The sequence below is a fragment of the Haemorhous mexicanus genome, chromosome 2 (genome assembly GCF_027477595.1).
Source record: "Haemorhous mexicanus isolate bHaeMex1 chromosome 2, bHaeMex1.pri, whole genome shotgun sequence".
Classification (NCBI taxonomy): Eukaryota; Metazoa; Chordata; class Aves; order Passeriformes; family Fringillidae; genus Haemorhous; species Haemorhous mexicanus.
In genome coordinates this window covers 99,025,519-99,097,607 of record NC_082342.1, presented here as the reverse complement: position 1 = coordinate 99,097,607, position 72,089 = coordinate 99,025,519, and the positions used below count along the sequence as shown (strand labels likewise).

General features: G+C 38.5%; 1 protein-coding gene across 1 annotated transcript; it reads left to right on the top strand.

The window, feature by feature from the left end:
* The first annotated feature begins 34,219 nt into the window (after window positions 1-34,219).
* On the top strand, window positions 34,220-55,343 carry MXRA5 (matrix remodeling associated 5). Its single transcript, XM_059839710.1, has 7 exons — window positions 34,220-34,760; window positions 36,863-37,078; window positions 39,355-39,484; window positions 39,817-40,207; window positions 42,811-47,778; window positions 48,417-49,317; window positions 50,846-55,343. Exons 1-7 carry the CDS (start codon window positions 34,579-34,581, stop codon window positions 52,755-52,757), a joined length of 8,700 nt encoding a protein of 2,899 aa, XP_059695693.1. The 5' UTR covers window positions 34,220-34,578; the 3' UTR covers window positions 52,758-55,343.
* The last annotated feature ends 16,746 nt before the right edge of the window (window positions 55,344-72,089 follow it).

Here is a 72,089-nt window from a genome sequence, read left to right as displayed (position 1 = left end):
TCAGGCACCTGTGGTTTAAATGAGCTTGTTTTCTGCTGCAGTGGAACACAACAAAGACAAGCTCTCAGTGCCACTTTAGCTGAGGGGCATTAACAGATGAGCCCCAGCTGCAGGCAATTTCTGCATAACTTTGCCCAAACTGCATGGAGAATAGATATTTAGCTCCTTACCCACTCAGAGCAAGAAGTGGCATGACAACAAGGTCCAGTGTCAGCACTTGTTTTATGTATGTAGGTGATATATACATATTAATACACCCCTTTGTAAGTAATAAGAAAATTACACTTTCATCGTTTATTGTCCAAAACGTAGTAATTCTACTTGCACGAGAGCTAGAAATACATCTCTTTAAAACATCTTCCTCTCCTTTTGCTGTCAGCTTACACTTATCCAGACCTATGAATCTAAAGAAAAGCAATGGTCCTATTCACACAAGAACAGCTGGCAGCTGTAGCCTCTTCCCGTGGCCGCGGGGGCTGTACGGTGGCCGCACGAAGTGCCACTCCCGGATTCCCTCCGGAACCCTGGGCAGTGGTTACCGTCTGCGGCGTGGGTGGCACAGGCGGGATTGTGGCTACGAGGTACCGAAGCAAAGGAAGGAGGAAGGACACCCGTATAGGAACCAAGGACCTTTCAATCTGCCCCGGCGGTGCTAGGGACGGGTGACAAGAACAAAGTTTTGGAAGGGAGCTGATAAAGGGAGTGGGTGTGATGGGAGGAGACACAAAGCTAACCAATAACGAGGACCCAGGGAGGAGCGTGGGTTACAGCTAAGCCACTGAGGATCACACAGGGGAGGGGAAAAACCCCAGGGTCAAATCATACATCGAATAAGGGATGACCGACACAGAGAATTCTGGAGATAAGGGGGGTGGTTACCATGACAGGCAGGGGAGCGGGGGGCAGCTCCAAAAGGGAGAAACCATTGTGAGGGAAGTACATCGGGGGGGAACCGAGGACCAAACCATTATTGAATTACAAAAGGAATAACCGATTGTAAAAACACACAATGCCACAGGCAGCTACCTGACCCTGTTTTGTAATTAGAGATGTTTGCTTATTTCTTTCTGTTGCAGCACATCATGATAAGAGGCATGGTCTTTAAGTGACCCTTCATCCCATCCTCCTCTGTTCCTTCTGGCCCAGTTCACAGTTGGAAATTTTAGGTTCTTTTCTAGGCTTAGACTGGGTCTGGATCAAGCTTAACAATCTTATATTGCCACAATCCTATCAGTCCTGGAACATTGCATGTACTGCTTGAGTAATTCCACATTTTAACACCTTTCCTTAGGGATTCAGCTTCTTTCCAGCTGTAAATTCTCTGTGACATCTGGCTGTGATAGTTTGTGGCCTAAAATGTACACATTCAAACTATTTCTGTGCCTACAAATCTATCTTAAACCATAACACTCAAAGCAGCTTCCAGGGACAAAGTTACAAGTGAGTGATATAGTTTCAGGTGAGAAATAATTCTAGAACAAAACATTTATCTGCTTCTTTTCTCACGTATTTCATATTTTTATTACTTCATGTCACTGCTGTTGTAAAGAAAAAGAAGTCCTTGAAAAGCATACACTGGTGTATGCCATTAGGAAATTTTTTTGACATATTTAAAAATATGTTTCCAATGCCACTATCCTCTATCCAATGAAAGTTCTTACATCCTGTTGCTGATTTTGTTTCGGTTTTATTGCAGCCAGCTTGCTTTCTCTGGAAATATTTGCATGCTGTACATTTCCAGACACCTGTTCTGAAAACTGATAACGAGTTACTATTGGCAACTACTACACTGAAACTTCAGATTTTAAAATTGTCATCGTGTTAATCCAATTGTTCTTATTTTTTAACATGGGAAGATTAAGCGATTGCAATTTAGTTGCTGGACTGTGTCTTTTCACATTATTCTGATATTTACAGCAAAGAGATACATAATTGGTGAGACTAACAAAGTTGTGCTTAATACATTTTAACAGGGAAGTGCTCTTTCATAAATTCAAACGCATTTTTAACAAAATAGCTCTTAGTTGTCAATGGAAGGTAAATCACCTTCATGTGAATCTTTTTATCAATCCACTGCTTGTAAAAGAACTAAATCTGAGCAAGGGACTTTCTACAAAGTAGAAATGCAAATATCTCAACTGCCTCAAGAGATATTTCTACTTAAAAGTATTCAAATGACAGACAGCTTGAAAGCAATACTTCAGCTTAGTATCAAAAGATCTATTGTGATAAATCACAAATCATAACAGTAATGGAGAAACATCATTTAGATGTTCATTTAGAAGCTGTGGACAGACAGAGGAATTAGGATACCAGATTTTCCTGATTCTTTGTCCTTTTTCTAAAACTCAATCAAAATTTATACAAGTGAATAGTTTTCTATGATTTGTGATGTTTCATGCAGAACCAGCTAATGATGTGTATTTGTGATTTAAAGGACTCCACTTCTGTAAGAGTGACACAGACACTGCACATTCCGTGAGACAGCATGATGGAGGAATCTTGGAAGAGAGAGAATCTTATATGCTGTACGTGTAAAGAAGAAATTCCCATTCTTCAGGATTAGTTATTTTACTCCTAGAGATGTATTTCACAAAATTCCTCCTCCTGCTATTGAATAACGTAGTTTGCCTATTAAGTACTCTGCCACCTCTGTATGAACAGCAGTAAATTATAAAAGATCACTATTGTTCTTTAAGAGAAAAAAATGCTCTATGCTTGTAGTTTCTGTTGGCAATGAATACTTCCTAGAGCATGTCATATGCAGGTTATGCCTGAAAACCATTTTCTGAATCAGTGAAAAGTATCAGACTGGAAAAATTTCATTTTACTTAACTGGCTAGCACTGACTTAATTCTTACTCACTAGGAGTCCAATTTGCCTTGACGTAACATCTCTTTCCAGTAAAGAGACCATCAGAATTGCTGCTGCCCAGAAATGAGGACTGAATTGCACAGTATTGTGTGAATAATTCTCCATTTTACTTTATAAGGTTTAGTGCAGTGTATGCTGCATTTGACTATATTAGCTGTATATAGCTGTATGTTCTGGGTTTATATAGGACTCACTGAACTAAATTCATTGTTTTACACAGTTTGAACTTACTTAATAAAGCAAACCTGCCCTAAAGCTACTCATTTAACCAAGCAGTGAAGACCTGGTTTTGACCATTTTCAGCATGTGAAATTGTCAAAAGCAGTCAAAGCATCCAGGTAGATGTAGACCAGAATCTCCCTTCATACAGAGGTAATTTCAAAGGCAAGGCAATACCATTAGGGATGACAAGCCAATATAAATAGCATATGAAGAGGCCAAAGAAGGAAACTGGTTTTAACACAGCAGCACACAGTGATACCCCCAGCAAAGATCATTCAAACAGGACCTGTACTTCCCTCTACAAGTATTTGCCTTCTACATTTTAACTCTAGCTAAATTAATGCAGACCTGATTTAGAATAACACAAGCAGAGGAATTAAACTACTTAAAATTAAGCTTTTTTTTTTTTTCAGACAGAAGAAACAATGAAGTGCATGAAGGAAGTATGAGTCTTTCTAGTTTTCCCCATGCCCCTCTTGCAAGTTGAATTTCTACTGGGCAGTAGCACTATGTAGAGACTGGACTAGATATTTTTAAAATGATTCTATGATATTTTCTCATAGAAAATGACAAAGAACTTGAATAGTGTAAAAAAATAAAATGATTACTGGTATCAAAGTTGCTTACTGAAAAAAGATTTGCCCTGTAGCTAAGTTTCTATTACTTTCTACAGTATAATTATTACAGATAATAGCAGAGGACGTAATTTGAGGTGAAAATTCTGACTGAACCACCATGTTTAGTGGAGTTAAAAATGAAGTCTGGATTTTATAAATAAAGTTTTAAGACCACACTGCTATTAGAAATTTCAGGGGAATGCAGAACAATCATGCTCTTGTGCCATTTTTTTCTTGTACTCATATGGGAACGGAATTCAGGGCATTGTCATCCTAGTAAAATTCACAGTGAAGAAAAAAGCATTTGTCTTGGTGATTTTTTTGAAAGATTTGCTTGGAATGTTTTTATTATTTGTCGGCAGAATGAAGGTTCCCTTACATGGAAGATTTTTTAAGTTATTTTTGAGATGGGCGACTTTTTCTTTCTATTGTCCAATTTGGGTTTTAATTTCCCTCAAACCAATGGTCTCCTAGTTGGTCTACAAAAGTAGTTGGGTTTTTTCTAAGAAAGCCTGAAACTACATCACAAAAATTATTTTGGGTAGATGTTTTGTTCAAAACTTCTCTGATCAGGCAAGAACTCTAAGAAATGTTGTTGAGATTTTTATTGAACTATTCATAATGTTTTCCACTCTGTATCTCAGCATGTGAGGCATTGTTCACATTGCCTGAAATGCTGTCCACAGATGCAGATTCAATAGTGCACCCAGCTCTTCCTTGGCCCAAGAGTTTTGTCATCCACAGGAAATGCATCCTAACATTTCAACCCTGAAAGCAATGGGGAACCAAAAACATATCCAAAATACAGCTCTTTGAAGTAGAACAAAAACAGTAATATCAAGTTACATCTGAGAGCAGGGAAAAAGGTGTTAATTTAAAACAAAAGTGATCTTTTTGTACTTCCTGTTGTCTTTACAGTGCAGGTAAAATATGAGATATGGCTGTCTTTGAATTCTACTGATATAGCATCTCTGATTGCCTTAAAGAGCTACCAACAGCTTGAGCAGCCCCTTTGGGGATTTTCCATCATGATTCATATAAATGAATGTGGGGCAACCGCATGAAAGAGTGTGAACTCTAGAGATGCTGCAACATTATTGATGCACTTGGGTCATTTGGAAGCTCACCACAGTGACTGATGCATTTTAAAACTACAAGTTTTAATTTAATTAATTAGGATTTCCTCCTGCAACTACTTATCAAAATATCTTTATATGTAGCAAATTGATGAAATAAATGAGAAAAGAGTATTTAATCAATTTTACCAACAAACCTGAGAAGACAATCTGGCCTAGTGTTATAACTGAACCACAGAGATTGTGTCTGAAAACAAAGCAAGGCACTTTTATTCATCGAGAATGCACTAAATGGCAAATTTTATTGGCAATAAATTGAGATTTTACAACTAAATAAATTCCCTGTACATAAATTTTGTTCAGAAAAGTTATTTTTAAACCCAAAGATTATAGCAAATAGTTTTTGGAATTTCTGGCTCATTTCTGGTTAAAAATCCATAGAGTTGAATTCATAATGGCTGCCGATGTCTTTCTTACCCAGATAATTTCAAATGTATTTCTATGTACATTTTTTTAGTTTATATTTTTACAATTACATGACACTATTGTACACTAGATGAAAGGGGATAGAACAGCATGGAAAGAGCACCAAATAAATATGAAGTTATTAGCAGTGGTTGCATGTGTTTAATAATCATCCTTAAATACAGCTGTAACTGTATTTTCTTAATGGAATATTTTCCTATTATTTTCTTAATAGAATTGTGTGCACATAAATACTAAGTACCACTTTTCCATTTGCAGAGGATCTTCTTATTCCAGTCTAACTGTATCAACAAATCTTATCCAAAACTAGACTCTTTAAATTCTAGCAGCAAAGAACAACTTATCCAATGAAAATACTTGCTTTATTCTTTTCTCTTCCTAACAACTGTGATACACATCACCAGTGAATTCCAAGGTTGTCATGGTGAATGATATATAGATTCTTTTATGGAATTCTTTAAAATCACATCTAAGTAGCCAGACAGATGAAAATGATCAAGAAATTCAAGTAATAATTTTGAGGATTTTTTCTGATTATTTTAGCCATTATTTGGGTATGTAAAGTGATCTAGGATATAAAAAATTCAATTCTGCTTTGTTTGCTTTTACTTGCTTTGAATGTCAGTAATGCTTTGAATCAATAGGGAATATTTATTTATGGTTTATAATTATATGAAGGTGCTATTTTTTTGACATTCAGTATAAAGTGGCATATTCCAGGTTTCTCCATACTATAGAAAGAAAGTATTCATAATAACATCTGAATAAAAATGAATATTAGAATATTTAGTAAGCATAAAGAATTTTTACAAGAGTGTTCAGTATGCCTAATATGTTTTTTTGAAAGCAGAATTTACCTCCTAAATGATTTCTGAGTTCTTACTTTCTTGGTCACATTAGAAGCAAACTGAAGAACAGAATTCTCTGGCAAACTTTCAAGAAGTCATATTCATAAATAACTTGGTTTCTCCCTGGCGAAGTTGACTGAATTGTAGGATCTCCTGCTTCCTCACCCAACAAATACAGACTTAATCTTATGTTTCTTTCCTAATTTATATTTCCATTATTTATATTTTCATATGCTGATTATGAGTGTTATGTTACAATTTTTATTGGTAAAAGACTCAGTTCATTGCTGTCATAATGATATAAACTTCAGTTCAACTGTGTGCTAAGTGTAAAAAATCTGTAGAAGTGCTGTAAGGGTACAAAAAGCATGACAACAGGAGATAGTGAACTACTAATGTAACCATGTTATTAAAAGTCTTCATGTCTATAAAATATATTTAAAAGACTAAATCTATTAACGGCAATATATTGCCAATGTATGAGTTCTCTGATGCATCTCTGTGGTGATTTGGGAATTCACTCACTTTTTAGATTTCCTTTTTCTGCTAGCCTTAGTTTTTTTCTTACACTTAACCAGTTCAAATGTGACAGAAATCTGCTACACAGTACGAGGCTATGCCTCTCTTTTCTTGCACTATTATTGATATTCTGACTTTATGACACTGAGTAAAATTTAGCTCCTCTCTAGATTCATAGACTTATGCAGCTTAGAAGGACCCCAGAAAGATCTTCCAATGCTGCAAATAATTTTTGCAAGTTTACACTGGGAGTTTTTCTTTTGATGCACCTAAATGACTGTGTTTCATCAAATTCAGATGAGATTGAATGAGCCAGGAAGTATTTTGCTTTTTCAAAACCTCAGGCATTATGTTTTGGTTTTGCAAGTACAAAACCACCCCATGTTTTGATATTGAATTGTCAATCCAAAGGAAGCAATGAAAGAGAAGAGTGGCAATTATTGCAGCAGAATTATAAGATTTATTTGCCTTGCTATCGGCTGGGGATTTGTTTGAATACAAAAGTTAAACTATAATTTTATTTTTCTATGTTCCCAAAAGAAGTTGGAGAGTCTTTTTGACTTCTCCAGTCTTTTAATTAAAAGATATTTTGTGGTTATTATTATGGACAACACCTGGCATAGAAGTTTCAGAAGTAATGGGTTTGACATTTAAACAAAGTTCTGCCCAGGCTCAAACTCCAAATACTTTACAGTTTACAGAAAAATGATAGAACCATGAATCACAGAATACCAGGTTGGAAGGGACCTCAAGGATTATCTGGTGCAAACTTTGTTGGCAAAAAGTACGATCCTGACAAGAATGTTCACCACCCTGTTCATCGAAATCTTAAAAGTTTGCAGTGCTGAGGAGTCCACTACTTTCTTGGGGAGATTATTCCAATGGCTGATTGTTCTCTTTGTGAAAAATTTTTCGTCTAATCAGAATCTCCCCAGGAGTAGCTTTTCATCATTGGCTTTGATCTTTTCAGAAAAGAAAGCCTCTACCTTCTTCACAGCTACGTGTTAAATACCAATGGTGGTAAAGGTCTCCCCTAAGCCTTCTTTTCTCAGGGCTGAACAAACCCAGTTATCTCAGCCTTTACTCACATGGGAGGCTTTTCAATCCTTTGATCATTTTTGTGGCCCTTCTCTGGACTCTCTCCAACATGTCCACATCTCTTTTGTATAGCAGGAGCCAAAACTCAGTGTTCCAAGCGTGGCCTAACAAGTGCTGAGCTGAGTGCTGAGGGATAATTGCTCCTTTATCTGTGCTGGTGAAGCCCTCATTGAGCCAACCCAGTGTCCTGTTGTCTTGCTTTGCCACAGCAGCATGTTGGTCACTCACATGGATCCTGTTTTCCACTAAGAGCTTTCCCACAGATATTCTTCCCAGCTGGGTAGATCCCGTCCTGTGCTGTTCACACAGGATGTTTTCCCAGGTGCAAGACACTGACCTTGTCCTTGTTGAACTTCATAGGGTTCTTAGCCCATTCCTCCAGCCTGTCCAGGTCTTTCTGCGGGGAGGCTCTCCCTTCCAAAGTGTCAACTTCCCCACTCAGTTTGGTATCATTGGCAAACTTTGTAAGGGTGCATCTTGATCCCATCTTTTAGATCATTTATGAAGACATTGGACCCAATACTGACCACTGCAAGACCCCCTTGTGAGCTGTTGACAATTTGAAATGAAACAATTTACTGCTACCCTCCATATGCTGTCCATCAGCCAGCTCCCCACCCACTGCACAGACTACTTGTCTAGATTGTAAGGCAAAGTAAAATGTCTTTTTTGTGCTGCCTAACCCAAATTATCTTTTGGTAATTTATTCTGATAGAGTTTCAATAAATTCCTGCCTGGTTGGAATTAATGACAAACACAGCTGTCTGTGCATTCTGGACCTCAAATATGAACTTGAGAAAGAGTAATAACTTTTTTTTAAGGAACAATCTAATTGCAAATATCAAAGGGGCAAAAAGACTTCCACATTGCAACTTGCAATATTTCTGGAAAAATAGTTTTTCAAGTGTCAAGTGTATGAAAAGGCAGGAAAATGTTCTAGGCATTTTTGAAAATGTGACCTTCTGTATTTAGGAACAGACTCTTGAAAGAGTCTGCTTTCTGTTTTGCTGGTCTTGGTAATAATTTTCAAAAAATAAAAAAAATAATTCCACCTACAAACATGAAGTTAATCAGCTGTCACCCTGCTGGGCATCATAAATGAAAACATTTTCATAATGAGAAAACAGATCAAAACATGTTTCACTTCTGGTGACTGCAAATACAAAGAAATAAGTCATTAGAGCTAACAGTCTTCTGGGTAAGAAATATCTTGATGAGAGTAAATAAGCTTGAAAGTTCCCTATTTCAAAGCTGAAGTGGGCAAAAGAAGAGAGAAAAAAGTGGGAAGTTGAAATCTCTTCCTCTGGGTGTGCCGGGATGTACTGGTGACCAGGGCTGATCTGGTAGCTGGGACAGCACAGAGGACAACCTCCTTTCTTCTCCTAACCTTTATAGCAGCCAAACCAACCTTCTCACAAGGTAGAGGCAGCCTGGGGAACGTGTTCTGGCTTGGAGGCAAGAAAACACATCTCACACAGCCCATTCCTGTTCTTCTGTCTCCCATTCACGTGTGTCTTCCCCGTGTTCCTTTATTGGCCTCAACATAACTCCCCATGGAGGAAGAAAGTAAGGACAGCTCTGCCAGTTGAGTACCTCTCCTGTTGGAAGAGCTTTATGTACCCACACAAAGTCACTGGCACACCTCTTTCCAATGCAACAGTAACACACATAGATCTCTGGTGAATTTTGAAGAAGCCACATGCATAAATAATTTGGTTTCTCCCTGGCAAAGTTGACTGACCTATAGGATTTCCTGCTTCCTCACCCACCAAACACAGACCTAATGTTATGTTTCTTTCCTAATTTATATTTCTATAAGTACTTACAGTAATTTACCTCTGCCTGTGGGTTGAGCCTGGGTGTTTCAGCTGCTAGCTGAAGACTGGCTAAAGATCCAAAGCGAACACCTCCTTTTTTCGCAGCCCTGCTCCCAGCTCTGAAGTTAATTCAGAGCCGACTGAAAGCAAACCACTGTCCTGCCAGTGCTATTTCAGTTTTAAGGGTGTCCAGGATTTAAGCCCAGACCTGGATCCAAACTTCCTAAATAGCTTCCATCCTTTTAATTGGCTAAATCATAACCTTGGATTCAGAAACCCTCAACAATTTCACATTATTCCGGAGGGATTCTATTGAAACATTAAAAAACTAGCTTTTGGTGTATTTTGGCAAAGAGAATAAAGTGAAAATTCAGCCAGTGAATAATTTGTTGTGTAATAGAGAAAGCAGGATGCTGGCAGACAACTTCCTCACAAATCTTGACATGTAAAATAGGATTTCTATTGCAACAGGTGTGTAGGGTGGAAAATTAGGTCAGACAAGATTTTCTCCTCTGTGTGCAATCACTGCTGACAGGCATATGTCTCCCAGAAGACCTAGGGAGCCAGATATTGCTCCACTATTGTTCTGAGTCTCAGAATTAGCTATTGCCTCAACCACTTTTAGGTCATGGTTCACTTTTAGGCATTGTTCCAGTTTTTTATAGACATAACTGCACTTAAAACACCCATAAAAGATGGGAATTACAAAATAGTGGTTTCTGTGGAAAGCACTGCATGGAGCATATCTTATCTTGTTTTTCCCTTCTGTCTCAAGGTTTTATGTCCTTTCTTCATGTTGATTGCTACGTTTGTAAAGATCATCCACACAGCTTTCCAATCCTTTTATTTTTGGTTTAAGTTCATATGTTCAAGGACAAAGGCAAGAGCTATCAGCTGAATATTTTCTTCCAGTTAATGAATTCTTATTTGGTTTCCCATTTTTTTATTTTGCATATTATTTCAAAGTCTTATGATGCAGTAACAACTATATTTAGCTCAGTTTTACTAGCCCTGTGACTTCCCAATCTGACTGCCGACTTGCCAGCAGACCAATTAGGAAAATCTAAAGATGAAAAACTAAAAGGGGGGAAAAAAGATCTGCATGTAGTTATCTGCATGGTACAGTTCTTACTGAACATATTTATTGTTTCTGTAATTCTACCTCAACCTCCATTATTAGTATGTAAGCTAAATGCATTAAGTACAAGAAAAAAAGCACAGAAACAAGACACAAAACAGAATATAAACAATACCACATGGGATTATTTTGCTTTATGGCTATCATTCTGCACTATAACGATCAGTTACAGACACTAGATTAGGCATATAACTTGAAATGTCTAAATTTAGGTGAAATTTAAATTCTACTTCAAAATGTGACTGAGGTTCTAATATACCTCTTCTTCACAGCACAAACTAAGTGATCCATAGGGACGTGCCCAGAGCTACTCAACAGGAAAAAATAGTCCAAGTAAGGATCAGATGCACCCCCAGCTGTGACTTCAGATAGTGAATTTGAATTTTGAGGTGAGGTGTCTGACAGCATGAGGGCCAAGGGAGGGGGCTGGGGAAGGAAGCTTGTTGGTACACTGGCTCAGCGTACCTTCAGGAAACCTGGGGGTGGTGCTCAACAACAAGGAGTAGCTGACCTGCCAAACACAGAGCTTCGGGCCAAGGATATTGACAAACTTGAGGCCTAGGCCAATTGAAAACCCATGAAGTTCAACGTGGAAAAGCAGCAAGTTCTGTACCTGGGGCAGAAAGAGGACACGTCAGTCAAGGCCCTGGTGGAAACTACATAGGGGCTTTAATGAATCCAAGGTTGAAAACAGGACAACAGTGAACTCTCACCACAAAGAAGAAAAACTGAAGCATCAGGAAGTCAAGGCCAGAATGTAATGGGAACTTATGATTGTCCTTTATACAGTGCCAGTGGCTCTATGCTTGGCACAATCTGCCAAATTTTGGGCTCTCCCCAGTTCAGGATGGATGTAAAGAAACAGAACAGGGTCCAGCAAAGATCTATCAAGATCATTCATACATTTATGAAGAAAATTTCATCCTCAGAGATCTTGGAGACTCCACCAGACCATAGCATGGCTGACTTGATCTGCTGCTGGCATTTGTCCTGTTCCACATGAGAGATAGCACTTGATGTCCTACAGGGCTCCCTTCCAACCAATGTGTCTCTAATGCCATGATACTGTGATTTTATTTGCCTGTGATACAGGGGATCTGAACCTTAGGTCCTTGCTGGTCTCAGGGTATTTGAGAATGTAACTTCTGAATTGTTTTTAAGCAAGTGCTGTTAGGTGCTCTCCAAACATCCCATTGGATCTTGGTCAACATTCAAGTAAAACAGAAAGGAAGAGAGGGAAAAAGAGAGAGAGTGACAGAGCAAAAAGACACCAAAGTCAAACTCCTGTCCTGTGTTTTCACTTCCTAGAATCATGGGATGAAAAGCAAACAGAATCTGGAAGAGGAATTTAAAGCAGCTGATACCCTGTCCCATTACAGCTTGGACTATTCTTCAAAGTGAGCAGTATTAGTCACTGCCTGACATTTTTGTGACTAAACTCCAATATAAGCACAATTTAAGGAGTATGAAAATACCCCAAAGTTTCTAGTTAGTGGGCAGTTTAGGGTGAAAAACCTTAAAGATTGCTGATAGAAAATCAGCAGTGGAAAGAATGGAATACCCTATTGAAAGAAGAAGATGTAATTTTTAACTTTTTATTTGAAAGGACAGTGAAAATTAAAAAGAGGGAGGTGTTGTGACAGATGACAAAGAGAAAGACTAATGGGCAGAGAAAGCTGGAGGGAGAGAGGCAAAAAATTGTTGCTAAAACTGAAGAAAAAGTTCAAGATTAAAAAAAAGACTAAATCTTCTGTGTTATTATCAGGAAATGTAGAACAGAGTGACAGCAAGAAAATAGAAAAGTGGGGAGATCACCCTAGATCTGGACAGATTCTTCAAATGATAAATCAGTGTTCTTTGTAGAAACAGAGGAGAGCTCAAAATACTTTAAATAATGGAGTCTAAAGGCAGTGAGGCATGAAGAAATGCTTGACTGAAGAATGGCAGTGTAAATTAGAGTCCTGTAATTCTACATGGTAATGAGATTTTTTACAAAAGTGTACAGAAACACAAAAACAGAAGCAAAGAGAAAATTTTTCAAAATGAGCCAGCAATGGAGATTAGTGAAACAGACAGTGGAAAAGAAGAGATGGGCAGGCAGACCTGAAGGCATGCCAAGAGTGCCGTTAAAGAAAAAGGCCCAAAACCATCTGACAACAAGATCAATAGGAGAAGAACAAGGAGCAGAAGACAAACAGAGGCATTTAAATCCTGGGGAGTGCACAGACACTTCCTGAATATTATTCCAGACCAATGACCTGAAGGTGAGTTCATTTCCCTGCTCTGTCAGTCTTTAACTGTTTTGCTAAATCTGCCTGGGCAGAGATCCACCTTATTCTAATTGAGGTACTGGGATGAAAATGAAGTGGTACAGAGACAGAAGACAGCCCTCTAAAACTACCTGTTTCTCTGATCTAAATTGATGAAAGAGGTCTAGGATTTGAAATAGTGACTTACAACATGTCTAAAAATAAGACATTGCTGCAACTACAGCATTCAGTAAATGTTTCCAAGATATATATTAATTATCTAACTCTGGAACTGCAAGTCTTGTTCTGACCCCAGAGCTCTGTGTTACCATCAAACCTAAGTATAAAACTAAATCACAGAAATTTGCCTGTGCTGCCTCCATTCATGCCAACTCTTTAGAGCAACTCAACGGTGCCTCTGCTTTGCAAGTATCATAGTATATGTGCTAACCAATAGCTTTAGAGGAAATATAGTCAGTATCCTGTCACTAATCTCTAATAACTAATCCCTAATAAGACATACTGTAAAAGCATGAAATTAAAATTAATGAAAAAGAAAGAAGTTACAGAGGTGTTAATTTTTTTTTTTTTAATTATATTAGTTATAACTTAATCACTGGCTATAAAATGAAAACTCTGAAGCTGGACAAAACTCCCAACTTTTTCTCCAAGTGCAGAGCCAGCATTCCAGCCCCAAGCATTACACATATTTATCTCACCACATTCCACCAAAAAGTGGAATCCAGTCAATTTACCGAAAATCCTAATTTCAAGTGAAATACATGTGTGTTTTTAAATATTAAGTTTTAACTGTTCACAACCACAAATTCCCAGATGGTAAGCAGTTGCAAATAGAAAAGGGAAAGCTTGCAAATCATGGAAAAAATGCTCTCTGGCAGAGCTAAAAAATTATAGGAACTGGCTTGCCTTTGCTATACCTTTTCCAAGATGTAAAAAGGAGCCGACAGATGGCTGCTTGCCATTTGTCATAACCCATTTCAAATATGCCTCCTTGTTACCTTTTCTCATACACTTTTCCTATCTTATCTTCAAAAAAAATCTCTACTTCTTCTCAGGAACTGTTATGGCAGAAAGATTTTCCAGGTCTTGGAATGTCATTGGAAGACTGGACCTAGTGTAGGGGTCTCTCACAACTTTGTAGCACATGCTGACAAAAAAAGGACAGAGTTTGCTCCTTTGATTCATTTGGTCTTACTGCTCTGAACTGCAAGTGTTTAAGATACCATGAATTAGATTATTGGAAACCATTGGAAACCAGCTCTCTGGCATTAGTCTTCAAATTATATTCATTTTTGTCATTCAAAGTTTTCACATAGCAATCTTTGAATGTCTTGATGAATATTTACTTATTTATAAATCACTTAACCTATCCAGGTGCCTAAAGAGGGAAGTCTAGAAGCATCCAAGATACTGTGAAGTATTCTTCACCCAGGCTCCAGACGCATTTCCAAAAAGATACAGGTCCCTTATGTCTCCTGTGTCATAAATGTTGGGCTCTTCAGGGTGTCTGAGGATCCCTAAGGAACCTCAGGGGATACAAGACATTTATGGTTTCGTACATGAACTGTGCCCTGATCACAGCTCCACTGAGCTTTTCTAAGCTGATCAAGAATCAGTGATTTTATCTTCCAGTTGCAAAGCTATCATGACTCTAAACAGTGAGAATAAAATAATGTTTTCCACTAACGTGGTTTTAATTCATATTAATATTAAAATTGTTAGCTGGCTGTTTGAGATTTTTTCATAATTATTGTATGCCTCCTTTCCCCCCTCTTTATTCTTCTATGAAATAATAGTTTTCTGAACTCTTAAAGAATACAATTAAAGAGAACCCAATCAGTTAAACCTATGCCTAAATTATGTCTGAGCCAATCACCTAATCCAACAACGCAGAGATCCAAAAATGAAAAGCAAAGTTACTATATGCAAAAGAACAGGAACTTTTTAAAAAGTACATTTTTCTGTGGAAACACTTTAAGTTTATCCCAGCCCTTACAGCAAATGGATTGAATTCTGCATATTCCCTTGTACAAACAGGATAAAGCTCCCTTTTCTCACCCTGTAGGGCAAAGGATATTGGATCTTAAGGCCATAATATATCTGTGCATAGGAGACTTATTACAAGTCCTGGGTCTGGTCCAGACATACAGATATTTTAAGGAAACCATTCATTTGGAGAGAAAAGAAGGAATGATATCCGTCTCAAATTGAAGTTTGAGGTTCTGATTTTTTTAGGTTTTGTTGTTTTTCTAATGAATAGCAGCTGTTCAAATGTTCTCAGAAGGTAGAACACTGAATAAGCTCCAGTGCATGGGATTATTGGGCAAGGATCCGGGGACAAGGTCAAAGGGAAGATATAAATAAATATTTATATAACAGCTCCCATTGTTGTCAGCAAGGGATGATGGCTCAGCAAATCTAAAACTCAGCAAAGCTTTATTTAGGTGTCTGGATATGAATATGAGAGACTGTACACAGTCCAGATATAAACTATGCTATGTAGCTGGAAAAAGTAATATGACTGTGTTAATCTGATTTCTTACCTAGGCTATTGATTCCTGAAGACAATACTTCTGATTGTATGACACTGCTTTTTAGATGCATCCTTCATTTTAGAAGGGGAAAAACAGTACATGGAATGTACTGCACAGATGTACTGTACACATGTAAAGGTGTATGTGTTTCCATGGTTTACTTGTTTTTTCAGAAAATCTATTTTACAATATTGATTCAGTGCAATTAAGACCTTTTTTCTGACATTAAGGTTGGTCTTCTAAAGCACAGGTTATAGCAACCTAACTTTCAAGCAGAATATATTTTGTTGATGCTGAGAGGAGTTGTCAATGGCTGAGAAAATAATGCAGACGAGCTAAAGATATTTTACTAAGTCTTACTGCTTTAACATTAGTGCACTCTCTACAGGCTTAATCCAAATTTCTCATGCAGCCATCTTTGCTGCTACTTACTCACTTCTGTGTACATACACTAGTACCCTCTACTGGTCTTTAATTTACTGTGGTGTTCAGCTAGTCTGAGGAGGTAGAGGCAAACCCTTAATAGACATCTGAATGATGAACACTTCCCTTTCTTCTGTTTTGATCAGGAGGTCATGATCTCTGTTCCAGTTAAAGGCACAACATTACTCAGTAATGTGGGGTGGTTTCTATCTGTCCTACAGTTCATTAAAATTGTGCATTAAAGCACGGATAGTGGAATCAACAATAAACCAGCACTGCTGGAAAAGACATAAAATACTGCACAGCTAATCATAGAGAAAATATGGCCCCTATAACAGCTTTTTGTTCTCTACATTCTTGCTGTCATCTGTTGTGCTGTTTTCGAGAATGTCGGATGTGAATTGATTGAAACATCTTTACTTGAGGCGAGCAAATCTATTTAATGTATATGGTTTTTAAAATTCTATATCAGCGTGTGAAATGCTCTGGGAATATGTAAATTCAAATGTAATTCTAGTTGAAGAAAAAGAACAGTAACAAAAATGTTCTAAGAAGAAAATATGGCTAAAGGAGCACCATGGACAAGAAAGCTCTGAATTTCTCAAGAGGCAGATAAGTAATTGTCCACATAAGGACTCTCATGTGCCACTTTGTACAGTTTGGCAAAGTTATAGCAAATAATGCAATCATCAGATTCTACCAAAAAGCCCCACATTTTTCAATACATAAATGACAATTTTTATCTTAAATGCTCCTAACACAAATATTCCCAAACGGTTTCTAAGTCAGTGGGCATGAACTTAGTCATAATGGTTTCCTAACATTAACCAATAAATAAAGCTATTTTAAACTACAGTTTCCAGAAAATGGAAAAAGGAGATACAATTCTTGTCCTGAGACTTTGAAGCATCCATGCATATATTTCCAGTTTAGCCACTGACTAGGATGCTGGACTTCAGTAATATTTCATATATGTAATATTGTGCACAGATCCTACAGCTCCCCGTGGCAGAGATCGTCTAAAAATAATAAGTTTTGCTTTAGCAATGGCACACACTGATGAACTTTTGAAGCAAGAGGTTGAAATTGCTTTTCAGTGGCAGTGCTAGAGGATTCTTGGAGCCTTCTCCTATGGGTTCCATAACTAGAGCTGCATCACCAGATACTGTCACCATGAGGTTCAGCTGAACCTAGTAAAGCATGAGCACTAAAAAACCTGCTGTGGGTGGAGGGAGAGATGCACTGGATGTTTTATTTGGACTTTTTTTCTCTCTCTTATTTGTTTGGTGTTTATAGACTGTTACTTTGCATGAAAGAAATACATCCAGAAACTTTTCTGGTTTGGGTTATTTTTACTGAGCAAATGTTCTATATAACACTAAAGCCCTTAAAGAGATTTTTTTTCTATTACGCTTAAGCTTGGTTACCCATGGACTTTCTCTCCCTTTGTTTTTATGCTTGGCCTTGTTACAAAGGATCACAAATTTTATGCACACCAAGGAAACCTTTGAACAGTAACAATGAATTAAGAGACTGGATGACTTATTCTGAATGCTTGATTTTTCATTTGTAAAATGAGAAGAATGATCTTTCCAAGTGAAGAAATTAAAAAAGAAAATACTTTCTTTTTCTCTTGAAAAATGCTAAAAGATTTCTAGCAATTTTTCTTATCCAACTAAATGGAAATGACCCTAACTAATTTCCTCAACCTGGTTCTCTGAGAAGATCTAAATAATCTCTAAGATCTAAATAATTCCCATCTGCATGTCCATCTGAATGTGCCCCATCATTCCCTTTATTTCCCCTGTCCCCTTATCCAGCAACCTATTAAATTCTTAAGCTATTAAAGAATGTGTTAGAGGGAGGTGGATGATCCAAGCTATAATATGTTCTTATATTGCCATGAAAATAAGACAGTAAGAAGATTAAAGTTCTTTGTGTCTCCCTTGAAGGAAAAGGGAAGGAACACTAAAGAGGTAGTGGCTGGTAGGCCAAGCAGGAACATACATCTCTAAACTACCAACTTGGCACACTACCTCTTGCTTAACTAGAGAGCAGTAAAATGTGCTTAGGGGTTATGGTATTAAGATGAAAATATTGTGATTGCTTGGATCACATGAGGAAGTGAAGCATTGTGTTTTAAGAAGCAGGAGATGTAGGGAGGTAAGATGAAGGGCTGGTAAGAGGAGGCTGGTTTGCTTAGTTCTGCTTCTCAGTGAGCCATTAGAGAATACTTTTAGTTGTTTGTAGTTTTATTTTTTTTAATTAGCACGATTGTATCACATTTCTTTTCAAGCATGAATTAAAGATTATGAATATTTAGTTTTCTGTTTTATTTTTATTGCCTGTTTGGATTGTGCCTTAGACTAGTGGGTAAGGTACGTTATAAGGACGAACCAATTCATGTAAGAGGAAGAAACACCCTTTTCCCACTTCTTTCTGAATAGAGATAATCAGATACAGAAATCATTGAATCATTGAATGGTTTTGCCTGGAAGGGGCTTTAAAGATCACCAACTCCCCTGCTATAGGCAAGGACACCTTCCACTACACCATTTTGCTCAAAGCCCCATCCAACCCGGCCTCGAGCATTTCCAGGGAATACCCAGCTGTTCTAGGCAGCCTGCTCCAGTGTCTCACTGCCTCACAGAAATTAATTTCTCCCTAATATCTAATCTAATCCTACTCTTTTTTTTTAAGCCATTACCCCTTGTCCTATCACTATATGACCTTGTGAAAAGTTTTCTTATGCGCCTCCTTTAGGCACTGGAAGATTGCTGTAAGGTCACCCTGGAGCCTTCTCTATTCCAGGCTGAACCACCTAACTCTCTCAACCTGTCTTGATAGGAGAGGTGCTCCAGGTGCTCTGGGCTTCTGATCATCTTCAACCTTTCTTACACAGGATAGAAGGGATGCTCTTCAAGAAGTAAAGAATAGGGAAAATAAAGCTAGAGAAGTACTTGGGAGAGAATTTCATTCAACCCACAGTACAAATCTAAGCCAAATACACTTAAAGTATTATTTCAAAAGATAGGTTTGCTGAGTTAGTCTCAAATCTTTTGATGACAAGTATCCAATTCCACAGTCTTTCCTACTGTATATATTACTTAATTTAGGAGAGAAGAACTGACTCTTCTTCAGTGCCTTCATATGGTCTAGAAATAAAAACTTCTGCATTTTGGTTTCATCCCAAGTCTCATGTGGGATATTTAATACCTTCTATGCTTCTAGTAGAACAGAATAAAAACAGAACCAAGACAAACAGCGAGATAAATGGACAGATAAATGGCAAATGTTTTAATTCAGATAAAAGTACAAAATAATAGATAAAAGAAAAGAGGACAATGACATAAATTAAAATACCATCTGCTAGAAATAACCTCTGGGAATATAGCTGTCAAGTCCTTTAAATTCTAAGCCTTACTGCCATTGTGGGCATTTTTTGTGCCTAAACTGTGTGTCTACAACTGCCTGTGTGTTTCACAAACACCTAAGAAAATTATAATCTTAATTAGATCAAGAATGCAGAATGAAAATCAAGTTCCAACTATGAATTCTGGGAAACAACTTGAGATAGAGATCATTCAGGGATGATTCATTTGACAAGTTATCTAATTTAAGTAAATATTGCTGGGTTGCGAAAGTAATTTTAAAGAAAATGCAGAGCTGGTAGTAACAGTTGCCCTAGAAAAAATAAATGAGTGATACTGTCTTCACTCTCCTACTCAGTCTACCTCTTGTGAAAATATTTTTATTGCCTGTTTTCAGTCTTGGTTCACATAATATATTTTTACTGTGTTTTGTTGAAAATCATGTATTTTACAAAATATGTGGAATATGTACACTTTAATTCACAAACAAATACATATATGTATAGATATTTTTTAACATAGAGATAAAGAAGGAAAAGAGTGGATGTGTGTTATGAAAGCAAAGACAATCAGCTTCCCTGGCTTATGAAATGGAAACAGCAGAAACATATTTTATCCTCAGGTCTGAAAAAAGTCTTCCTCCAGTCATTAATGTCTCAGATGACTGTTTTCTGTGAATGAATGTCTAAACCAGGCAGAACCATAGGGAATTTAAACAGCTATTATAAACTGTTATGTGTAAAAATAGTTGAGATTATACCTGGGCAGAAGATTCACCTTGACTACTATATTATAATTAATGTCCATCTTAAAGCATCCATTTGGCAATTATTTTGTTTCTTATCAAATTTTTATATTTTATTTACTGCCCATCCCTTTTTCCTGTCTCCCACAAGATACATTTCATGTTTCAGGTGCTGAAACAGTTTCAGAAACTGTAGAAACTGTCCATGTATAAAAAAATGTGACAGAGACAGAGAATTTATTTATGCTGATATTTAGCCTTTTTCAATCCCTTATTTCCCTTTTCAGGCACTCTCTGGAAATGATACTTTACTAATTTTAGATTGAATCATCCATTTCAGCAGCTGTATCAGAAACAAAGATTCTTTCAAATTGGCACTTGTAATAGAATCACAGAATTAATGAATTTGTAAGTGAAGAGCATACAATGCAAATAAACCTAAAAAGCATTTTTATTAGGCTTATTTTTTCTATGCTGGTTCTGGCTAGTCCAAAAAAGCTTAGATGGAAAACGTTGTGTCATTGTTTCAATTATAGAAACTCTATTATTTTCAGAAGCTTATGATAAATTTATCATTCTCTTTACAAATTACATTGCAGTTATTTGTTTTTTTTAAATATAATAATCTTCAGGGGAAGAGATAGGATTACTCTAAGATACCATAAGTAAAGATTGGAAAAATTCCAAGTTGGTATGTATTTGAATAATTTTAAATGGCACAAAATCTTCTACAGGACATGAACATTAACTTCATTTAATTAAATGATAATATTTGTACAATCATCATGCCAAGGTATCTCAAACTGCTCTATTGTGTGGGGCCCATGGACCCTTTCATTCTGACTGGGTCAAAAAGCTATAGACTATATTTTCTTTGAAATGTGTCCTTTTGTTTGGTGAAAGCTGTCCCAAAGCAATTAGTGTCACAGCTTCGAACGAAGCATAAGTTAAAAATGAAAAACCAAAGGGGAATGCAGCACTTATAAATCTGCCTCTCATGCCCATAAACCAGTGCAAAGTTAAGATGAGTGTCCTGGTCTAGTGAAGTAATCCTGTTGGAGGAGATCCTCACAGTAGAGAGGTGATTTCTGTCATGAAGCCACAAGCTTGCCTCCCTGGGGACGTGTGCCCAGACCGCCCAGTCTTTAATGTGGTTGTATAAATGTGTAAAACAACAGTGGGAGCATAGTGCTGGGCATCAGCTAACGTGCACTGGCTTTTAATTCCAGGTTGCTCTATCCGGCTGTCCCAGGGCATGGGCCAAACAGATGCATAACTGCCTCCAGCTGCTCATGAACATATCCTGCATGTGAATTTCAGTGAAGGAAGGGGAAAAGGAGGAGAACACACCCTTCACAGCAAAATTTATCTGTAATCAATTTGTTTTGATTACCAGATCCCCTATTCAAAATAACTGTCTAGCCAGGTTGGCATTTGGGCAATAAAAATTTGCACATCAGGCTAAGACGAGATGCCTCAAGGGAGGCCCTGCTGCCACAGACCCAAGTCCCAGAGATGTGATGCCACCAGAATGTGCTTCTCATTAAAAACCACACAGCATTGTATGCTGCCTGTTTCTAACATTCTTAGGCAAATAGATTAATATATTTAAAACATTCCTGTCTCTCCAGTCTTCTAAAGAACTATATCCTGGAATAAGCAAGGTTTAATGTTTGATACAGGTACACTCATTCAGGACTTTCATCTCAGTCTAATTCTCCTAGAAGGAGGACATTTGGCAGAAAAGTCATGACTGTGTGCTCAAAAAGACTGAGAAAAAAAATTCATTTTATTTTCACATTTTGCTTTTGACAGCAACTATTTTTGTAGATAATCACTGTTCTGTGGTGCTCCCCATCAAAGAGAAAAGACATGTAACTGGCAGCATTGGTCAAACTGAAAAGCAGATTAAGCTTCAAAGTCTGCACACAAAGAAGGTAGGTTGCTGTAGGATAGGACAGGACAGAACAGGATAAGGCAGTGAAGGCAAGGCAAATCATATTCTGTTCTTTAATGTTACTTGTATTAGATGTCTATTTCCCACATTATTGTAATATACATTCCACCCTCCATTTGCAGTAAAAACTAAATTGCTTAGTTAATTTATTTCATATGAAATACACTTCTATTGAAAAAAAGAATTGGCAGGTTCATAGCTATGAATCTGACTTACCTAAGTGGCTGATAATTATGCCACTAACTTGAGTGGATGCAGAACCAGATCCTTATTAACATGTGCTTTCTTATTGACTCACTGCATTTAAATTGTGTCTGTAAGTGCCACCTATAAAAATGTTCTGTGGGCATTTTGTGACGCTATGTCACACTATTGCTTACAAATTGGTGTAAATTTATACTGAAGAGCAATATCAGGAAACTAGCAATTTGTACCTAATAAAATCCAGACTGTATGCAAGGGAACTGCTTTCTCTTTGTGAGACTAGTTTTTCCTCACAAGGAAACTGAAAAAGTCCAGAAAGTGGCCTAACCACAGTGCAGTTCTCAAGAAAGTCATAGCACAGGGAATTCACATACCTTGGAAGAAAGCAATGTGTAATTCCACAACCCTCTGCATCCCATCTAGATAATTTGACTCTCTGTCTGACAATCAAGGAATGACATGATAAATCACTAAGATGGCTGGTTGCTTTATAAAGTAGTTTATTTCTGGTGTATTACTTCTAGATACTTGGATGAAAAATATTTCTTACTGAAATTGGATTTTAAGCTGTTCCCCCAACTACTCCATTAAATTCCTTTATTCCTTTCCTTTATATCTTGAGGCAATTGGGTTTTCCTTTATTTTCCATGCAATTCTGTGTAATTTTTAAGGCCAGCTATGATCTAAAACATGGCAGAGAGGTGGTTCATTTTTTAAAATCAAAATTGAGTATCTAATGCACATAATGTATGTTGTTGACACAACTAGTAGCCAACTGCAATGGAATCCCAGAATTTTGTCTATAAGGTAAGACACAAAGAATTTTTAAGATTAAGGGTAACTATGCCAAAACCTGGGACCCATCCATTTCAAAACACATGCCCAGGTGATGCTTCTCTGGTATGAGGGCTCAGAGTGCAGGAAAAGGTGCCCCTTGGAAATCTGTAGTATAATGCACTGTTGCCTGGCCCACTGTTCCCAGATCCAGCGTACCTGCAACACAGAAGGCAAGACTTTGATCCACCACCTTATGGTGCCAAGTATGCAGGGGAAACAGAAGTGTTTGTCTTCTACCCTCTTGTCAGGAGTGCACTGGAGAGCAATCAAAGCTGGGTGCTGCATGTAAATATCACATGGAGGATGAGTCTTGATTGGAAAAAAATGTACAGGTTTTGCATCACCGTGCAAGTGATGTCAGGAGTGGGTACCACTAAAGAGAGAATGCAAAATTCCACTGTGATATAATTCAACAGAAAGCTATGAGAAGGTAACTACTTCATGTATGTCAAAAGTTGATTCAGTTATTCCCCATGTTTATTGAACGTTTTTTCATCAATGTTCAATAAACACCCAGTGATATCCTTAAAGTTCACAATTCATAAAACTCAGCTTATATTTGGTTTCCATTAAATTTATGGATTATTTACCTTTCCTATGCTGCCATCCCCTTAAAAAGGGAATTAAATGTTAAAAAATCACAGCTGCACCCCTGTCATTTGACTTTTCAATGTGTTTGTTTGAATGCAGCTTCCTTTCTTCCTCTACACTTCCCCATTGCCCAATTTCCTCTTAGATAATATATATTTCCTAAAACAATGAATCTGTACCTAACTAGACAGAAAAAGAGAAAAGGGGCAGACTGGATTGGATCCATCTGATCACTCGTATTATACATATCTGTATTAAAAGCTGAATTTAATCACCAAGTACATTATACATATGAGAACACTGCAGCATTAAGCAAGAGAAGAGATCCACAGGAAGAAGATCATTGAACAGATACTCCACAAACATGGGTTTGTTGCCAAGCTTAATCATGCCTATTATACCTGAATCATATTACCTTTTTTTTTTTTTTTAATTAAAAGCATGACAAAAACAGAAGATGGGAGCTATTCAGTCATAACAACCATAAACCTTTATTAAAGTGAGGTTGTCCTGGATGTATTGAAGCCATAATTGAATTTTTTGTTGACTTTAATGGGGACAAGATTTCGCAAACATTCAGAAATCTGAAAGAGTTAAAAAAAAAAGTGAAGACACTCAAGCTTGTTACACTCTGAGTATTAAATAAGAGCAAACCATGATGCTAATCAGGTTTGACTTCTAAAATGCAGTGTTTATGGAAGGAAGTTTGAACATTAAGAAATCCACAATGGGGACTATTCAAACTAAAATACTTTATGATGATTTAATTACTTTGGGTTTGGTTATAATTTTGGCTTTTTTCTCAGGACTGTCAGCTGCAGTAGTGATGGGTGCAGACAGCTCCCTCAGGATAAGGATAAGGAAGTAGGGAATGACTGATCTTTTCTATATCACAAAAATATTTTAAGTGTTCTAAACATTACAGTTTGACTTTTCAGTTCTGAACCATATATAATATGGTTCATATATTATGGTTCATTATTCATAATAAATACATAATAATAGTTAATAATAACTACATTATTAGTTTTCAATCCAGTGCTTCATTAAGCTACAGAGGTATCTAAATTACTTCTATGAAAGCTATTTGTGAACAGCAAATTTATTACTGGTTGGCCAAAATTGTTCCCCAGCTTTCAGAAGCTCCATGAGAAAATTGTCAAGATTTCAGAGCAGGAAAATGTAATTGGCTCAGTTGTTTAGAGCATGGTGCTAATAATGCTGATCTTGTGGGTTCAAACCCAACATGGGCCATTTGCTTCAGAGTTAGGCTTGATGATCTTTGTGGGTCCCTCCTGGCTCAGAATGTCCTGTGATTCTGTGAAAAACTGAACGGAACAAAGAAAAATGATGTGTTCATTAATTCACAAAACAACTTCATTCAAACAGCCTTTGTTTTCTAACTTAGAGCGGACTGTTTAATACCTACATAATAGAAATTGCATTTCTGTTAGAATCAAAGACAACCAAACACTGAAGATATCAGCTGTGTAAGAAAATCTACAGCTTTAGACATTAATGGTATGAAGCACCCAATCCAAAATGTTGTGTATCTGGTTTCCAAAAAGGCTGAAATCCAAAGGTTTCCTCAGTTCAGAGTGGAAATCAACCTTAAAAAATGGGTTTAACTTTTATCTGAATGTCTAAATATGACTTAAAAGCCTTGGCCAAATTATTTTCCTCTATGAAGACACCATCTAGCACATCTAACTTCTCTTCATAAATTTTAATATGCCAGAGACTATTTGATCCCTGGGAGGCAGCATGAAACTCCTTTCAGTCACACAAAGTGGAGAGCACTAATGCTAGGCACCCCTGCTCCAAGCAAGAAACTTTGATATCAGGTCAAAATCCATCAGTTCTTTATTAGCTCTTCTTTAAAAAAGAAACTCAGTTCTTATGAAAATTTTAAAATACAACAAAGACTGTTTGGCAGTGAGGGCTCCTCCTAAGTGACTTCTATACTTGATATTCACAAGATGTGGAGTTGTTTTATTTCAGCTAGAACTCGTTAGGCCCACAGGTCAAGCTCATTTCTCTCTTCAAAATTCTTTTACTAGTTGTCTAGTTTTTCTACTCTCTCTGTTGGGCTGAGCTATGTATTCGTTGCCCCCATGCTGGACTGCCTGACTCAGGAAGTCATTCATGTTCTTTTAAGGAACTCAGGGAGCTTGATACACTCAACTGTTGATAGCTGGTTATCTAAACCAAAGGTCACCCTTCAGTTCTCTTTTCTGCTGAGATAAAGTCAGTTTCTTTGCAACATCTGAGGTTAGTCTTACCTCTCATTATTTGCTGAACTTGACAATCACATTGTCCTTGACCATCTTCTCTGAGCCTTCTCTCATTTTAAGCATTTATTGGTCAGCCACACTCAATAAGGTGACTTAAAAGCATTTTTATATCATTGTTTCAGTAGCTAAATGTTATAAAATACAGCGATAACAAAAAGCTCCTTCTTTGCTCCAGGTGCAACTTAGTGTGTGCCAAGAGGAAGTAATTCAGCAGGCCAAGTGGGCTTCACCACCTTACTTAACTAGCACTGTAAAGAGGCAAGATCCTGATTAAGAGACCTCACTGCCTGTGGGGCTAATTTTGTTCCCTTGGCAAAGAGCCAGTTCCATGCCCATGGGTTTTTTAGGCTCTACAATCCATAAAATATCTTGACAAGCTTTTGACAAAGTTTTCACATTCCCCAAGTGTGTAGAAGTTATTCTTCATGCAGTCTTCAAACAAGCTGACACAAGAGAAGCCTGCTGGGGTTGGCTCAGTTTATCTGTAATGAGCCGAGACAGAAGCCAAAATCCCACTCTATAACTGGAATCAGCAGCTGATCTCATTAACCATTGACAGTGTAGCTACTATGTTTGAGGAAGCTGGATAATTCTCCCTTTTTTTAGGTGAAAACATATTCACTCAAGCATTGTGAGGCTGCAATTTACCCTGAGTGCAAACATGCTGTGAAGTAACTACTTTACTATTTAGAAAAAAACTCATGGCCAGTAAGAGTTTTTACAGCATTTTTAGCTAAAGATGATTCTAACATTCCAAAACACAGTGTGATGATTTCCATTTGCTAGTCAAAGATATTTTAAATCTTTACAACGTCTGAAAGCATGGATAAAACTCTCAAGGCACATCTGTAAGTTCAAAAAGCCACACTGAAATCAAACTAGCAATAAGTGTTTCTTGACTGATATCTTAGATGCCAAATTGTATTCTGGAAGCATTTTTATAACCAGATTCTGAACCTTGAAATAGGCTTTTAGGTTTATAACAGAAACAATTACAAAAGCAAGGCCAAGTCCCTGCATCTGGATTCAATGGTCACACCATTGGGCTTGGAAGTTCCAAATCTAAGTCTGTACAAATAAATGTTAAGAACTTCTGTAGCACAGATACAGTGGAGGTATATTGTTTTTTTCTTTAAGAAAATGAAAGGAAGTGGTAGTAATAAGCAAGAAATATTTTTATAAGTATCTGCCTTTCCAGTGGGAAAAAATATATTCATATTTCATTTTTCAGAACATATTTCTGATAATATTAACCTAGTACTTTCAACTCAGCTTTGCATCTGTGTGTAACCCCTCTCCCTAGATATGGCCTCCAAGTGTCATTTGTAGCAGAAAGCCTAGATTTTGCTATGTCTGCTTATCAGAGCAGCCATAGGAAAACCACTGATTTCAAATATTCTGGCCACTGGATTTCATTTAGCCATTCAGATCACAGAGATATGTCTAATGCTGCACGACTAAAAACATTATAAAACTGAAAAAGATACAGCAAAACATAATCTAAATCTGCACTTATCTGTCCTGACATGCTGAGCATTAGGAAAACATTTTGTCTTTGATTACATGCTGTTATGCTACTTACCAGCTCAGATACGAAAAAATTATATTCTGCAAAATCTATACATGAGTAAATCAAAATAGCTGCTCATTGCTAAAATCCTCTAAAATGATAAATTGTTTTTGCTGTGTCCAGTTCTGTTCTTCTAGAGGGCATTGAGGTATCTATAGCCTATAGGAATATTTAAAAGATGGAGCAGAACACGTCTCATGATTTCTCCAGGGTTTGTGGCATGTTTTGTTAACACTCCTAGAGTTTTGTTAATTACCTGGCACCAGCAATACAAAGCCTCTTTCAGTACGGCTAGTCTTAGTGCTGCAATACATTCAGTGTCAAGTCACCTGGGCATCCACTTCAGGATTAAAGTTTGCCTTCTGCTATGTAAAATCCACCAAATCTGAAGTGTTTCTCTGTTAGTTTTTGATGCAGAAATGCAGTATGAGAATACCAGGAAGGGAAGGGGAAGCACTTGTTTCAGTCAAGAGAGTGTTTCTGAAAGCAGGGATAGATCAAAAATGGAGCTGGAATAGCTGTCCAGTGAAAGAGGGAAAACATCTCTGATTAGTGTTCCTGAGGACCTTGTTAAGTTTCTGGAAATAGTTGTACATCAGGATAGCCTGTGCCATTAGGAGACTAAGTTCATTGGCCTAAGAGACATATGTGCTTCCTAATCAGGACACAAGAAGTGACAACACATTGCAGTGCTTCAAGTGTGCACCACAAAAAGGGTAGCAAGTCTTGGAGCTTAAAGGGAAGAGCCAAGTATTTGAATCTAAGTTTCATTGGCATACAGGACTTGAAGAGCTGAGCAGCAGTTTGGCACCATTCTTAGGACAGAATTTGTTCTTCAACTTGAAATGTTGTTCTTCAGTATAAAATGAAAAACACTGGCTGAGAAGGTTAAAACTGAGGAAGTGGAGAAACTTTTTTGTAATTTTCAATGCCAAATAATATACTGTAAACCACAGTAAAGTGAAGAAGACTCAAGTGGAGAATGTTTACTGCCCACTGTTACAGTTTTTTGGGTTTTTTTTGTAATACTTTAATAAAAGTTGAATTCTTAGCTGAAGAAAGAAAGCAAATGAAATAAAGTTCTCATCACCTCTTTTATTTCAGCTCTTTTTTTGAAGAGAAAAATATTTTTCTTTCCTCAGCTAATTCTTTAGCTGACAACATAAAGAAGAAAATTTGGCTTCTTTATGACTAATTTTAAAGATGTGTAAGTGGCACAGAAAATGCCCAACAACAGTTTCCATGTAATTAGTCCCAAGTTATTAACAGTCTGATAGAAGCATCCTATGCAGTTAAAAGAAAAGCTTCCTCTTCACAACATTTCACTGGGAAAAGAGAAATAAAATAGGATAAATAAAGAGATACTGGCACACAGTCAGAGGAAAGTAAACCTACTTCTTCTAGTGGTATCTCTCATTACAGACTGAAGTAGATTCTTTCATTCATCCTTTTAATCACAGTAGCTCTTTATTCCTTCACTTGTTAATACTTTAAGAGGCTACACCATTTCCTGCCCTTTTGCTTTGTCATTTAGAACAAAGGTAAAGCAGCCCTGCATCTCTCGAGGTAACAAGAGGAACGAACTTGGATGAAAACACGGGTTTTCATCCAAGTCACCCCTCAGATAAGCCAGGTCCAAATGGGCTAGACTGCTTTGAGGGAAACTGAAGAGCCCTGTGTAGCTGTGGCAGTGTCTACAGCTCTTGTCTGTCCTGAGCTCAAAGGTCTCCGGATGCAAGTCAATCCAGAGATACGTGATGGGCAGAAGTGTCAGCCCAGCGCTGTGCTCAAGAAAACAAACTCTGTGGAAAGGCAGACATGGGATCAAGCTAACACAGCTATGCAATCCCCGTCTGGAGCTGCCCTGCAGACACAGCCACTAGGCTCCAGCCACCCACCAGACATGCCCAAAGGCACTGGAAGCAAGGACAGCCGTGTGACATTTTTGTTTGCACTGGCACAAGAAACAGTTCTGTTTTGCTGATGGCAGCTGAGGGCCCACCAAGGCTGTGGCAGCCCCTAACACCCTCTGTTACTAACTCCCTGCCTCCTCTGCTGCCTGTGTTTCCTGCATACCTCAGTGAGCCTTGGCCTAGCATCGCTTTCCCTCCCACACTGCTGACCAGTTTTTTCTTCATTTCTTGTTAATCAGCATTAACTCCAATTAGTTTGTGATATAACTTGTCAGGCATTATAGTTCAAACACATGAAAGATCAAAAGTAAATAAAGGAAATACTGACACTGGCAGCAGACCCAGCATGCTCTCCCAATACAAATACTCAGTGCCTGAAGACAAGCAGTGAACAAGTCATGACAGCACACGGGTATTATTTCTGTAAGCTAACAGTTTGTTTTTCTGCATCATAAAGTTGAATGCAGTCCATCAACTTTTCTAGAATTCTTCATTTTTCTGCTGGAAGTTAAACAAGACCCTAATTCATCTGTAAAAATTTATCCCCCATTTGCTGCCAAGTGGTAAAAGCAATAGTTAATTTATTACCAGCTCCAACAGAAGGCATTTAAAAACTGGTGCTTTTTCATGTGTGTCAGTCATGGGATTTTCAGTCTTCTGGGCTCCCTCTTTCTGCTCTTTTGGAGACAGCTGTCAGGATAGTCAACCTGTCCATCAAGCTTATTCATCCAGAAGACTGTGATGGTCTATTCCTCGCTTTGTTAAACCATAGCAAATAAAAACCATCAGTTTCAACTTCAAAAAATTTAGTCTTGTTTTATAAACAGAATTTCAGTGCTCTCTCTCATTCCTGCATGAGGCTGCTTGACAAGAGAAACTGAGAGAGAATCCCAACTGAGAAGGATGGCACTGGACAGAGATAATAGGGTGGGAAAGAAGACTGTAAGTTTCATTGCACCTACAGCTATTCTTTCAGCAAGAAGCATGGGTTAAAGCAGTACACTTTGATATACCAAGAAGCAGAAGCTGGGGCAAGAAGGATAATCATAGAATAATAGAACAGTTTGAGTTGGAAGGGACCTTAAAGATCATCCTTCTACCACTTTACTGAGAGTGCCATAAAACCTGGCCTTAAAATCATAGAATAGAATCAGCGAATCATCAAGTTTGACAAAGACCACCAAGATTATCAAGTCCAACCTTTGACTGAACACCACCATGCCATGTGGTGCCACTAAACCAGAGCACTAAGTGCCATGTCCAGTCATTTCTTGAAGACTTCCCAGACTCTATCACCTCCCCAGGCAGCCTGTTCCAATGTTCCTCATGTTCAGCCAGGTGTTGACCAACACCCCCAGGCCCTTTTTTGCTGGGCAGCTTTCCAGCCACTGTGTCCCCAGCCTGTAGTGCTGCATGGAGTTGTTGTGCCTTGAACACTTCCAGGAATGGAGTGTCAACAACTTCTTTGGGCAACCCATTCCAGTGCTGCATCACCCTCACACTGAAGAATTTCTTCCTAATAGCTAATCTAAATCCACTCTCTCTCAGCTTAAAACCTCTAAGAGCAGCTAAACCATGTAAAAAATAAAAAACAAAGGAAAACCTGAAGGCAAGGAGGAGGTAAGTTTTCTGAAGAAGGGTATAGAGAAGAGCCCTTGAAAAGGGCAGCAACATACTGGCACTGCAGCTGTAAAACGAGAAACAGACAACTGGCTCCTAGAAAACCCAAAACTTATTTCTGAGAGAGCAGTTATGCTACAATAGTTTGCCAAAACCGTGCTTTGATGTTGGCTCTTACTGAAGGTTGAAGGTAACTTCTCGGCCAGTGAGCTAAGCGACCACAAGGACAGTGGTAGTGATGGAATTTTCCTTTAAACACTGCCAATCTGAACAAAGTGAAGGTATTTCACAATTAGTGAACTTCAGTGAAAATAAGAAAGACAATTCTCTCTAATTGTACCATTTCCTCAAACTTTCATGTTGGACTTACCCTTAGCTGCCTCCCAGTCCTGCCAAAAAGCCTGTCATTTGCTGCTACCTACAACAAACAGGTTCTTGTTCATGTGAACAGCCTTTTATCTTCAGACTAACTTTCAGAAATGACTGTATCAGAAACTCCCTTGGTGCTCCCTACAATTCAAGTATTTCTACTTGGTTTTCCTTGTTCCTTTGAAATATTTTCCTACCACTTTGTAAATTCTGTGTAAACAGCAGGTACCACAGCTGAAATGGCAAATATCAGTGACATGGATGGTTTCCTTCACCATTCATGTGCATACACAGTGTAAAAACATGAAACAGTTTGTAAAGATGTTTTCCAACCATTTACTGTACCAGATGCCAGACAATCTAGCAGCTGAGAAATTATACTGCTGCAGCAGCTATCTAGATACCAGTAAATGCCTCCTTTTGAAATATAGCTGAAACCTCAAGGTAAAAAACTAAAAAAGTACTGTGACCACAGGGCTGTCCAAGCACATGTAGCATCTACAAGTTTCAAGGACAATATTTACTGCTAATTCACGGACAATATTTACTGCTAATTCCCCAAATGTAAGCACTACACATCAGTTAAAAAAATCCTGTCTTTAATACATTTTATTCTCACAATTTACATTTAAAAAATGGTAAAACTTTGCAATAAATTAAACATATATATTAGAGCTGGATGTGCTTTGTTGTCAAAGTAGTGTGTTTTTTACCGTGTGAACTCGATGCATTTACTGTTAATCCAGAGTTGATACAACAATATGGTTTGGTATTGGCTTTGCTTGGCTGAAAATAAAATTATGCTGAAGACAGTGAACATCATGTCAGTGGTGTTATTCTAAATGTCTGCAATATTTTATTCTGGCATTTATTTAAATGTAGCTTATATGGTGCTGTGTTTTAAATTTGTGACCAAAGCAGTGTGGTCACAAATTTAAGTTTATCTTACTACTGATCAAGGCTGATGTGGTGCTGGGGTGTTTTCTGCTTCCCACACTACCCTGCCAAGAGAGCAGGCTGACAATGCACAAGAAGCTGGTAGGAGATACAGCTGGGACTGCTCCTTGGATCAGTCCCCAACTGATCCAAGGGATATCCACTATATTGTGTCATGTTCAGCATGTAAAGCTGTGGCAGGAAGGCAAAAAGGGAGGATGTCTGGAGTTACAGCATTTGCCTTCACAAGTCACTTTTGTTCATGATGACACCCAGCTTTCCTGGAGGTGGCAGAACACCTGTCTGCCCATGAGAAGTAGTGAATGAATTCCTTGTTTTGCTTTTGTTGTGCTTCACCTATCAAACTGTCTTTATCTCAACATGGAATTTTTCAAACTTTTCCCCTTCCAATTCCCTTCCCCATATCAAAGTGGGTAAGTAAGGGAGACTTACTGGAGGAAGTTAGTTGTATGGAGCTAAGCTGCTAACATGACATAAAAGACAACATACCACAACACAAAAAATAACAGCATGGATAATGAGCTTTTCTTTTGAAAGCTAAACTTTATTAATGCATTTGGAAGATATGACTTGTCCAGATTCTAACAACTGCTTATTGCTAACAGTTGAAGAGGTTTGTCCACCAACCCTTTTGATAATCACACCTCTCACATTTGAAAGTCAAAACCGGTTAATAGATTAGGATTCGGATTATTTCTATTAATTTGATGATGATCCACTGGCCACAGTTTTACAGCCTTGAACATAATGCCATTTCCTATATTTACTTACCTGGAGATGGGATTTGAAAGTTCCATACTAAAACTCAGAGGCATTCTTTTGACTCAAGATGCATCCATGCTCATTTCTGCAACTTGAAAGACTGAGTTTTTTGGCTTTTTAGAGCAGATGATGGAAACGGCCACGTTGGCTATCTAGGGAACAGAAAATTGTGCATATCCAAAAACCACACAGCAGGACCAATTAGATATTAGTGCATGGTCTTCTGAATCATGCATTATTCACTGGACTAGAGATAGGCTTACTTTTGTGTACTGAAACAATTGCTAATACCAGAGAGAAGTTGAGAAGAGGGAAGTCAATGATTTAATGACTTTAAACTAAAGTTTGCTTCTCTGGTGGATTTTAAAATGCAATTAATGACCAGATCTACGTTCAGTCTGGTTAATTACTGCTTCTTGTCTTTTCCTCTATTGCTGTCATTTCCTCTGTATTTCAGTTCTGAGATTTTTTGTTCACATGCATTTATTGGAGTGTCTGTCCTTGAGTATGATTGCAGAGACCAAATTCCCACACACAGACAGGATACAGGTCTCTGCAGCAGAATTGTGCCAGTATGAGGTATAAGGATTAATGTCAGGTTTGTTCTTTGTGTTGTGATGGGAGACCTATATCAAAGAACTACAGAATCTTTAAGTTCAGAAAAGATCTCAAGATCATCGAGTCCAACCATTAATCCTGCACTGCCAAGCCCACCACTAAACCATGTCCTTAAGCACCATATCACTATGGGAAGAGAAAAAAACCCAGACTGGTGGGTCCAGTTAGGGATTATGTGCTGAACTCCTGCGTGTATACATGTGTGCGAGCGCACAAGATGCATAGCTGCACGTCCGAGTGCTTCAACAGTGCTGGATGTACCCAGGTCCCACAGACAAACTTTCCGTGTGCTTCAGGTCCCGAACCCACGCGAAACCGCAACTGCCACGACCCCTGTCCGCCAGCTCCGGAGCCCATTTCAGCCACCCCCCGCCCCTGGCCCGCCCGCAGCCGCCCCCTCCCCGGAGGTGCCGCCCACCCCGCAAGAGGAGCCGCTGCGCTGCGCCCTCCCCCTGCACAGCGCCCGGCGCGGGGAGGCGGGCGGAGCGCGGCGCCCCGGCACCCGCATCCCTGGTCCCCATGCGGCGGCGGGCGGCGGGACGCTGCCGCCGCGGGAAGAGCTGCGCGCCCAGGCAGCCCGTCCGGCGGCACGGAGCCGCCCGCATCGCCCGCCCGCCCGCCGGCCCACGGAGCTCCCGGAGCGACGCGCTGGGCTCCCGCCGGGGCTGAGGGCTTGCGGCGTTTCGACTTTCGGCGGGGTCGTGGGGCACCCGGAGAAGAGGAGCGCTGGGAAACAATAGCAGTCAATATAAACCAGCGCCCGGCGGTGCCTGCCCGGCTGCCGCGCATCGCTTATGCTTGTTCGGGGGGACCCAGCCGCGGCGGCGGATCCCGCAGGATGACGGGTGATGAGTCCTAAGTCGGCGTCGAGGCGGACCACCGCAGGCAGCGATGAGGCTCGGCGAGCCGGTGCCGAAGGGGAGGCCGGGGTCCAGGTGATCGCCGGCCCCGCGCCGCCGGCTGTCCGCAGCCGCCCGGAGCATCGGGAGCGGCGGGCAGCGCCTGCCGAGGGCGCCTCGCCCAGCCGCAGGTAAGGAGCGGCGCACGCCACCGCTTCCGGAGCGTGGTCGGGTGCGGGGCGGGCTGGGTTTTGGGGTTCGCCAGCAGGGCTGCCCGGCTGGCGGCCGTCGGGCGTTCCGCAGCCGGTGCCGCCGTGTGTCGGCACTCGCCCCCAGCCCGGGCGCTCCCGTCGCCCGGTCCGGCGGGGACATTCTTCCTTAATGGGAATCATCTGTCCTCCGGTACGGTAGAAAGAAACACGGAGCCGAGGGGGACTAGGGCTACCCGCAGCCCCCTCCGCCCAGCCGCTGCTGGCGCACGGCCCGGGCCGCACAGCACCGGCCGCGCCCTCTCGCCGCCCCGCCGGGAGCCGTGCGGGCAGCTCCGCCGCTTGGCGCTCCGCCCGCGCCCCGCCTACTGGGGCGGGGCCGCAGCCCATTGGCCGGCACGCTGCGCGGGGCGGTGGAGGCAGCCAATGGCGGAGGGGTGGCGGAGCGCGCCCTCGCGTGGCGGGGCGGTGCGGTGCGAGCTGCTGCGGCGCATCCCGGAGGAGCGGAGCCCGGCCGTGCTGCCGTCTGACTCGGGCAGAGCACGGTGAGTCCCGCCGGCTGGCCCTTCCCCAGCCCCTTACAAGTCACTGCAGCCTCCTCTTCACCTCAGTGAGCATATCCTGAAAGGGACAAAAGGAATCTGAATGGGTAGGTGTGTTTTGTAGAAGGAGTTTTCATTAAGGAGAATGTAAGGAAAACAGCACCTGAAAATTCTTAAACAAATTACAAGCTATTTGTCTCGTAAAGAATGTTAAATGTCCCACTAACTTGACCACAGAAATTTGGGAAAGCTCTTCATCCCAATGAGCCTCTCCTTTGAACTGTAATAGTTTGCACATGGTAATCTTAGGAAAAAAATGTGCATCTTGTTGCTTGCAGATCTGAGAAAATCTGAATTTTATACTACAAGCAAATAACTAATGGAACTAACAATACCTAGTACAAGTGAATTCTGTCATTGTCACAGTGTTGCATAAAATCAGGAATATTAAATGTCTGTTACTAATACCAGACTGTGTTCTTGTATGACTTTAATTTGAAAAGCTTTCAAACTATTCTGTTGGTAGGAATAAGAATAGAAGTGTTTTAAACTCACTTGTCCAGAGTTAGGATGCTTAACTGGTAATAAGACAGTACATAAACGATTTGATTTTCAGAAATTGCTAGTGCTGAAGGCCAATAACAGTTGTGTTTTCTTGTCTGTGCTTCTTTAAATGACTCTCCATGGTTGCAGCCATTCAGACTTTGATGCGCAGTTCCAAAAATGTGAAGTTGAGTATTAGTAGATACACTATAAGCTTTTCCTCTGAGGTCTGTGCTTAACAAATTGTCTAGCTTTATAATTTCTGATCCATCATAATACATGTTTGGTTGAGATTGCAATGTTAGAGTATATCCAACATCACAGAGCAACCCATGGCAAAGGATGACAGTCTAGATCTATGGCCGACCAATTCTTTCTTTCACTTTCTATCTCAATCATTCCCCATATCTATTATGAATGAGATGAATTGAGCCACATTTTACCCTACCAAATGTTAATAGCCTGTCTGAAAATTAGGCAGCTAGGTGAAGTGAGTTTGCTAATTTGGGACGTAATGAAGCTCAGCTGTACTATTTCTAGTTATCTGATGAAGTACATAACTGCTATGATTCATCTTCAAGTGATTATGGCTTGTTTGTTTGTTTTTCTTTCATTGACTGCAGAGGGAGCCCTGGCAATTTGCTTGAGCTAGATAGATCCCTAAAAGTTTTCTAGTTTTTCTGTGAGATGAGTATTATTCTTGGTGTTCAGAATAAGCCTATAAAATTTATTACCATAGGGAGATAGGATAACTTTTTTAGAATAGGTATTTAGTAGAAGTGAGTAATGGAGGAAAAATTGACACTAAAATAGAAAATGTCATGGAATAAAGAAAATGGCTTTCCAACTGAACTTGGCCTTGATTGTCTACAGACTTTCTAGACAATGCAGGTAATCACTACGTATAGAAGGGTTTGAAATATATAAAGAGTGTATAAAAGTTTTGAAAAATAATAATTTCTTCTCTCTTTTCTTCCTCCCTGCCCCACAACAATGCAGGAGGAGCCAGGCGAGGGGAGGCGACAAGATGGGGGAGCGGGTGGCGGCCGGAGCGCTGTCCGTGGTGCTGCTGCTGGGGCTGGGGCTGCCGCTGGGCGCCCTGGGCTGCCCCCAGCCATGCGCCTGCTACCTCCCCACCGAGGTCCACTGCACCTTCCGCTCCCTGGCAGCCGTGCCAGCACGAATCCCCAGACATGTGGAAAGAATCAACTTCGGGTTCGTATGGCAGCTTGGGGCAGACAGTTTTGTGCTCTTAGTGCGGACGCCTGGAACGCTTTGTGCAGCTGGGGCAAACTAGGACCTCTGTGTGTACTTCTCAAGTGGAATCACAGAGATGGCTTCTTACCCATTGGTGCTGTATTTCAAACACTACAGCTGCTGGCATGGAGGAATTAGCTTTGCCTTTTTGTTTCAAACAAAAGTTACTATTATTTTCTAACAAATCTTTATACCACGGTGTGAGTTCTTTTTTTGCCAAATAGAACATTTAGTCTTTTAGAGTGGATAAAAAAAGATATTTAATTAAATGTGTTACAAGATTTCTACAGAATATGGAATTTTATACCTGATGTAAGAAAAAAAATATATAGTAGGAGTGAAATTCTATGATGTAACCCAGGAGCATTTTGGAGAGCAATGAGATATAGCCTATCTAAAATGAATACAGTGGAAAGAGATTTGATCCATTGCCTTTGGAATTGTGATTTTTTTTAAGCAACTAAGCACAGTATAAGCATGAAGAGATTGCTCAGACTCCAACTCACTGTTCTCTGCCAGGATATTGCCAGCTCACATCTGTCAGATTTTGAGACAAGAAGGCAGGGGCTGTTGGTAGGCTTCATATCACAAAAGTACAGTGTTGGGTCATTGTGTGACACAGAACAGTGCAAGAGTCACAGTCCTCTTCTGCTTGGTGTCAGGGCTGCCCCATACCCATGATGAACTCACCCTGACAACCTCAAGGCCTGCAGCCTAAGCTGCAACTGATCATGCAATGACTGGCAATAGTGACCTTGGTTAAGGTGTTTTTTTTTGTTTCTCTATAGTTAAAATTTTTATCCACCAATATTTTATCCACCTAAAGCCTAATTTTATTCTCAAAATGCTCTTGTGCTCAGAAAAGCTTTATTAAAAAATTAGGTACTCAGATCCCTTAATTGCTTTTTAAAATGGCAAGTGGGCTTCTAAGTTACTAAGGCATTTGGGCTGTTTTTTAGTAAAGTACATATTTTGATATACTGTTAACATAAAAAACATTTCCTCCCTTTGTGTTTCATCACTACAAATGACATTTTTTGGGTTGCGTCCTTTCCCAGGAAGAAATAGTCTTAACTGTCTGTTGTTGCACTTTCACTTTGAAAGAGTGCCTTTATCATATTGCTTCTTAAAGTGCTATGTACTTTAAAGGTGAAGGTTATTTTTCTAACTGGTAATTATTCTGGAAAAATTTTTATTTAGACAAGTTCATATTTTTTTTCCAGGGACTGATTTTGAAATAAATAATTTGAATAAGATGTCTGCTATAGCCTTAGTGGATCAGGAGAAGGACTAAAAATATCAATATGGTGTTATAAATTTTTAGCAAATTAAGGATCTTTAGGTAGATAACATGGTGAAGATCCAAAAGTATTTTCTCTGTATTCAAAGTATTTTAATTTCATTCAGTGTCTTCCCTTGCTTTCTCGAAAACACTGAGAAATTGGGAAAATCTCTAAAATTCTATGCTTAGTTTTAAGGCTTTTCATGCCTAGATTAGATAATACACTGAATTTTCTGTATACATATGAAAAACACAAATACAGAGCTAGGCCACCAAATGTTACTCTTCCAAACTGGCAAATAAAGCCTGATTTGCTTGTCCAAAGCAAAACTGATTCATTTTCAAAGAGTAGATGTTTCTGTATTTCTTATTGAAGAGGAGTTTCAAGACTCAAATGATGGAATTGAAAGGTCAATTCCTAGATCTTATGTTTTTAGTTAATGTAGCCAATTACATGTTGTAACAGTAAGTGAAGCAGGATGTGACTTACTGCTTCTTGTGCTGTTTGGGAGATAACCCATTTTTAATGTTTACTCTCCAAACCTCTGTGTATTTATTGTTCAATGCTGCTTTGGCAACACTGCAGCTTGTCTGGTTTGCCAGGCTGCATAGCATCATGGTTTGGCCACAGGCCATTAACTTATTTCCATTCTATAAACTGAGCTGCATGGAAAAATATACTGACAACTATTAGAACTTGAATGCCTATTTATTACTTTTACTCCTAATTTATGGCTAAAGTGCCACAAAGTGAGTTGAAAGAAATCGTAGTGTAAACATGAGCTAAGTATGCTTGGGCCTTGTAGGAGTCTTTCAGTAACTCCTGGCCTTTTGACAATGCAATAAAGTCCCTCCAGTTTTTCCTGAAAGTTAGATTATACTAATTTTACATTTGCAGTTTGTGACAGTCAGTGTATAAATTGTAACTGCATGTGTGATTTTTTTTCCCCAGGTTCAACAGTATACAGTCTATATACGAAAACTCCTTTGCAGGACTTACAAAATTGGAATTGCTCATGATACATGGAAATGATATTCAGAATATTCCTAATGGTGCTTTGAAAGATCTTGTGTCTCTACAGGTAATGCTCATGTTTTCCTAAATTTCAAATCTAACTTAAGTGAATAACAGAAAGCAAAACTAATTGTTCTTTATAGCGCCTTTTTAGGATTAACATACTACTTTCCCCCAAAATACATTGGATATTTATTAACTATGCCTATGCCTAACTTGAGAATGCCAACTAACACTCAGTTTTATTCTACCTCTGACCAGCATACCATTTTTCAATGGTGCAAAAGATTTGAATATGGGAGGAAAAAATTTGCTTGATTGCTATTCTGTTTGGATTTAGATAATAAAAATAATCTCTGGGGTTTTTTTTATTGATTTTTTTTTTTGTTTTTTGTTTAGGTTTTCAAAATTAGTTACAATAAATTGAAAGCCATAACTGGCCAAACTCTCCAAGGACTTTCAAGCTTAATGAGACTGCACATGGACCACAACAGAATTGAGTTTATTCATCCAAATGCTTTTAATGGTTTAACCTCTCTAAGACTTGTCCACCTGGAAGGAAATTTGCTTCAGCAGCTTCACCCCAACACCTTTTCAACATTTATGGTCCTTGATTACTTCAAATTGTCAACAGTAAGGCATCTCTACCTATCTGAAAATGCTCTTAGGACCTTGCCTGCTGGGATGTTTCAAGGCATGCCACTGCTGGAAAATCTTTACCTTCATGGAAATCCATGGGACTGCGACTGCAGTTTGAAGTGGCTCCTTGAATGGAATGAAGTTTCTGGAGGTAGGAGCATAGGCGGCTACCATGTTTATTGAACTCCTAATATTGATTTTTTTCCCCTGTTCTGTGTGTTGATGGTTTTGTTATTTCCTAAGTATTTTTACCTACGTGATGTCTAAGTTCTGTTGCTGTTCAATAAATATGTGTATTTAAAAAACACTGTAAAAAGCAAGCAGATTTGTTTCATTAGATAAAAATATGTATCTAACAGTGAAGAAATTAGCTATTACATTTGGGATGATGGAAGTGGTAGTAAAGTTTATAACTGGAAAGGGCTTATAACTTTTTACTGCACTTTCTTGCACAGCAGTGTACCTTTGGTAAGGGCTGCCAATTGTCCTCAGCCAACAAAGCTGCTGACTGTATCCTCTCATGGAAGGTGGTAACATTGGATTTGAACTTGTTTGTCCAAGGAAGGAAGGAAATCAGTTTACCAAATTCCTGATTAAGCCCTTTTAATTTTGAATCTAATAACATTAAGGCTGTAGCATGTATTCTTCATGTACATCTGTGTTTCTTCATTGACCACAAATTCCTTTTATGATGGAGCAAATCTGTAGTAAGTGTTTTCAAGTGCTTGCAATGTATTTATTTTCAACCATGTGGGGTTTTTTTTATAAAATAGCTTGTTTATCTAATTCAGTCTTAGAGATGAGAAAAGTATCACAATGCCTGGGCTGGAATGCTTCTGATTGTGTGCAGAAGTAAGAAAGAGAGCTTTATAATGCTTCTGTGTCAGGAATACACTAAAGGAGGAGGGGTTTGAGTGTCAGTTTTTAGTTTGGGCATCTCAGTGCAGCAGAAGAGCTGATGTCACACCAGAGCTTCTGCTAAATTATTAAAAGGGAATTGGCATTTAATTGTAACTGAAGATGTCTCAAATAAGTGATGGATTCCCAAGGTTTATGTAATAATTTTGGAGCACATATGGTGAATGATGGTAGGTCTTGTCATCTTAGAATACATAATTCATTGCAATTTTGCACTTGACTGTAGGACAGTGCTTTTTAGGAATGTGTGATGCTTAAATGAGTAATATAAGTCTTCTTGACTAAACAGATTTTTGAGTCCTGAAAATACAGTATTTCCTAACTGAAATACTATATTTCACTAGCTTACATTTTAATATTCTTACATTCTGTTCTTGATTCAAATTGTGTGTGTATGTCTAATGGGTGTACTTAAGTTTTACTGTAAGTTATAATAATGATATATTAGCTGAACATTCCTTCCTTAGTGCAGTGTTGGCTTGCTAGCATTTTTATTCAGTTAGGTTACCTCTTTATGCTAAAACAGTAGTGATTTTTGAAGGGAGGAATAATTTATCCATGCCATTTTCATGTATGACAGATTTTGTATATGACTATAACATTAACTTCTTTGGGAATTCTGTCTAGAAAGAGTTATTAAATTTCTTCAGACTAGTGTAGCCACTGCCAAGCTGATTATGGGCCAGTTTCTCCTTATCTTTGAAACATCCTGTTTGAATCTGCAAGTGACAGACTGCATATATACATATATACATATATACACACACATATATACATATATATACACACATATATACATATATATATATATATATATATATATATATAATGTATTTAATTTTTAACACCGTTTCAAGAAAATTGATTTTTCAGACTAGCAAAGTACCTATTTTCAATTAAAATAATGGTATGAAAATTTGTTGTGTATTTCCCTTTCTCCTGACATTTTGCCTTATAACTCATCAGTATATTGTTCATTCTTTCAAAGATCCCTTATTCTTCAGGATGATACTTATTCCTAGAATAACTGTGATAAATTTTATTTACTATATGGTTCCAAACTGAAAACCTAAGGTACATTTGACAGTTGAGTGAGCAGAATTATGTAATAAATATATGATTGTTACTTTGCAGACAACAGTCTGCATTGACAGAAGAGAGGAGTCAAGACTAATTTCCTGGTCTAGCTCTCCTTCTCTGTTTTACCTTTTTTTGTACAAAGTTTGCAGTTGTTTCAGAGGTTAGGGAAGAAGTGGCAATTTATTTTTTTTCCTGCTGATAAATAGCTTGTAAGTGCAAGAACTGGTCAGCCCATTTTGGTAGCTACAGTAAAATGTTTTGTGTACTGCTAGTGCTGTTCTTAATTAATAGAGAAAAAATAAAAAGCTTCCTGGATTATTTAATGAGGAAGTCCAGCATTTCTCTGGTAAATGCTATATTTTTGAAAGCTGAAAGGTCCCAATCCTCTTTGTATTAGGCTGTCACTACAAATGACACAGAGTAGTTTGTTACTGATTTAAATGTTGCCCTGCACACTTCGGTTTCTACGCATTTAATTCAGAGGCAGTGAATCTAAATTTCAGAAGGATGGAGAATTCAATCCTCTCATTAAAGTCAGACGAAATCATGGCCAGATTGAGAATTGGGTGCCCAATCAGCTGTAAAACAAAGAGGTGCCGTTCTGTAAGTCTTGTCTTATGTGTCATGTGACATAATGCAATCCTCATGAAGTTTATTTCATATTTCTGAGAATTGTCTAACTCTAGAACAGTTTTTCAGCTTATTTATCTCTTGTTTTCCCTTTTATTTTCTTTCTCCCCCTTTTTTTTTTTTCAGGTGTTTTAAAATGCAAAAAGGACAAAGCCTATGAAGGGGGACAGCTGTGTGCTAAGTGCAGCAGCCCAAAACAACTGCAGAAAGAAGATATTCAAAACTTGAAAGATATTTCCTGTAGGAAGCCTGTAATTCAGTCCTCACTGAGGCAAAATAGCAGTACTCAAAATGAGGAAGATGGTGACGGTTATGAACTCCCTCTGGAAGAACTTCAGCCTTCACCATGGAACATTACTCTAAATATGACTGATGAGCATGGCAATATAGTCCACCTGAACTGTGAAATCAAAAAACCAACAGGCTCTACCAAAATGCAGTGGAATCAAATCCAGGCTCAGGAGATAGATATCAATGCCACAATTGCATTGGATTTTGAATGTCCAATGAATCGAGAAAACTATGAAAAACTATGGAAGCTTATAGCTTACTACAGTGAAGTACCTGTTAAACTAGAGAGGGAACTTATGCTCAGAAAAGAGCCTAAAATAAGCTATCAGTACAGGCAAGGCTCAGATTATGATGCTCTTTACTACACAGGTGTAAAAGCTCAAATACTGGCTGAGCCTTCCTGGGTGATGCAGCCTCTTATAAATATCCAATTAAACAGGCGTCAGAGTACAGGGAAAAAAGTGGTGCTATCTTTTTTCACTGTGTTTTCTCAGACAATTCATACCAAAACCACCAGGCAGCAGAGAAACTGGGTAATGATAGAGCAAAATCAGAGCACAAGGACAGCACAGAGTGTGGTGGAAGGGTCAGAGTGTCAGCTGAGCTGCAGTGTGAAAGCTTCTGAGAGCCCCTCCATTCAGTGGCTTTTTCCAGATGGAAATAAACTGCAGGCACCTTTTAATGAGAAAGACAGCAGGTTTTCCATTCTCAGTAGTGGCCAACTAATCATCAAAGCAGTGAGTTACACTGATGGAGGTGTGTACCACTGCATTGCCCAAGTGAGAGATGATGTGGACGTAATGGCTTACAGACTTGTTGTGCAGCCTGCAGCTATTCAGGTAGCTGATTCAGATGTAGTGAGAGTTGAAAAAAATGTTGGAGATCCAATAGCTTTGCCATGCAATGCAATTGCCATCCCAGACCCTCAGTTGAGCTGGATTCTTCCAAACAGTCAGGTACTCAATGATATATCAAACTCTTCAAAAGGCTATATGCTGTCCAATGGTACCTTACTTATTCCAAGGAGCCATGTCACTGATAGTGGCCATTACAGATGTGTGGCTGTCAATCAGCAGGGATCAGATCAGATTGTTGTAAGGGTCACAGTAAATAAAATGGTGTCCGACAGGTCATTTAAACGGATCAAACTAAAGAAGCGCCCAGGCTCAAAAGGTTTGTCAAAAACAAGAGGGCGGGTCATAGATGATGGAGAGGGATCAGGGGCAGGAGGGGTGGAGGAGTTCCCACGAAGAAAGAACCGCCTAAAAGACTGGGAAATACCTTTTAAACAAAAAAGTGACCAAGTGCCAGAGGCTCAGATTAAAAAGGGGAAGAAGGGCAGAAGGAAAATGAAAATCTGGAAAAGTCCTGATGGAACCCAGGACAGCAATGTTGCAGAAGGCCGGAGAGTATTTGAATCTCGAAGGAGAATTAATGTGGCAAGCAAACAGATTAATCCACAGCATTGGGCTGACATTTTGGCAAAGGTCCGTGGGAAGAATCTTCCTAGAACAACAGCTACAACTGTTTCTGTAACAACTTCACTGCCATCAGTCATCCAGGAAACTACTCCTGCCCCTTATCCCTTAGCCAGCCCTCCATCTTCAGAGACTGGAGCTGAGGTGGTGGATTCCTCTGCTGATGCATCACCTCTGGGTGAAGATGAGCAGTTCTCGGTCACTGCTTCACAGAACGCGGAAGTGTTTTCAGTCCAGCCTGTATTAATAAGGTCAGAAACGGAACCATTCGCCAACCCCAGGGCTTTGGAAACACCTGCAAGTATGGACACTGTAGAAATTGCTTTGTCAGGTCCATATTTGACTCCTGTCTCTCCAACTCCACAACCACAAGGGGAGCAGCATCTTGATGTCAGGACAGATGATTCAGTTGCCCTTACTGAAGAAACTCTAACCAAAAAAATTGTGACAAACTTTCCTAATGTTCAGAGCAGTTTATTCACAGTGGAAAATGTAGACAAAACTGTATCTTCTATACCTGAAGAAAATTCTGCTTTTGCTGAGCTACCACTTGATGCTACTCTCCTTGCTGAGTCTCAGACTGTGGATCTTCATAGCATCTTGGAGAAAAGCTTGAAGTTAAATGAAGTGGGCCCAATTAGTGTTGAAACCATAACTTCGGCACCTTCTCAGTTTGATGAGATCATCCCAACAGATTCTGTAGGCACTACTACTGTTTCTTCATCTACTTTTCCATTTGTTAGAGAAAAGAGCAATGGTGCAAGATACCAGCCCAAAACAACATCCACAAGTCATACTAAAGTGGCAGACTTAAGTAACAGTTTCCTAGCTGTCACCCCCATCAGGGTTCAGAGTGAAGAAGAACCTGGAACCCAGAGGAATACAGTGACTCAAGAAAGCATATCCAGCAGTTACGCAGACAATTCTCAGACAGAGGAACATAGAAACTTGGCTATTCCAAAACAAAGTCCCATATTCATTTTGCAGAGTGCTAATGCTCCTCATAAAACAGCAGAGGGGTTAGAAATGGCTTCTTCCATGAGTGGATTGACCACTGTGGCCACCACAACAACTCCATATAGAAAGACCATGCCTTCACTTGTTACTCAGCACGGTAGAAAAAGGCCTTATGGGAGAAGGAGAAGGCCAAACAGAATCCGACAAAGACCAAAGCCTTTGCCCCGTGTTGTTTTAACCACAGAGGCAATGCCTATAATTCCAAGGACACCTGAAATTGAAGCTGTTACCAAAACTTCTTCTGCAACTCTTAAAAGTCCTGATCTTAAAAACACCAAAATACAGTCTAGGAAAGAGGAGCGTATGGAATCCACTCCTTCCTTAATTCCAGATTTGGGTGTCACAGAAAAAATTACAAAAATCAGAGATGTGATCACAACTTTTTCTTTTAGGCCTACTGCTTCTCCACCTGGAGACAAACGTATGACACACACTACTAGCCCTGAAACCTTGGAACTTCCAGTGACTGAACCCATCACAATTTTATCATCATATGCTGTACATGATGCGCTTCCCACGAAAGAGTCAAGTGCACCTCTGAAGCCAGAGCAAAGTGAAGTGCCAGCATACCACTCGTTAGACAATGTCTCTGCGGAGAAGGACACGAAAGCAGATTCTAAAACTGTGGATCCTAAGGCAGAACAATCAAGGACCACAACTTCTCCTGCATGTATGAACAGTTCAATACTATCAACAAAACCAAAATCTCAAGAAGAACCTAACCTATTCGACTTAGAAGTTGTGGTCAATGAAACAACTGCTGGAACATTCCAGTTGGCATATCCCACTGTGAGTGACTTAAGTATTCCTGTTGGCACAGTCAAAGTTTTTAAGGACTTCTCAGTTTCAAAGGAGCCATGGAAGCTCACAGTATCCGTAGAAACACCAGCAAAAGCTGAGCCACCTCAGCAGTATGAGATAATTACTTTATCCTCCTCTTTCAGCACTGCAGAAACTCAGACTTTTCCAGTTAGAGAGACAAAGAAATCTGTAACTTCCCAGGCTGCGACAGAGCCATCTTCCTTGGACAGAAAGGAATCTATGTTACATGTGTTTTATCATTCACAGACGACTGAAAAGCCTCCTACTACATCCACTGCTTTTATTCCATTTACAAAACTTGTCACTCTTCCCCCTTCCATTTCAAGCACTTCGTATCCTTCTCTTCATTATACTGCCAAGGAGAGTAATGCCTTTAATCAAGAAAGGTTCCCAGAAGCAAAACAAGTTGGAGCAGGTGGTGACAAAATAGTGATGACCTCAAAACAGAATGTTCACCCTGCTCCTTCCTCTAACCAGAACAGGATTAGCATACAGTCCAAAGAGCAGCAATTCAATGAGTTGTATAGTGGCAAGTCAAACAACAGTTTACTGCTAAATCCAAGTCTTCCCCATCCACCTGCTGGAATGATACCAAGCATAAACCAAAGACTACCTCCAAAGCACATTCCAGTAAGAGGCACAATGAAGCTTCCCGTAACACAGGGCCCTCTTCGCTATTTTATAACACATCAGCCTCTTCACTACACAAACAAACCAGAGATAACAGCCTATGCAGCACATACCATCCAGGACAGGAAAACTTCTACTTCCCAGAGAGAAACAACTGCCCCAACGCAAGCCTCTCCATTTCACAAAAAAAATCCATTAACCGAAAGCAAGTTCAGTAATCAGGGTCAGAACAGATACAATCCTAATTCAAGATTTTTTGGGAATAACCATGTTCCAGATAACAGAGGCACAGCTGGGAGACTACCAAGTCAAGGGATCCCCTATTACCCCAGTTCCAGAATACCATTCCTTTTCAACAGATCAAGGATATTCCCTAACTTAAATATGCATCCTAAACCAGATGTTCCTAGTCAACCAGTGCCAAAAGACACAAATGAGAAGAAGGTTGCTCAGGTTTTACCTACTGGGATTACAGTGCAGAAAGCTACAGCTATTCCAGTGCCTCCAATGCCACACGCCACAACAACCACATCACCACGGGTGGTTATAAAGATCACCCCTCCAACCTTTCTCTCTCAGCGCACAAAACCACAAATAAGCACTACAGTTCACCCTTTTAAAAATGTCCATTATCGTCATCAAAAATTTCCATCTGTTCCTTACATGGGAGGCATTATGCCACACAATTCAACTGTAATTCAGTCTTCCACTAATTTTAGAGTACACGGGGAAAGACCTAAAATTATCACAAAAGCGTCTCAGACCATATCCATCCTTGCTGAAATGGATGCTTTTATCCCATGTGAGGCAGTTGGGGAACCAAAGCCTTTTATTACTTGGACAAAAGTCTCTACAGGTAAGACAAATAAAAAATTTCTTCCGCATGGTTTGTAGGGGTTTTGCACAGAAGTGCAAGATGATCACAGGCATAGTTCAAAATACTGAAAAATTCTTCCTGTGACTTATAATCATTGTAGAGAAAATGATTAATTGCAACTAGTCATTACAAGTAATGATAGATTTGCAGTGTTTCTTGTAGTAAAAGAAAGCCTCTATCATTTAATGAGTTCGTTTTTGAAGAGTAATTTTTGTCTGTGAAAAGCAGCCAACTCTGCTTATTCATAGCAGTTAAAATTTATTACAGCAATATTTTGAATATGGGTTTGTTAACATTGCTGCCTTAAATATTGGTGTGTGTATCATCTTCATATGCAAAAGGAACAGAAAAGTTACGTAAAGATTTGAGAGGGATCCTAAAACAAGCCCTTCAAAAAATTCCTCACTGTCCATGTTTGCAAGATAGTGGTTAGTTCTGCAATAGAAACAAAGACTAATTTGTGCTATGGAGAGAGTCTGAAGATGTCATGTGGGCCCTTTGAAGTTGTAATTGGTGTTGGGTAAACCTAGAATCTCACTTAAGGCTTTTTTATTGCAATAATGTACATTTTTAAACCCTTTGACTTTGTCTTGCTTTTTTTCCTCTCACTTTCACAGGAGCTCTAATGACAGCCAACAGCAAATTACAAAGGTTTGAAGTCTGGAAGAATGGTACTCTCCTTATCCGAAATGCTCAGCTTCAGGATCGTGGACAGTATTTATGCACAGCTCAGAACCTGCATGGTGAAGATAAAATGATGGTTGTGCTCACGGTTGTAGCCTACCAGCCCAAAATTTTACTTTCCCGCTATCGAGATGTCACGGTCTACTTTGGAGATACCATAGCAATGGAGTGTCAGGCTAGTGGGACTCCAAGCCCATTAATTTCATGGATTTTCCCCGATAGGAAGATTTTGCAGGCAGTCACAGCCACAGAAAGCAGGATAATGCTTCATGAAAATCGAACCTTGTCTATCAAGCAAGCAACTTTTTCAGACCGAGGAGTTTACAAATGTGTAGCAAGCAATGCTGCGGGAGCTGACAGCATTGCAGTGAGGCTGCACATTGCAGCCTTACCCCCCATCATCCAGCAGGAAAAGCAAGAGAACATTTCCCTACCCCTTGGTAGCAGTATTAACATCCACTGCACTGCCAAAGCAGCACCTTCACCCAACATCCGCTGGGTGGTCTTTGATGGCACTCAAATCCGGCCTTCTCAGTTTGTCAATGGGAACTTATTTGTTTTTCCTAATGGGACTCTCTACATTCGCAACGTCTCCCCCAAGGACAGTGGGACCTACGAGTGCATTGCTGCTAACATGGTGGGAGCTGCCAGGAGAACAGTACAACTCCATGTGAAGAAGCACGCATCCAATGCTAAGATCACTGGGAGCTCTCCTCAGAGAACGGATGTAACATACGGTGGCATCCTGCGTTTGGACTGTAGTGCTTCTGGTGACCCTTGGCCTCGAATATTGTGGAGGTTGCCTTCCAAAAGGATGATTGATTCCCTTCACAGGTAAATTACTATTTGGAGTGTTGCAGGTAAATTGCAGTTTGGATTAACTTAAAGAGCCCACCCATATACATACAAGTTTCATTCGTGACTTCTGTGGGTTTTGAATGATCCTCCCAATCGTTAAAAAGGAATTTCAAATTATATAAAAAAATAAAAGTCGTATCTTAGCATAATTTTCTTGAAAGCAATATTACTCTTGAAAAGTTAGCTTCAAGTTTTTAGGATAAGCTGCCACTGTTTGTTTTTTACAGCCACTTGTAAACGCGACAAAAAGTCCAGATATACAGCTTGTGTGCTGCTTGTTCCAATGTGCTTACTCTAAATAATATTGCAGAGGTGCCTGCTTTTCTTCTGGAGAAACGGGATGGTTGAATTTTATCTCTTAGCCAAATCATTACACACAGTAAATACAGAGCAAATAAATCAGCTTATAATTACTTAAACACAGTAATTTAAACATCATGTATAAACAAATGTTACTGCACAATAAGGTCTGTGCAAAACTGGTTGTATATAAATGCCTAAAACAATGTGTTCTCCAATGTTTGCAATATCAAGTGAAATATCACTTCTACAGTAACTAACGCTTGGTTGAAAACAAATTTCTGTGCTATAAATTATTCATAGCTCACCTTAGAGCACTGTAAAGAGATGAGAAATGCACTGTAATTTAAATGCATAATTTGGAACAACTTTATTCACAGCTGAACATAGTCATAATTTTTTTTATAGTGACAAAAAAAATTATATTTAGGTTACCTGTATATCACAAAATATATAGCACAAAATCCAGATTGCCTTTTATGCCTCATAGTGGTAACAAAAACATACTGTGTTTCTTTTTCATTTTCCCTCATAATCTTTATGTGGGCTGCTATTCAAATACTGGAGATCTTCTTTGGGAAGAAAACTGTGGGTACTGAGGAAGTTGTTTTTTACCACAGTACACTAATTCTGTAGTGAAGTAGAAAGGAATAATAGCTTTTTTAGCATAGTGGAGGGTTTTTTCCTTAATAAAAGGAAAGCTTAGCAAAATTTTGCTTCTTTGTGACTTTTCTGAAGGTTTAATATTTATACCCAATGCCAGAGGAAGTTCCTCATCTTTATTTGTTTTCAGCTGAAGACCGAGGTACCAGACTCCATTATGGTCCATATAGCCTCATGTGTGTATTATATAATTCAAAGGTCTCATATTTCAATGTTATAGAATAACGTACAAGCAGTTAGAAGAGTCAAAACCACCATAATTTATTATTTAGTGATCAAAAACAGCATTAAAGTCATGAAACACAATAAAATTACTTGGTTACAAGTGAGTAGAATTATTTTTTCCCATTTGCTTTTTGGTGGTGAATATCCTGGAAATTCCTGACCATCTAATTATTTAACAATAGTAATTTTCCTCTCCTATTCTTTTCTTTTCTTTTGATACTGTTGAGTTGTTATTCTCCCACAGATTTCTCTCAGTAGTTAATACCCAAAATGTGATTTTGTAGCTCATTTTAGGTTCTTTTTTCTTTCCTTACAGCACTTTGGAGACTAGAATCAAAGTATTCAGCAATGGGACTTTGGTTGTTCATTCAGTTACAGACAAAGATGCAGGAGACTACTTGTGTGTGGCCCGCAATAAGATAGGGGATGACTACGTGGTCCTCAAAGTGAATGTGATGATGAAACCAGCAAAGATAGAACATAAGAATGAGAGTAACCACAAGGTCAAGTATGGAGGGGACCTGAAAGTTGATTGTGTGGCCACAGGTCTGCCAAACCCAGAGATCTCCTGGGGTCTTCCAGATGGCAGCATGATCAATACTTTCATGCAGTCGGACGACAGCGGCAGCCGGACGAAGCGATACGTGGTCTTTGATAATGGAACCCTGTATTTCAATGATGTTGGACTGAGAGAGGAGGGGGACTACACCTGCTATGCTGAAAACCAGATTGGGAAGGATGAAATGAAAGTGCGGGTCAAAGTGGTGGCAGAGCCTGCAACCATCAGGAACAAAACATACATCGCTATTAACGTACCTTATGGCGATGTTGTCACAGTAGCATGCGAAGCCAAAGGAGAGCCCACTCCCAAAGTGACCTGGCTTTCCCCGACCAACAGGCCTATTCCTGCCCTGTCTGACAAATACCAGATATACAGAGATGGCACCCTCCTCATCCAAAAGGCCCAAAGGTCTGACAGTGGTAACTATACTTGTGTAGCACGGAACAGTGCTGGAGAAGATCGGAAGATAGTTTGGATCCACATTGATGTTCAGCCTCCCAGAATCAATGGTCATCTCAGTGCAATAACATCTGTGCGGGAGACAGCCACCAGAGACAGCCGGAAACTTATTGACTGCAAAGCTGAGGGCATCCCTGCTCCTCGTGTCCTGTGGGCTTTTCCAGAAGGAGTAATCTTACCGGCTCCCTACTACGGGAACAGGATCACTGTGCATCGCAATGGAACGCTGGACATCAGAGGGGTGAGACAGACAGACGCCGTGCAGCTCGTGTGCATTGGGCGCAACGAAGGTGGGGAAGCGAGACTTCTTGTGCAGCTCCTCATCACAGAGCATTTGGAGAAACCCTCCTTCAGAGACCCTGTCAGTGAAAGGATCACTGCCATTGCTGGGCACAGCATCAATCTGAACTGCTCAGTCCAGGGGAACCCCAAACCCAGCACAAGCTGGATCCTTCCCAACGGCTCTGAAGTGCTGAGTGGCAGTCGCCTGCACAGATTTTACCATAAGAGGGATGGGATCTTACACATCAGCAGCTTATCTGCTGGGGATGCTGGGACCTACCGCTGTACAGCCAGAAACCCGGGAGGTTATGTGGAACGAGTAGTCTTCCTCAAGGTGGGACTCAGGCCAGAAATCAGCAACCAGTACAACAACCTGGTGAGCATCATCAATGGAGAAACTCTGCAGCTTCACTGCATCACCCAGGCAAACCACCGGGCGCAGATCTCTTGGACACTGCCCAATGGTATGGTTATGGATGCCCCCCAGGCCGTGGGTCGCTTTTCCCTGATGGAGAATGGCTCATTGACAGTGCGTGAGGCTTCTGTATTTGACAGGGGCACTTACCTGTGCAAAGTGTCAACAGAGTATGGCACTTCTGTTATGACTGTGCCTGTCATTGTCATCGCCTATCCTCCTCGGATCACCAGTGAGCCAGCGCCTGTCATTTATGCCAGACCTGGAAATTCAGTCAAACTGAACTGCATGGCCATTGGGATTCCTAAAGCAGAAATAACATGGGAGCTTCCAGATAAATCACATCTGACAACAGGAGCTCAATCCCGTCTGTATGGAAACAAATTCCTCCATCCTCAGGGGTCATTAGTCATCCAGCAGTCCACTCAAAGGGATGCAGGCTTCTATAAATGCACTGCTAAAAATATACTAGGCAGTGATTCTAAAACAACCTACATACACATATTCTAACATTAAAACAAGTGCCTTTGACTGGATACTGGTGTTCAAGTCACTGCCAAATGAGTGCAATGAGGAAAGTACTGCTTGCAACAATGGCTGACAAAAGAAGAAAAAGGAATTAATCTGCATTTCTTTTGTACTCAGTATGGTAGTAAGTCTGGAACTGAGAAGACTAACATATTGAAAAAGGTCTTAAAATTGTTAAGACAGTGTAATGTGGTTTTTCATGCTATCCAATAGCATGAGACCTAAAGTACTCTATTGTCAATAGTCCAAAGCTATTTCTTGTTCTAACAAGCACCTTAAAAGTACCAAAGAAGTATTAACTGTTCATAAGTGAGCTGCAGTGATAGAAGTACTTTAGTAAAACATAATTTTCTTTGTACCCTGCAGCGCCTTTTCATAATCTAGGCTTATAGAATATGATTATTAACCTTTCTGTCCATGCTTCTGTCAGCTCTTCAAAATGAAAGACTAAATTAGCAAATAAGAGTGATCTATTTTAATAAAAATACATGCAGAGATTAGCTGCCTTAACATATGAACATACATTTGCCAGCTACTAAGGATGCTATGGTCAATTAATTCATTATCTATTTTATATATATTTTTTAATCTGACTATGAGACTAGAAAGAGTGACAGTGAAATTGGTCTCATTTTATAAATTATTGGTCTTTACAAGACTCTGATACATTACAGTGTTTTATAATATTAAGGTCAATATACTGTACATTTTATAATAAAAAAATAAAATATTTTCCAAAGAATATATTCACTGGTTTTCTTTTTTTTTTTCTTTTTTTTTCCAGACAATAAGGAACTCCAAGCAGTGGGAGTATGGAGTTAGGTCAAAAAACCTGAAGTAATGTAGTGTTATATGTACTTATATGTACTTGTATTTGACCCAATTTCTATTGAATTCATTTATAGATGTTTTAGGGAAGACAAACTAGTATAATTGATTATCTTTTTTAAAGTGATTTATAATAGAAATTTATGAATATTTCAGTATATATTTGCAATGGTAGTACTTTTTCTGCAGTCAAGGATTGTTTACTGGATAATGTCCATAATTTTATGAAGATTTATCTCTTGTGCTTTAGAAATATTTACTACAAGGTGCTGAATATGCCCATGTTTCAACAAAGTATAGCAATCAGAATTTTGGAAATGTTAACTTATCTTTAAACATGTGGATTCTCTCAGATATTCCTGAATTCTTAAAGTTCTGCTTGTTCATAAAACTTATGCTCATATTTTAGAATATGGTTAGAATAAAAGCTTTATTTTTTTTTTCTCTGTTGATCAAAACATGTCAGTAATGTAAAGTGTTTGGTTAATATTTACATTTTGCAAAAGCTGAAAACAAAGATTTCCTGCCCCACAAGTTTATACAGTTTAGAAAATAGTAAGCTGTTGCAAAACGTATACTTATCATAATGGCAAACAGAACTGAACTAGTTACAGTAAAAGGTATTTTATTAGAACAAAAATGTAGAATTAAAGGAGAAGGGCATTACTGAAGATACAAGGGGTACAATTTATATAATAAAATATTTTATAAAATTTATTTTTAAAAAATTCAGTGCAGGCTAAAAATCTGTGGTTGTACACAGCTTTATTAAAGTTGTGGATATGTTGCCTAATTAAATAGCACTTAATTATGTCTTTGTTTCTTTTTTATGGTTTAAACCCTTTGGCCTTAAATCACCAAGCAGTGCTCAAGGGGAAGCATGTCCCTAAATACCTGGCAGGGATGTAGCTGATGGTGAGAGCAGTTAATGAAGAAAGAAAAGAAGCGTTTAAGATTTTCAGCTAGGTTACCCGAGTGGTACTTTCTAATCTGGCTATTTTCCTTGAACATATCAGATACATCTTTAGATCCTTTATTTTTAACTTTATAGTAGTTTTCCAATTTGGAAAATGGTCATACAGCATTTAATAATAATAGTATGTCTTGTAAAAGAGTCTGAAGTCAGCATTTGGCATTGTAGTAGGAGTCAAGCACTTTTAATCATTTGTCCAGCCTTCACTTAACAGTTATGGGAATTTAGAGATATTCTTGGGTGCTGAATTACTTCTGCATATTTCTATTAAGTAGATTTCTTTTTATGTTAAGAGAAGTAAACAGAATCCAAACCCAAATTCAAACATTTGATCTTTTAGGATCAAACAAAGCATCAGACCATGTTTTTGTCCTCAGTTCAGAATTTTCACAGCTGCCAATGGCAGTTTTGGAGACTAAGATATGAAAGATTTGGCTCTAGGCATTTTCTTTAGTCCAAACTTGCATGCTTGCAAAATTCCTTCAAAAGGGGACTTAACATTTTTTTAATGTGTTATAATTTCCATTATGTTTGCCTTTACCCGTTTTATGAAAATATATTCCCAATGAGAGACCTATAAAATATAATTTTCTTCCAAAATAAATGTAACCACGACTTAAACACATCAAATGAATGCTTTTTACACTCAAGCAGTGTTGGGCCATATGTTGTGTCTGTCATACTCTTTATATGCTGATATGCCTGTTGTCCAGGATATCTATCTTGGGTCACTTTTGTAGAAATAAAGACATTTACAGAGAAACTAAGTCTGTTCTAGGACTTACATTCTTGGGCCTGAATCTATGTACCACTCCATGTGCTGAATCATCCATCAAATGAGGGCAGTTGTTGGACACTGAATTTAAATCAAAATTCATTCCTTTATTTCCAGGTAATTATCTGCAAGTTGAGTTAAATAAATCAATGACAGATTTGCATTACTTCAAAGATGCAACACTTCATTAATTTTTTTTTCTTCAAAAGTCTTCATTCAAGCAAGACCTGTGCATTCAAAGGCAACATAGTTTGTTCTTTTCTGATTTGGGGAATGCTGGGAAATTAGGTGCTTGCTCATGGTTTGAGAAGGTTTCTAAGATTTTACTTAATCAATCAAAGCAGGTTCTGGATAGTTTCCATGGAAGTAAAAAACATTCCTTGCTTTTGCTTTGTAGATGGAGAAGAAAGATTTGTCTTCTATTTGGAGAAGCAGAATAACAAGGTGACTTATTACAACTGTGCAGATTGAAAATTACTGCAGTTGTAGATACATTTTTTGGAACGGCCTTCACAAAAAGAGATTCACTGTGACCATATCCAGAGCACCACTAGCAACTAGTAACAGAAATGGATGTAGGAGTATAGACCAGAAAAGCAATAAACAGGGAATTTAACAGGGTATTCATGTCTAGATCTGATAAAATTCCTAAAACGCTATTGAGTTCACTTGCATGTTTTAGTGATTATCTTCAAAAGCTCCTGAAGTTCAATTGTGGTACAAGAAGACTGGAAAAAAATACCAAAGCTGTAGTTGAGAAAACATGAATCAGTAAAACTCTGGTATTAAGAGAGGTACTTTGTTTAGCTCATTATTAAACAACAGATTTAAGAGCATCTGTAGAATAACAGAGTGATAGGAAGCAGCTGCTCTGCCTGTTTCTGTAGCAAATCAAATAACAACCATCTAGTTACCTTCTCGCACAAGTAGTCAGTCCAGAGTATGGGAAGAGGAGATTGATGTAGTCTATCTTACTTCAGCAGTTTGGTGGGGTTTTTTTACACAACCATACGGGATGTCCTCATGTCCAAACTAAAGAAATGTGATTTATCTTTTATAAAGTAGAAAGCTGGATGTTACAAAGAAGTCATGAATAATTGCTTCTCAGTTAGGAGAGCATGTCAGCTGAATCCAGCTTGGGTCTGATGACTTCCCACATTCATTAATGTCTATCAGGTATAGAGAAGACATTTCAAAAATATGTAAATATTGTTAAATCGAAAAATAATTAAGAACATAGGACCAAGTTGCAATTTTGAGGGATTTTTCTAGATGTGTGAAATGATTGGAAATAAAAAATAATCACTCTTCCCCCCTCCAATAAATGTGAGAATTATATTCAAAAGAAAGACAATGAATACACATACAGTAAACAGAATACACATACAGTAAACAGTGAAGAAGGTGTAGGAGTTGCACAAGTTAAGGACATGACATTCCAAACAAAACCTTTTCACTTTGAAATCTGTTCAAAAAGGGCAATGTGAATGAAAAGAATGGACATACTCTTCTTGCAGTGAGGCACAAATACAAAGAAATTGGAAAGAATCCAAGGAAGTGATTTAGAAAAGATAACCTATAATGCTAATTGAAATTAGATTAGCTTATTCCTCATTCTGCCTAAGAAAAAAAGGCCAAATATGAAATACAACAGTTAAGAAAATGTATAGTCCTTATCAAAACAGTGATGAATTGTTTTTCAGGCTCACTGAGGTTAGTATGGGAATCTTACTCTGAGCTCTAGCTAGATATTAAAACTTTGTAACTAAGAACAGTTGAACAATGTATTACTTTTCTTAGAAAATTTTGAAATTCCCATCTTTGGAGACAGCTAAAAGAAGTTTAGTCTGATAACTGAAACAGGTAATCAACACCCTTGTCCAAGAAACTGAGAAATCTTGGGGTTTCTTTACATTTACCTGCGGAGTTTATTGCATTTATTTGGGGTTTCATTACATTCCTATCTTTCCTAGATTTTCCTATTAGTTAGACATTTGTAAAAGAAAGATTTGTTTGTTAGCTTTAGTCTGGGCTTGTGATTTTTATCTGTGTAATCTTCATGATAATCTATGGATTTGTTAACCATTTAGTACATAACAGATATGGGAACATGACAAATAGGTCCACTGTGACCACATCCTTATGATGGAAATCTCGTGGAGAGATTTCTAGAAGCAGCTATGTCATAAGACCTTTTTGTCATTCAAACAGTTTGGTGTGCAAAGGCATCTCACACCACATCATTCACAGGCTTGCCCAGAGTAGAAATAAGGAACTGCAAGGACTTTTTGTGTTTCTTTTACCTGGGCTGGGTTTTATTTATCTGCATGTTTTCAAAAATACATTTTCAATCTTTCAATGCAGCCAGCTACCATGAAAATATCCTAAAAGCTGTACAAGCATATGTATAGCTTTTAATATAATTTCCTCTTTTATTGTTTGCAAATTGACCACAGCAGATTTTGAATGATAGAAGGCAGAGTAAATCCTCACAGAGAACATTTAACACTCCTTTAATCATCCCTCATTCATCCTGAAAAAGATGATAAGACAGAAGCCACTGCACACAGTGGGGAAACACATGAAGTAGATTGTGGCAGACTATCATCCTGTGAAAGAAATAGTGGTTTCTTAGAGCTGTTGCAATTTCTTGGTGTATAAAGTTAAAGATTTATTAGTTTGCCCCAAAGGTGTGTATACTTTTTGCAGCTGTTTCTCTTGGCCCAAGAAAAGATACTGTTTTTTCCTGGAAACCTTTTCTTGCTGGTTCAGTCCAGTAACATTAGCATGGAGCAGTTAGTTAGAAGAAATGCTAGCAGCTTTTGTGAGATCTGAGTTAGAGTCTCACCTGACATAAACCGCTTGAGTGTGGCTCAAGACCCACCCAAAATGTTCACCCATTCTGTGAGCATCCCTACTTTTTTACTTATAAGGAAGTTGAGTTTCATAGGAGATATAATAGTGAGTGAAAGAGAGTGCAAGCAATAAGGACAGTGTAGTGGTAATTGAGGACACTCCTATTTTTCAAGAGTCTTTAACACATGGGAAGTTCTGAGCCTCTACTTTTCTGAATAAGCAAACTTTTCTTTGCCTGGGATGTAGACCTCTCATGTTTCTTTCTTCCACATGTGCAAGACCCACTGCTACTCTTCATATATGGTGAGAATGATGCTTCTGACACATGGGGTAATGCAACAAGAAAGATGCTATCACGTTGGACAGTGGATGTTATGATGTTAACTGCAGCTGTGTACCACCTACTAAGCACTCCTTTGAATGTGGGACCTCCACAAAGGGAAATGAATGTTGGCAGCAGTACTGCTGCTTCTTCCCTTCTCCATGACCCCATTCATCAAGCACTGCTGGCTGCTATATCAAAGAATTCACAGACTGGCCACGCATGATGTGCCAGATCACTGAGTGGTTAGGAGACATAAATATATGATGTCTCACAGCTGCCAGGACTGGAAATGGCAGTCAGTAGTGTGAGTCTTGACAAGTGAGGAGTAGAATGACATGAGATGGATAGTCAAATTATAAAATTAAAAGAATAAGTGGTGCTGTCACACTTAAGTACCTCCTGTGGTGCTCTGTTTCATTCAAAGCACACCTGATATCATATGTATGTTCCATAACCCTTGAATTAACCACACATGTATGGGTTTCCCTTTTACCTTTATTCCCAGTGTTAGTTAAAAAATAATTCAGGCTCTGAATCAAAACTAGATTTTTTTCCCTTGCTTCTACGACTAAGGGTCAATGGATTAAGCTGCTGTACTCACCTACTAAGAACTGCTCTGTGCTTTTATGAGCTTCTCTGGAATATTACAAGAACGGACAAAATGAGGAACATTTTAATAAAACTCTGTTTACTAACCTGGGGAAAAATCCCTGGTAGTCATGGATGACAAATGCATGTAGCTCCTGTGAAGCTAGCAACCCAAACATCGCTCTGAAATCAGTGGGAAAGTTCCTGGACTCCAAATTGCCTAGACAAAGAAATTCTTAACTGTTTCTTAACTGAGTCATCTTTTTCAGTAAAGTGAGACTGAGAAAGGATAAGGATAAGGAAATGAAAAATTTGAGTATTTTGAAAAAGCAAAGGAAAAGTATGGCAATTGGGACTTGAATAAGTGATGCAAAGGGCCTTTCTTATATAAAAATGGAGGTTAACATCTGATTGTGTAGTTTCAGAAAGCTGACATCTTGTCAAAGTTTTTTTTTTTTACAGTGCAAAAAAGGCATTACCATCCTGCTCAGTTGCTTTTAAAAATTCTGTTAATATCTTGCTTAAAATCTGAATACAAAGTGTTACTAGGCAGTCCTAGTGACAATATTACTGTGCTGTTATTACAGCAAATGTACATAAACAAATACACCTAGTTATAGGAAAACTATAACAGGCATCTTATACTACATTCTTCATATTTTAAGCTGCAACAATGATATGATTAAAATTTATTTCTCTTCATCTTTAGGTCTCACATCTGCAACACAATATGGGGGGCAGTGGGTGTGTGGATAAGATTGCTAACAATGCACTTAAGCAAGGTGGAATTAGCTGATCTGTTAGCATGCTGCCAAAAAAACCCCCAACCTACACTCTCCTTTCCCTGTTTCAGCAGTAAATTTCCCCATGATCTACTTATTCCATCTCTTTTATTAATCTGTACTCTGTCTTCAGCCAGTTCAATTCATTAGTTTGCTAAAATAACTAATCAAGAGGGGTGGGGAACACATGGAATCTATAGTTTTCTGCTTGGTCAGTAAGCTGAACTGGCTCATCCAGGTTACTGGAGAAAGGTCCATGAGCAAGAAAGCAAACATGCAGCAACCTGAAATGAAGCAAGGAAAAGCAGGATCACCTTCTCCAAAAGCAGCAAACTGTTAAGCTTCCCCTGGCATTTCAACTGTCTTTGACCAGTGATTGATTAACTGTGGAAAAATACCCTCTCAGAGAATAAAGAGATGTTTCTCTTATACCTAAACTGTTCAATATGCATGATTTTGTAGAGCCTTGTCATGTTTTCCTGAAACATATGTACCTTCATAACTGCAGGTGATGATGCTGACAGGCAGACCACTGTAGCTGGGGAGTTGGTGACCCCCATCACAACTAACCTGAGCAGGTGCAGACCCATGCAGAGCTTGAATTGCTGTGTGACACATACAGCATGGCCTTCAGACCCATCTTGTGCTGCTCACATCCCTTGACTGTAAAATTAACTCACTTAGTAATTATAAAGAGAAGCTCTGCAGGCAGCTCCCACTCAATGCCAGCGTTTACCCTGCCTGCATGGCTCTGCCTTTCTCTCACAGTGTGAGTTCACACGTGCATATCTTCTTTGTTTGACAGTAGAAATGATGAGTGGACTTGTTTATTTTTAAAAATGGTTCAAAATACCAAATTGGGGCAACTGTACCATGGGTGGGCTCTGCCCAGCATTCCTCATCCTGATTAGAGGCCTGTTTGGCACTGCATAACTCAGGGTTTCCAGACCCTGAAGGGAAGAAAAGTTATCTATACCACCGTCTCTTTATAATGCTAGTTCTATTAAATTCTGATTTAAAATACCCTTTATGGAGTGCTTTTCTTACTGCAGTCATAATGAAGCAGTACCTCCTGGTGCAATGTACAGTGTATTCATTCCTCTTGATTGCATGATAGCTGTGTATTCTAATAATCATTCTAGGGAAGAAGTGTTTTCTTTAAAAAAGGTAATATTGATAAGAAAGAGAAAACTCAGGCAAAACCTATTACAAAAAAATTTTTATTGTACTTCACAAACTGACTTAATTATGCTTTCTCCAGTCTGTAAAGGAGGAACTCCTTCAAATAAATTTTTAGCTGCTTTCTAAGGCCAGAGAAATTTGCTTAGAGTTTTCTCTGTGTGCTGGATATCTTGAAGACTTGCCCTCAAACAGACAATATCATCAACTTTCTCATAACCTTACACAACAAAAGGAACATTAATCTATTCCCTAGTCACCTCAACACACTGACAGACAATTGTGCTTCATAACGGCCAGGAAGCCAACAATAATGAGAAAAGCAAGGGTCTCATTCCTTTCCCCCTCATTAATGAACATTTTGTGTACCCTGGGAAGCACTGTAAGAAACAAACTTACAACAAAGGTCTGCTTGGCCCCATGAACTTATGCTATATGTCATGCTGTTCCATTAATCATTGTGTTTTGACTCATATAAATGGATTCTTGCTGTGTCAAGAGAAAGACATATAAAGGGTTAAAAATAGAGGAGGCATGAGGTGACCCTCTGGATATATGACCCCACATCACCAAAATTATCTGCAAGAAAAGGTTTGAGGGACTGAGTTTTGAGTTTTCTTTATTGTGACTTTTTTGGTATTTCAGAATTCACTTTGGAATGTGTTTGGAATGTGTTGTGCCAAGCCTTTAAAACAAAATATATCCTGTTACAGTTTTTTCTTACAGCCCTCAGTTCCATTCTTAAACTGCTGGACAATGTTTAAGAGTATTCAGCTTACCCAGTTGAACTTTTATAAAAGACCTATTATTAAACTAAAAAAAAAGTTCTGGTGATTCATTCGACATGTTGGTGAATCTGAGGGAGATTCCCAGCTCATAAAAAGTAAAACAAATAAGAAACAGGCTTTTTTTGCATAATCACACATAGCAAATGGTGACAGGCTTGATATTTGTTAGCTAACGGAATCAGAAAAGTTGTGGTTCTGTTCTCTCTGATTAACCTCACATAAAACATGGTAACACATGGATACATAATTTTTGAAATATAGGAAACAAAACTACTTGATCATGGGAGACTTACTCAGCAGACCATCTTGAGCCATCCCTCATTAGAGATTTCTTCATACAGGCTGATGTGGCCAATCAGCCAAATTCAATTACTGAAGATTAGAATTGTGCTTCCTGACATTGTATGGGGTTCCACCAAATGGAGGAAAACAAAAACTTGCAGTAATTAGAGATGTCAGACCACTCCTGAGAGCAAAATGTAGTTTAGAGTAATTTCTTTTACTGAGTCATAGGGACACTGTCCTAGCTTTTCCCACCCTTACTACAACCTGCTTTTAAAATATAACTGCAGTTCATAAACATACATATGCAGCAAGGTATTAATAATTAGAGGCTGAAATGTGAAATTTTGGTCCTAGGTATGGGGAAATAAATGGCTAAAGTCTGCTTCCTGTTCAACGATTTCCAACTGCTTTGTGCCGTCTCCCTGTTGCAGCTTTTCTGTGAGTTTAAGTACCCATGGGAAAAAAAAAAGGGAGTTGAGATGCTGTCACTTATGGCCAGCTTCTAATAGCCTGGGTCATAGTGACTTACTCCAAAAGCAATCCTATGACATGCTGTTCAGTGTGGCTGTCTGGATCATAATTTGCTTTCAATCTTTACTTAGACCAAACAGCCAAATAGAAACCCCAGGATTATACCATTGTATCAAGTTAATTATAAATTAAGTGTAACATTTTGCAGATATATCCATTTTCTCCAAAACTGTGGATCCTTGTACGTGTACACATGTTTGTGTGTGTTTCCTTCTCTCTTTAGCTAGATATGTATGTCTTTGTGCATGCCCATATTTTATGTTTCCATACATATGCTCTCTTTCCATATATGTGTATATCTGGATGTGCTATATAAATTTTTGTTTAAGTTCACGCTGTCCTTTCTCGGTAAATAAAGGAGGGAAACAAATAGTAGAGGTGCATGGAACAAATTTATCTGGCCTGATAAGAAAAAACCACATCCTTTTTCTTTACTCCTAAGCATGAAGTACTCTACTGTCATGTGGAATGAAATCTTAGATTTGAGGAAGACCAGCCAGTGCTCCAAAAGTCTGAAATATCACACTTAAGCTAGCTGAGGGAACATTTTTTATGATTTTGGAAGTACCCAGATATTCCACCTCACTCAGAGGCTCAGTTATTGCTTTTCCTGGCAAGGGAGTATCTTCCAACTCATCTTTGAATAGCATTTTTTTGCTCTTCTCAGCCAGCATGAGATGCTTTGGAAATTGATGACCCAGCTGCAGATGCTACAGTGAAACAGCAAATTTTGCAGTGCTTTGATCATCTCAGGAAAACTCTCAGCTCTGGAAGTCTTTTATCTTATATTCTCCCAGCATGATCCAGAGCAGACACTAGCAGTAGCTAGCAATAACTAGCATCTGCTAATGGAATATTAATGATATTTACAACCTAAAAAAAGCAAATAGATTTTTTAAAATTCCATTGTGATTTTCCTTGGCTTAGTAATAACACAAAAGAGCAGGAGGATTACACTGCATGTTTCAAAATACATATATTAAAATGATATTGATGAAGCTTTTAATTTAATGTTTTCTTAGTCTTGCAACATTCTCTTAGAAGTTTTCAAGTCTGCCAAAATCTATATCCAGCACAGCAAGAGAGAAACAGTGTCTGTTGAACTCAAGCATGCTTGGATGGTGGTGGATATTTATACAACACTTCCTATTTAACCTTTCCCTCTACTTTTGTACTAATCTGCAAGACATGCTGAGAAAGATAATAAGCAAGATTACAAGATACAACAGGCAAGACATGCAGAAGTTATCAAAAGAACTATTGCTGCTATAGGCAGTGTGACAGAGAATGGAGGCAAGTGAATGAATGCTGCTTTGTTTCATGTTGGTATAATTCTTTTGACTTTGATGAGATTAGATAGTTAAAAATTAGGAAAAATTTTAGCCCGTGTTCAGCTCTGATACATGAACACAGCTCAATCCTTGGCAATGATTTCCCAATTGAAGAAAAATTAAGATGACACAGAAACCTAAGGAATCTCAGATATCAGGTAGCAAGATTTTTTGGGGGGTTGAGGGTTACTTTTTGTTACGACTACTATAGTATCAAGACTATGGTCTCAGCTTTTAGTTCAGGAAATGTATGAAACAATCATTTTGTTTGGCTCCAATTTTCAAATCACAGGACAGCAGCTGGCAGGTCTTTGTGTAAGAACAGTAAATTAAAAACAAGTACTGAAAATTTTGGGAAGAATTTTAAGAACTAGAGAACTGAACATAGAAGATGGACAAGAATAGCAACAGAAACCACTGGATTGTTTGAATCAAGTTAAATTTTGAAAGATTTATTTGCACAGTAGTTCGAAAGTGAACTGTCCAAACAGCCTGTTCTTGCCAGTGTCTGATTCTTTTACTTCAAGTGTTCATTAGATTAGAACAATACTCAGACAGATTAGAGCAATATTCAGACACTAAGTCTTACTTCTACATTATCTGCATGAAGAGTCTAAAAGAGTTTAAATAGAAACCATCAAATAAGTAATCCTGTAACTGTGACCTTTTCATTTTTGGAAGGCCAGGGGAGGGGTACTGTGTTACAGGCATAGCAAGTAGTAATGTCTAAATTAAGACTGTCTAGCTCAATGGAAACATGAAAAGCTTCAGCTTGCAGATATTTATAACTTGGTTAAACTAATTGCTGGACTTAAATTTTCCATACTTGTCCTTTGCTTATGATGCAGGATTTATGGTGTTTTCAGTTTTTTGTGGTTTTTTTTTTTTCTTTTTAATTTTTAAAGGGTATTGCTGAAAAGGCTCAATTGTTTTTTAAAATGAAGCTAAGGAAAAAATTTCTGCCAATATTGCAAACACTTTCCAACTATTTCATTGAAGCATTTGGTGAAGACTAAGATGTTTGGAAGAAAATAATTCTAGGATCAAAGGAGGTGTTTGCTATTTTAAATCTCAATCTCAGATGGCTTCTTCTTACCACAAATGATGTGGATATGGGTAGAACATCATATTGGTTAATATGACTCCCAGCAAGAAAATGCTGTAAACTAAATTCTCAGTGGTGTCTCCACATCCTGTAAGGATGACAGACTCCATCTTGGGGAATAAGAACCTAAAATTAAGTTGCCACACTTACAGATGTTCAGCATCATTCAGAATAGGCTGGGCTTCTTCACTTTACTGTAATAAATCTCAGGTTAAATTGAATAAGGATTTGATCTATTTATGAAGGATAGGAAACTTTGATAATGAAGAACTGAATTCTAAGAAAAGGAAAAAAACTACCATCACCACCACCAAAACCAACAAAACTCAAACATTGACATGGGAAATCCAAGATGAATCCATGACAGCACAGGAACTGAGTTTTTAAACTACTTAACTTGACTACTTGAGTTTGGTGAATGTAGTTTTATTGAAATCAGCTTTTAGGACATAGCTGGTAAAGAGGTCATCAGATTAATAACCAACAATATCTAAGTAAAACAGAGATACAGGCAAGTATGAGAAGACCATAGCATTTGAAAAAATGTCCTACATCTACATGGAAATAAGTGTGAATCAATAATTATACTTATTTTATCCAGCAGTCCTGGAAACCTCAAACTGGGATGACAAGATGAAATAAAGGCTTTATGTCCCCAAATAGAGTGCTAATTAATTGTAAACATATATTGCCATGTTGTAAAATTCTGGGCAAGCATGATATGCTTTGAGAGCATATTCATTTTTTTTCAGATATTTGAGAAGTAATTATTTTGACAGAATATCTCCTTTTTATGATTTTATGTCTCCTTTCAGGAAAATTCAACCAACTATATGTCAGCTGAGATCTTCTTCCTCTGCCCTACTTTGATTTCCAGCCAGTTTGAGGGCTCGGAAATTAAGAAGAACTGCTAGAGTGATCAAATCCCTCCTGCTTTGTAAAACAATGTGTAATCGAAAAAAATAAATTCATTGTCTAGACTTACCTGCTGGGATTCACTGCAGTGAAAACCAGGGCTCTGTCTCCTGGTCTTCCAGCTCAGACATCTGCCTGCAAGCTCACATGTCCAGGCCTCCTTTCTATAAAAATAGACTTGAATATGAAGCAGAGAGGTGGGTGACATGCCAATATCTTGCTTCAAAATGAATACAGGATACTGGGAAATTGGAATGCTTCCTAGGCTCAGTAATATAAATAAATGTGTTCAGTGTCCAACAGACTAAGAGGATATTGTTCTTTCTGGGTTCTTTTTATTTTAATTGTTTTTAAATTTCTATTTCTTGACCTTAGATAGGACTATGTTGTAAAAAGAGATGTATTACATTACCCCAGCCAGTCAAATTACAATTTTTCTGGGATTCCTGATGACGTATTTCTAATGTAGATTCTTAGTTAAGCATCTTTGCCACAAAGCAGTGAATGGGCCAGTAATTACTGAATTGGGCTTGTATTCCCACCAATTGGTTTGACAACAGTCAAGAAATATTGCTGACTATATTTATATAAGAAATACTGCTGAAATATGGCAGAGTTGTAATGCAGACCATTTCAGTTTTTCTTTTAGGTCTTAGTGTCTTTGGGACTCGAATCACCTGGTTTACCACCACTGAGACAATACTAGACACAGGCAGCCGGAGGCTGAAAGGACATGATGTTGCTCTCAAAGTATGGCCTCACTTGTATACTTAAAGCACACATTTGTTTATGTTGTACAGCTTTCTCAGCATTTGTCACCTTAGCAGTTCAGCCCTGCTGTCAGCACTTTTGAAGTATTTGCTGTTTTATACACTGTGGACTCCTATGGGCTTTTCCTCCATTTATTTTCCATTGAAACAATCCCTGGAGCTTTCATTTAAATTTATTTTGACTTCTCCTACTGTATCTTATGAAATTGGTGTCACATCTGGTAGCCAGTGATTTTGTTTACTGCCATAAAAATGTCCCTGACATTACATGTCAAGGGGATTGATGCCTTTTTTTTACAAAACTTTTGTTTCCTCTCACAATGTAAGAAAGTGTTTTAATAATGAGTATAGTCATTTAGAGTTTTTCTTCTGTTATAAACAAGAATTGATCATATAAAGATATATTAGGGTTTAAAATGTTATCACAAATAAAAGTCAACAGAATGTGTGTTCAGCCACAGCAATAGGGAAAGATTCTTTCTTTAGTTTTCTGGGCTTTTGTCTTCAGCATAGTTCGAGAAAAAAAATTCAGATCATTGTCCTTGGAAAAACAATTGAGTTATTGACTCATAACTTTAAGTAGGTGTATAGTCAACCATTGCAAAGAGGGTATCCACACGTTTAAGTGCTTTTCTGGATTGGGGCCCTAAGCATTTTTCAAGTAATCTGCCAGAACTCTATTTAGTTCAGTGCAATGCAATAACCTCCTTAGTCTGAGCTATCCTTCCTTGACTTGGAAAAAATCCCTTTCTTTCCAGCTTTCCTTGGCAGTGTCAAACTTTTCAGTTCTTACCTCTGTGGATCTCCAGGAAAACCAGTGGTCTCCCCAGCATTTGTCTGCTTGGTTTGTGCTATCATTTCACCAATTAGTCAGGCCAATAGTCTTAACAAGCTTGCAGCCCTCTTTTGAATTTGTTTCCTGTTCCAGAACAAAAAGCAAATTTGGTGAAGGAAATCAGACATTTTTATTTAAAAGATAAAAGACATCTAAATGCAAGGAAAATCAGAGCCAGCTTAATGCTTAATGAACTTTTACATATTTACCTTTTAAGGCAAACTTTCTCAAATTGCAGACTATATCTATTGAAGGATTTAGTATATAGTCCTAAGTCATATTTTGCATTACTTCATGGCTAGCCTGCAGCTGAGAGGATGAAAATTTGGTGTCAGGATCCGTATCTAATCAAAGTTTGAGAAAACAGTTTTTCCCAAGCTGACAGAAATTCTGTCCAGAGAAAAATCAACATGAGAAATACTCTGCAGTTACAGTCTGTCTCAATTCTAGTCCCAAATCAAAGCCCAGCATGCTTGCTCTGAGGACAAATACTCATTGAAGTCTACACGAAGCCTAAGGAAAAAAATGAGATGAGTAAACACGGTATCCTTGAATCCATCTTTCCTTCTCTCCCTCTCCTTTTACTCTTCAGTGAAAATACCTGTAATTAATACTGTAGTCAAGAGAATTCTGCCTCACAAATATGACACTTGGTTCAGTTTTTCTCTCTTGCAGAATAGGGTTACATGTCTTACAGAAGGGCTCTGATTCAGGTCTGCTGGGAAAGGTGACTTTGTGTTCCTCTTAGAGCTGCTCTAATGCATGTTAAGAAAGATATTTAGAAAGTTAGATATTTAGGAATCTCAATTAAAGCAGATTATTCTACTGCAATATCCTAAAATGTGTACTCACTTTTTGATTGAATTTTGCTCCTGTTGTCTTATGGGGAGGATGTTTCAACATTTCAATACTCTCATGGTCAGAAGTCTGCTAACATCTATCCCATTATATGCTCTTCTTCAGTTTATGCATCATATTCTGTTTTATAAAGATTATTCTTTATAAAACTCATGTTGGAGATAATTAATAAACACAATTTTTTTCATCTCCAAATATTTCCTCTGAAAGTTTTTTGGTTTCAGAGGGCCTATTCAATTAAGTTTTTTGCTATTTCCTTTCCTTAAACTTTTTATTTCCCCAAAAAGAAGATTTCTTTCATGAGTAGTTTGCACCTTTTTGCCTCATTTGATAGAACTCTCTCTTATACCTGTATTTTTTCTTCATTAGCTTTTAAGCCAGTTCTGTCAAACACTCTTCCCTAGCAAAGTTTTCCTGTGATTTGAGTTGATTTGAGTACAACTTCAAATAGAGGAGTTTGGTGAGTTTTTCTTTTTTTTTTCAAGTCACTGGTGCACAAACTGTGATGTACCCAATATAGGTCCCTGATTTTTATCTTCTGGCCAATTTCATTAACTATTCTCACAATGTACCAAGGCTTAATGAAAAAATAATAATGTTAGATTATTTATACTAAATTATTTTAAATACTGAATGTCAAATATTTTGATATCTGTTATTGAATCTTAGATACTTTTGTTATTGAGGAGGATTTTGGTTTGTTTTGCTGGGGCTTTTGTTTTGTTTGGGTTTTTTAATTACTTCTGGGGTTTTGCTCCACTTAAACTCCATTGTCTTTCTAGGGTCCATCCAAAATTACTTTGTACACTGTTTCTGTACAATGTCTTCACCCCTTTCCAACAAATCTCAAACAGTTTCATTTCTTCCCAGATGAAGATATTTATTATTTCCTTCACAAAAATTACTATTATCATTTGCTTCTGAGAAATTAGTGTTTTCTGTAATTACATAATTCTCAATAGTATTTCTCTAGCAACAGTTGAGAAACATACTGACTTCCAATCCAGGGGAAGTACAGCAAATTCCCATATCAAGCTTTGTTTATACTCAACTTTGAGCCAATTAGTTTAGTTTTCCATGTTATCTATTAATATCCCTAGATGAGACTCATGACATAAATGTTATTTTTTACATTTTTTGCATTCTTAAAAAATTTCTTGTGACTTATGTTCTATGAAGACAGAACCTATATTGACTGCTAATTTTGTTTGATTTAGTTTTAAATCCTGAAGTATCTAGGATATTGACTGTTTAATCTCTTTATAAATATCTCTTCACCAAAAGAAATTGTGAAAATTTTTCTTTAAAAGGAGATAACTCTCATAAAGTGAGCAAACTTCCTGGCTCTGGCATAAATTTGACATTCTTTCTAACTTCTACTTCTTCCTGCTAGATGCAGATTATGTTTTCTCTTCTTCTTTCTCAAGATATCCTAAACATCAGCCTCTTTCTCCTTGGAGTCCTATCTCTGTTACCTTTATATCATAGCTCTTTCTTTCTTCTGGCAGTAGATGCCCTCTTTCTCTGCTTTACATCTACATCTTTCATTTCCTTTCTGTATCCATTCGTACTACCAGAAACTTTCTGCCACTCATTTCCCCGCTTCTGTGACTTCCGTGCCCCTATCATCCATATGTGTGATTTTTCCAATCCAGTGTGATTTTTCAGGTCACATAATTCTCTGCTAGTCTCATTCAGGAGATGCCTGCAAATCCTTCCAGCCATCTCATTCATCAGACTTCTCTCATTACTGTTTCATTTTTCAGATCTCTATTCCATATGTTCTGTTAATGAAGTAAAACATGCAAATATTGCTCAGAAGATTTGCATACGTGCTTGACCCCAGAATCTAGTTCCTTTTGCTGTCTCTTTATTCTTCAGAATCTCTCACTGCTGCTCATGACTATCACCTTTGAAAAAGTGGGAACTGAATGTATGAGACTGTGTTTCCTGCTCTCAGGATGTTGGTGTTTTCATTGTTTGAGCCTTTTCCATTGGGTAGTCCTTCTGTCTGAAGAGCTTTGAAATTAATGACAAAGCAATAGTGATGCCAGAGGGCTTCATTCAAGTGCTGAGCTTCAGGATCTCTGTCACGAAAGACAAAACCATAAGCAGACAACAAAGTGAGAAACTGCTCACAAACTGCATCCCTTGTAAACTGCATCAGACAAAATATCTTTGGGTGGACAATTTATTTATTGCCAAGATAACAACAAACACTGTTGTCTTTCCCCTTCAAAAGCACATTTTATGTAAATTTTTACTATTTTCTCTGTGTGCAGAAGAGAAGTATCTATGATTATTGCTTATGCAAATATTTTACGTGTTAATACTTGAACTGGACAACAATATTTCTATCTTTCCTTGCTTTCCCTATCCCCTGAAGTCAACATCATCACTTCTATTGCTAATATCATTATAAGCATACTTCCTCTGGGACCTAGAGGTTATGGAGCCAGTCTTTGATTAGGTATACAAGTTTGTGTCACACATCATAGTCACAGGGCACAGATCACTGATCCAAGGCAAGCGTAACCAGGAGATTTGAATGTATTTAGGCTAACATTTCAAACTGTATCATGGATCATCTGGTAATGCACATCCAGATCCAGGCTGGGACAAAGGCACGCAACTAACTTAAGCTCTTTATCAGACACTGTAGATGATTTGATAGTGTATAAATGTTGGCATGTGCTTACATCATGACCTGGATCATATTTGTGCAGGGTGAGGGGGAGCATAGAGAGGGAAACTCCAGTCTGTTCATGGAAGGAGGAGCAACTTTAGCAGGTGGGAAGGACAATATTCTCCCTAGTCCTAAACTATATTGGCTCAATTCAACAGTCTTCCCAGAGTGGTTTGACACACCACATTTTTTCTCTTTCAGTGGTTTTAGGAACCAGAAAATACACCCAAAAAGCAGCAGTCAGCAGCTGGAAACAGCTGGCTCTCACAAATGACTCTCAGTAACATACTGGCTGCGGGCTCTGCTGAATATCATTGAGAACTTGTCTGTCTTTTGTCCTTTTGCCTTTGTTGATGACCCTGCTCTATTTCAGAGCTTTTCTCAGAACTGAGCATATAGGCATGGAGATGCACTGAGGGAGAACTGGATCAAGAATTTCATACCTTCCTCCATGTGTTTTGTTAGGAGGGACAGAAGGTTATGCCTCTCTAGTGTTAAAGTCTCTAACTGCAAATGATGGGTCAAGACAAATCCCAGAGGGAAAGAATCAAATTTCACAATTAGAGTGAGACTCAGAAAGAACAGCTGTCTTCATCAGGATCTGATAGTAACTTTAGGAAAATTGTATTCCTGACTTTGGCAGTTCTTCAAATTTATACAGAGCATTTAGTTCTCACACACAGGGCTTTGATTCTGCTGTTCAGGATAAGTCCATTTGAGCATGGAAGTCTGCTTGCCTGATATACAAATGTAAATAAAAGGGAACTTGACTGCACTTTTTATGCATCTCAGAAGTATTTGACTTGTCTGACAAGTCAACAACCATCAGAAAACATAAATGGATTATGATAAAATAAAACACTTTTCTATCAACATTTCTTTGCAGGTTTTTCTGACTATGGAA

Coding starts and splice junctions, on each gene's coding strand:
- MXRA5 (XM_059839710.1), top strand. CDS start 34,579: ATGAGTCCTAAGTCGGCGTCGAGGCGGACCACCGCAGGCAGCGATGAG. Junction 34,761..36,862: donor GGCGCCTCGCCCAGCCGCAG/GTAAGGAGCGGC, acceptor ACAACAATGCAG/GAGGAGCCAGGCGAGGGGAG. Junction 37,079..39,354: donor GTGGAAAGAATCAACTTCGG/GTTCGTATGGCA, acceptor TTTTTTCCCCAG/GTTCAACAGTATACAGTCTA.